At 45.8% G+C, this 72,089-nt stretch overlaps 1 protein-coding gene across 1 annotated transcript; it reads left to right on the forward strand.

Moving 5' to 3' along the window:
• Positions 1–10,875: 10,875 nt before the first annotated feature.
• Positions 10,876–44,609, forward strand: LOC140720376 (NACHT, LRR and PYD domains-containing protein 3-like). The gene is made up of 13 exons (XM_073035254.1): positions 10,876–11,232; positions 23,159–23,255; positions 25,655–25,942; positions 26,525–26,691; positions 29,626–29,797; positions 29,896–29,961; positions 35,195–36,932; positions 38,048–38,134; positions 38,290–38,460; positions 38,616–38,786; positions 43,216–43,386; positions 43,542–43,709; positions 43,874–44,609. Exons 2-13 carry the CDS (start codon positions 23,246–23,248, stop codon positions 43,974–43,976), a joined length of 3,312 nt encoding a protein of 1,103 aa, XP_072891355.1. The 5' UTR covers positions 10,876–11,232; positions 23,159–23,245; the 3' UTR covers positions 43,977–44,609.
• The last annotated feature ends 27,480 nt before the right edge of the window (positions 44,610–72,089 follow it).

The raw sequence follows: 72,089 nt of genomic DNA on the forward strand, positions 1-72,089 counted from the left end.
CTATCTATCTATCTATCTATCTATCTATCTATCTATCTATCTATCTATCTATCTATCTATCTATCTATCTATCTATCTATCTATCTATCTATCTATCTATCTATCTATCTATCTATCTATCTATCTATCTATCTATCTATCTATCTATCTATCTATCTATCTATCTATCTTTCTTTCTTTCTTTCTTTCTTTCTTTCTTTCTTTCTTTCTTTATAAATGCTTTTTGTAACCGGCCAAGAGTCTTACAATTCTTGTTTGGGTAAATTTCTGGGTTCAGTCATAAACAGCAAAAGTACTGATGTGGAAGTTACAAATCACCATATTACTAGAGTCACAGAGAGCAATGGGGTGTAACCCTAGGTAACCTCACTAGGCCCCCACAGCCCATACAGCCTCCCACCATCACTCTCTGCTTCCTACCATCAAGACAACTGTGCATCCAGTGAGCCAGCTCTCCCTGGATCCCGTGTGGTCTGACTTTCCAGATCAACTTAGCATGTGAACCTTATCAAAGGCCTCACTGATGCCCATATCGGCGCCGATCCTGGGACAGAGGTGTCACCATCAGAGGGCATAGATTTAAGCAGAGGATGAAGAGGTTTAGAGGGATCTGAGGAGGAGATTTCTCACTCGGAGGGTAGCTGAAATCTGGAACACACTGCCCGAGGTGGTGGTGGAGGCAGGTCCCTTCACAACATTTACGAAGTGGATGAGCATTGAAACTGCTGATATACAGTCAGCTGTGAACCAAGTGCTGATAAATGGGACCAGCGTAGACAGTGAGTGGATGGTCAGAACAGGTATGGCCGGCCAAAGGCCTGTTTCCGTGCTGTGTGATCCACCACTCCGGACATGCTAAATTAACGATGGTGGCACCGCAAGGCATTGATTTCAAAACTCCACACCCCTCACCAACCTGAAATAAACCAGACTGCACCCCTTTGTCACCACTGGGAATATCTGTTTCTGTCAAGGTAGCATAGAGATTGGTCACTTCAGAGATCATCACTGGATGTGGTGCAAAGAGGGGGGCAAACATTAGTGGAGATGTGGAGAAAGCGAACCAGCTGAACACCTTCTTCAATAGGTTCGACAGCACAATCTCACCCTCACCGCAGAACTCCGCACCAGGCTTACTTCCCTCACAGGAAAATAGCCACTCACAGGAGACCTGGCCCACGCCCAGGATTACGGCTGCACAGGTGGAAGGTCAGCTGAGGAAGATCTGTACAAGCAAGGCGGCTGGACCGGATGGAGTTTCCCCACGAGTACTGAGGGCCTGTGCGACTGAACTGGGAGAACCACTACAGCGCATCTTCAACATGAGTCTAGATCAGAGAAGAGTACCCAGACAGTGGAAAACATCCTGTATTGTCCCGGTACTGAAGAAACCACAACCAAAGGAGTTGAATGACTTCAGACCTGTTGCCTTGACGTCGCATGTGATGAAGACCATGGAGCGGCTGATAATACAGAATCTGAGGCCACAAACCAGGCATGCCCGGGATCCGCTTCAGTTTGCATATAAGGAGAAGGTGGGAGTGGAGGATGCTATCACGTATTTGTTGCACAAATCTCTCTCTCACCTAGATGGGGTCAGTTGTGCTGTGAGGATTACATTCCTTGACTTCTCTAGTGCCTTTAACACCATCCAGCCCAAGATCTTAAAGCACAAACTAACGGAGATGGGAGTAGACTCTCACATGGTGGATTGGATAGTGGACTACTTGACAGAGAGGCCTCAGTATGTGCGGTTGGGAGACTGTAGGTCTGACACGGTGGTCAGTAGCACGGGAGCGCCACAGGGAACCGTACTCTCTCCGGTCCTGTTCACCCTGTACACATCAGACTTCCAATATAACTCGGAGTCCTGCCATGTGCAGAAGTTCGCTGATGACACGGCCATAGTGGGGTGTGTCAGGAATGGACAGGAGGAGGAGTATAGGAAACTGATACAGGACTTTGTGATATGGTGCAACTCAAACTACCTGCGTCTCAATATCACCAAGACCAAGGAGATGGTGGTGGACTTTAGGAGATCTAGGCCTCATATGGAGCCAGTGATCATTAATGGAGAATGTGTGGAGCAGGTTAAGACCTACAAGTATCTGGGAGTACAGTTAGACGAAAAGCTGGACTGGACTGCCAACACAGATGCCTTGTGCAGGAAGGCACAGAGTCGACTGTACTTCCTTAGAAGGTTGGCGTCATTCAATGTCTGCAGTGAGATGCTGAAGATGTTCTATAGGTCAGTTGTTGAGAGCGCCCTCTTCTTTGTGGTGGCGTGTTGGGGAGGAAGTATTAAGAAGAAGGACGCCTCACGTCTTAATAAGCTGGTTAAGAAGGCGGGCTCTGTCGTGGGCAAAGTACTGGAGAGTTTAACATCGGTAGCTGAGCGAAGGGCGCTGAGTAGGCTACGGTCAATTATGGAAAACCCTGAACATCCTCTACATAGCACCATCCAGAGACAGAGAAGCAGTTTCAGCGACAGGTTACTATCGATGCAATGCTCCTCAGACAGGATGAAGAGGTCAATACTCCCCAATGCCATTAGGCTTTACAATTCAACTGCCAGGACTTAAGAACTTTTTTTTTAAAGCTATTATTAATGCTTTTTTTTGAGTTAGTGATTTAGATGCATATCATATTATTACTGAGTGAATATGTATGTAATTAGTTTTTTTTGCTACAACAAGTGTATGGGACATTGGAAAAAAATGTTGAATTTCCCCATGGGGATGAATAAAGTATCTATCTATCTATCTAAACAACTGGCAATTGATGAAGTTCCTGTGTCTTCTTCCATTAATGTTGCTGCCCTACAGCAAAACTAACCCTCTCACTATGCAAGAATCAGTGATTAAATCAGACCCCGAACACTGTGCTTTCATCCCTGCACGTTATAACTGGAACTATCTCACTGAGGGTCTGATGGAGACATGGGATCACATCTCCCCTGCTTCTGACATGTTATGAACAGGATTTGATAAGCGATCTTGCAGTGATGGAGCCATTAGGAGGTAGTGATCACAATATGATAAGCTTTTATCTGCAATTTGAGAAGGATAAGGGCAGCTCGGAGGTGTTAGTGTTGCAGATGAACAGGGGAAACTATGGATCCACGAGGGAGGAGCTGGCCAAAGTTGCCTGGACGGATAGCCTAGCAGAAAAGACAGTGGAACAGCAGTGGCAGGTATTCTTGGGAATAATGCACAAGGTGCAAAATCAGTTCATCCCCCAGAGAAGGAAGGATTCAAAGGGGGGAAAGGGGCCTCAGTGGTTGACAAAGGAAGTCAGAGATTGCATCGCATTAAAAAAAGGAAATATGACAGAGCTAAGGTGAGTGGGAGGACAGATGATTGGGAAGTTTTTAAGGAACAACAGAACTTAACTAAAAAGACAATACGGGGAGAAAAAATGAGGTACGAACGCAAGCTAGTCGGGAATATAAAGGAAGATAGCAAAAGCTTTTTTACGCATGTGAAGAGAAGGAAGATAGTTAAGAACAATGTTGGGCCCTTGAAAAATGAATTGGGTGAAATTGTTATGGGAAACAGAGAAATGGCAGAAGAATTTAATGAGTACTTTAGATCTGTTTTCACTTAGGAAGACACAAGCAATCTCCCAGATGTATGGATGGGCCAAGGACATAGGGTAACAGAGGAAATGAAACAGATTGACATTCGGAAGGAAACGGTGATGAGAAGAATGATGGGACTGAAGGCTGTCAAATCCCCAGGTCCAGATGGTCTGCACCCTAGGGTACTAAAGGAGGTGGCCCTGGAAATTGCGGATGCATTGGTAATCATTCTCCAATGTTCCTTAGATTCAGGATCAGTTCCTGAGGATTGGAGAATGGCTAATGTTATCCCACTTTCTAAGAAAGGAGTTAGGGAGAAAACAGAGAACTATCGACCTGTCAGCCTGACATCGGTGGTGGGGAAGATGCTAGAGTCCATTATTAAGGATGAAATAGTGGCATATCTAGATAGCAGTGATAGGATTGGGCCGAGCCAGCATGGATTTACCAAGGGTAAATCATGCTTGACTAATCTGTTGGAGTTTTTCGAGGATGTAACCAGGAAGTTAGACGGGGGAGATACAGTGAATGTAGTGTACCTCGATTTTCAGAAGGCATTTGATAAGGTCTCACATAGAAGATTGGTGGGTAAAATCAAAGCTCAGGGCATCGGGGGGGAAGGCATTGACATGGATAGAAAACTGGTTGGCAGATAGAAAGCAAAGGGTAGCGGTGAATGGGTTTCTCGGAATGGCAGGTGGTGACTAGTGGGGTGCCACAGGGCTCGGTATTGGGCCCACAGCTGTTTACCATTTACGTTAACGATTTGGATGAAGGCATAGAAAATAACATCAGCAAATTTGCTGATGATACTAAGCTGGGTGGCAGTGTGATATGTGATGAGGATGTTAGGAGAATTCAGGGTGACTTGGATAGGCTGGGTGAGTAGGCAGATACTTGGCAGATGGCGTTTAATGTGAATAAGTGTGAGGTTATCCACTTTGGGAGTAAGAACAGGAAGGCAGATTATTATCTGAATAGTATAGAGTTGGGTAAGGGAGTAATACAAAGAGATCTCGGAGTCCTTGTTCATCAGTCACTGAAGGTGAATGAGCAAGTGCAGCAGGAAGTGAAGAAGGCTAATGGAATGTTGGCCTTTATTACCAGACACAGAAACCCATTAAAGCATTAAATAACGTTTCAGAGAAGCCATTTCATTATACCAAGACAGAGAATCCATTTTGTTAGCCTGAACAGTTAACCCCACAGGTAATGGTACTGAAAGCCCTACATTCTCCCGCCACCAAATTCAGTCATACCTTCATGACGTTCAGATAATTTGCCAACCCCTTCCTGCACAAGAGTACAAGAGCAAGGAAATCCTCTTGCATTTGTACAGGGCCCTGGTGAGACCACACCTGGAGTATTGTGTACAGTTTTGGTCTCCAGGGTTAAGGAAGGACATCCTGGCTGCAGAGGAAATGCAGCGTAGATTCACGAGGTTAATTCCTGGGATGTCCGGACCGTCTTACGCAGAGAGGTTAGAGAGACTGGGCTTATACACGCTGGAATTAAGGAGATTGAGAGGGGATCTGATTGCAACATATAAGATTATTAAGGGATTGGACAAGATAGAGGCAGGAAATATGTCCCAGATGCTGGGAGAGTCCAGTACCAGAGGGCATGCTTTATGAATAAGGGGTAGGTCATTTAGGACAGAGTTAAGGAAAAACTTCTTCTCCCAGAGAGTTGTGGGGGTGTGGAATGCACTGCCTCAGAAGGCAGTGGAGACCAATTCTCTGGATGCTTTCAAGAAGGAGCTGGATAGGTATCTTATGGATAGGGGAATCAAGGGATATGGGGACAAGGCAGGAACCGGGTATTGAGAGTAGATGATCAGCCATGATCTCAGAATGGCGGTGCAGGCTCGAAGGGCCGAATGGTCTACTTCTGCACCTATTGTCTATTGTCTACTGACATTTCAAATACCCTCAGAATGGTTTTCTGATTCAGTCTGAAGGTTATGGTACATTCAGCTCATCGTCAGACCTGACAAACCATGTCTTCCCACAGCTGGTTCCACCTGTTGGTGTGTCCTCTTTCCTCCACCTCCAGGGAAGCTGCATCTCCACACAAACCCCTCACTCGCGACGACTGTCTATACCCGTGACACAGGAAATCACATCACTGTCGCTCTCCTGATATCGTGTCTGGCCTGCTCACCCCCGGGTATCCTCCCGCAACAAGCTTCTCCCTCAGTCACCATCTGTGAGATTATAAAAAAATAAAATTACTGTAGAACGATCTGTCAGGCAGCTCCTGTACCCCTCCACCTCTGACCATGCTTCGCTGGTTAAAACTCTTCCTCCCTTTGCAAACACCGGATGTCCCACTAGATCCGAACCATCTGTACAACCCCGTGTCCTCCTCTGATGCAATGGTCACTGACCTCCCCCCTCCCCTCCCGCTTCCCAATCTGCAGTCGCAGCCCATGGGCTCCCAGACTCTGGGGCTTTGTAACAAACACAATGTTAACAGCAGGATTACACAGTAATTAATATGAACAGAGAATTGCTGCTTTCTGAAAGGACACGCCAATTGGCTCATTCAATTGCCCAGATTCTCCCTAGTTAACAACTTATTTTGTCCCGGGACCTCTCTTCCCCGGGTTACAGAACGTCCGATCACCCCTCTACTCCCACATCCCTCATCCGACCACTCACCCCTCACCTATACATCCACCTATCAGCTCTATCCACACACACAGACAGATCCCCTTCGTTCCAAGCATCCTTCCGGCTCGGGGAACCACAACTTACCGATCCCACAGGGTTCGGGCGCAAAGCTAAAACCGGGGTTGCGGGACTGGAGAGCCCGGACCTTCCAGCCGTCTGGCCGAGCTCGATCCCAGGCCTTTCCCTCTGCAGTCGGCCCCGATTTACACAACCCCGGGATCAGCCCCTTACTCACCGCTGCCCGAATAGGAAAACGCCGCGCCTGCGTTTAGCAGGAGGAACTCCGAAGCAACACCGGTGGACAGAGGTCTGCACAGCGCCACCAGTGGCCGGAGGCCGGAGGGACAACGGAGAGGGAAATCACAAACACGACGAAGTCCGCAGATGCTGGAAATTCAGAGCAACACAAACAAAATGCTGGCGGAACTCAGCAAGCCATGCAGCATCTATCGTAAAGAGTCAACAGTCGACGTTTCCAGTTGAACCCTCCTTCAGGACTGAGATGGAATGGGAGAAATATCTGAATAAAATCGGGGCGGGCGAGGAAATGTCTCGCTGGAAGGTGACAGGTGAAGCCAGGTAGGTGGGAAAGCTCAAGAGCAGAAGAAAATAGAGTCTAATAGGAGAGGAGAGTGGAGAATAGGAGAAAGATATGGAGCAGTGTACCCAGAGAGAAGTGATAAGCAGGTGAGAGGACGTGAAAAGTCAGAGAGGGAGGGAGGGGTGTGAGGGAAATTTGTTCACCGGAAGGAGAAATCTATATTCATGCCATCAGGTTCGAAGGCGGGGGTGGGGGTGGGGGTACCTAGACGGAACATAAGGTTCTGATCTTGAACACTGATGGTGGCCTCATCTTGGCACAAGATGGGCTGACAGGTCGGAACGGGAATGGGAATCGGAATTGAAATGTTTGGACACCGGGAAGTCCCGCTCGGAGCGGATAGTTCAAAGGTTAGTTTATTATCAAAGCAGGTATATATAAATAACGCTGAGTTTTTTCTTCTTCTCCAGAGAACCACGAATAAGAAAGTCGATCAGAGAGGAAAAAAAATGAAACTCCCACCCCAACCCCCCGCATAAAAAAAGAACGGCATCCCGATCGTCAACCCCGAAACCCACCCCTCCGCACAAAAGGAAGAAAAATATCCACACCCGGTAAAAAAACAACCCTACCCGCACAACTGCGGAGGAGCCGGTGTCACCAGTGTGGAAGCGGCCGCATCGGGAGCATCGGGACATAACGGGCGACCCCGGAAGATTCACAGGTGAAGTGTCGCCTCACCTGGAAGGTTGATTGGACAACAGAGAGAGTTCGGCCGTCCGGCCCTTTCACTGTGACACCCCGAGCTCCACATCAAATCCTTCCAAACGAATCTGGGCGGACTTTAATGACCAATAAATATAATTCCTCTCAGCGATCAGCTGTCTGAGTGATTCCCTGACTCTGAGAGGAAAGGGTATCTATGGTCCACACTGTCAGGGTGCTGAGTTTACCAGGAGACAAAGACTGCAGGGACGGGAGGTTTTCTGTTGACTAATACACTGTGTGTGGACCCCGCTGGCAATTCTGGTGCTGTGACCCGAATCGAGACAAACACCACGCTGCCCACTCCATCAACAACACGGCACAGCCGGACACATAACAGGGGACCTTACATCCCACAACACTGGATTCCGTGATGAAACCCGTGATTAATGTTGCTGTCCCACCGAAATCATAAGAAACTTCCATTTACGTGTTTTTTTTTGTGTTACTAAGGTTTATTTTATCCCATTTGATGAATGGAGGAGGATACAGTCCAGTCTGGACACTAAAATACGTAATAATTCTCTTTGTAGTCTCAATAATCCTCCGTACAAAATACAATGTTAACTTACCATGGATGTAAAAATAGCCCATGGCTACGGGAAAGAGTGCCTCAATAATATACTTACTTAAACCAATGACAGCTTCCACAGTGACTAGTGATAGCTGCACAAAGTGAACTGCTGAGCTGCTGCTAATTAGTGGAATTTATTCACAATTAGTAAAAGTGAAGGCAGCGTCTTTATCACCACCACGGAGAGTGATACAGGAAAAGGCACTGTGATGATCTTTGCAGAGTGGAGCACATTGAACTTCCAGGTGACACAGGAGAATTCAGCTTCGCTGAAAAATATGGTGACACTGTATAAGACTACTCCTGATCTCCAACAGGGATAATATCTTCTGTCAGAAATAAAATCAACTGTCTCTTCCTCCCAATCATCCAACTCATCAGTGTCAACAGCTCCACGGGGCTCTAAACGTTGGAGGAGTTGGAGGAGCCAGAGGAAGGTTTCAGTGATCCCGAAGGCTTCGTGGATGATGCTATCTCCGACGAGGAATTGCGGGGTAATATATTAATCGATCAACCTCTAGAATCTGATGGAATAGATTCTGTTATTGTTGTGGATAATGTACCACAAGTTGGACCAGATCGGCTAGAGAAATGTCGAAATGTTATCCAGAAGATCTTTTCAAAGTTTGGGGATATTACAAATGAATTTTACTCAGAAACAGATGGAAGACTATAGGGTACATTTTCTTGGAATACAGTTCACCAGCTTTTGCTGTGGATGCGGTAAAAATAAATGCAAATGGATGCAAATTAGACAAACAGCATACCTTTCGTGTCAATTTCTTCACAGACTTTGATAAGCACATGGATATTAGTGATGATTGGGGAATTCCAGAGAAACAGCCTTTCAAAGATTTTGGGAATCTTCGATACTGGATAGAGGATCCAGACTGCAGAGATCAATGCAGTATTATCTATGAATCCGGAGAGCGAACAGCTATCTTGTGGAATGATATAAAATAACCAGTCATCATTGAAGAGCGCGCACGCTGGGCAGAAAAGCAACATTTCATTTATGTGTTTTTAAATAGGAGTGCTCCCCCACAAGTGACGTCACACAGGCTCACTCACGCGCTTGGCGTCACACATGGGCTCCCCACACCGGGATCTGTCCTCACGTGCGCGGTGTCTTACGTCACCCACGCGCTTGTGAGCTCCAGCATTATCGGTTTAACGGCTGAACTACTATTCGCGTGACCAGCCCTTCCCCCACCGCCGACTGCCCACGCTGCAGGAGCTGTCCTATTGCCATTGGTGCGCAGGAATGTTAGTCACTGGTTACACCCAATAGAGGAGGCGGACCAGCGGAGAGGGCGTTATCCCGGCTGAGTTCGTCTCCCGCTGTGGAGCCGAACTCTCGTCAGAGCGGAACAAATCCCAAAGTAAATTTCCTGTTTTTTCATTTATTTCCATTTCCCTCCGAGGGAAGTTGGGGCGTTGGTGAAGGCCGGAGGCTGATGTATCGCTGAGAGGTAGGAGGAGACCGCTCGGCCCGTCGGTTTGATGCCGGTTCCCTGGGGAGGGAGAGACAAGATTTTATTGAAAGGATGAAGATGGTGTGAGAGGGAGCGGACAGGATGTTTGTTCCGGTAGGGACAGGAGGGGCTCATCTGTGGAAATGTATGAGCCCATGGGGTTGTCAAGCAGAGGGAGTCACCACATTGGGGGCAAACACCGGCAGACTGTTGCCCTGCAAGCGGGGCTAATGGTCCGGGCAAAGTGACAATTATTTGTGCTTTATTGAGATTGTACCTGGAATATGGTGTAAAATCCCGCTCCCCATACTAACACGGGTTATACAGACCAAGGAACAAACTGCCGGAGGAACTCAGTTGGTCAGGCAACATCTGTGGAGGGAAATGGACCGTCAACATTTCGGGCCGAGACCCTTCCTCTGGACAGAGAGTGGACAGGAAATAGTAAGAGAAAAGAGGTGAGGGTTGGGGATGGGGCAAGAGCTGGGGAATGAGAAGTGGATCCAGGTGAGGGGGCGGTGGGAAGGTGGAAATATTGACAGGGGTGGGATGTGAGTGGTTGGGGCAACACGGGGCTGCAGAAGATGGAAATTAATTCCATAGAGGATTAACAAAGATGTTAGAGAGTATTTGTTATAGAGAGTGCAATGAAGATTCACCAGACTGATCCCTGGGGTGGTGGGGTCATCATATGAAGAAAGATCAAATGTGATAACTCTTTCATTTGGAGAATCGAGGACTGAGAGGTGAACACATTGAAATGCACAACATCATTACCGGTTGAACCAGGGATCCCAGTCTCTGAAAAAGGGGATGGACTGTCCGGGACTGTGATGAGGGGAAATGTCTCCACTCCGAGGGTGGTGAATGTTTGTCAATCCACACCACAGAGGGCAAGGAAGACTCAGTGATCGTCCTCACGTAAAATAGAGGCCGGCAAATGTGTGGAGACCGAAGGGATCGAGGAAATGAGGATCGGACAGAAACATGTGGCTGAGATGGGACAGCATCCGCCATTTTGCTGATGGTTAGAGGGGCTGAATGGCCACCTCTTGCTGTTTCAGTGTTCCTGTCCGGTGATCCCGGAGGAATGTGAAGAGGAATGAGTGTTTATAATCATAGACCGATTTAAATGAAACCTGCACATTTCCTGTGTGTGTCTGAATTGTGTGTCGGGAATTGATGGGAATCGAAACTCTAACTCTGTGACCTGGGGATGGAGGGAAAAGGATTGGGGAAGATATGGAGGGGAAAACTAAATACGTATCTGTTGTAAATAGGGAAATAATTACATAATGTGGGAAATGTGGCGGTGGGTACGGCAGTATATGAAGGGCGATGAACAGCGACCGGATCACGTGGGACCCTCCAGCGTCATGTGATCCCGTTTACCTCAGATCGGCAGCAACATCTGCGGGTTTGATTCCGAGGCCCCGCCCACCGCCGAGTTGATCAATAAGCACATTGCGCATGCTCGCAGTCCCGGGATAGGCAGTGTTTTTTCGTTCTGTGTCGAAGCGGGTCGATAGAGGGATCGGGATTGGGAGGGGGTGCTCGCTCCTTTGGACGGGGAGCCGGAGGCGGATTATTCTCTGCGGGTCAACAACAACAATTTCCCTTCGGTGAGTATTGACGCCGGTCCCGAGCGGGGAGGTCTGACGTTGGGTAGTGAGTTACATTCCCCGAACTCAAACAAAGAAAATCTGCAGTTGCTGGAAATGTGAGCAACGCGCACAAAATGCTGGAGGAACTCAGCAGGCCGGGCATCCAGGAAAAGAGTACAGTCGACGTTACCGGCCGAAACCCTTCGGCAGGACTGGAGAATAAAAGGTGGGGGTGGGGGAGGGAGAGAGAAACACAAGGTGATCGGTGAAACCTGAAGGGGGAGGGGATGAACTTTCCCGAACTGGCGGCCTCGCCTCGCTTCCTTCACAGAATCTGCCGGGGTCGGTCCGGGTTGTGAGACCTTCACACCGAACCGTCTGAGATGAGCCGGCGCTCAGCCCCTGTTGTTTTGGTCCTATTAGCAGGATTACGTAAAACATGTTTTTATCTTGTTCCTGACAGAGAATTGTACAATTTGTGTTCCCTGTGTTATCTGAATGTACTTGCCTGTGATGCTGCCACAAGTCAGTGTTTCACTGTACCTGTACCTTCCCGTTCTTGTGCACTTGGCAATAAATTCAACAGGACCTGAGAAATCTCAGTGAGATTTGATTAGTGATGATCATCTTGGCAGCTCGGTAGGTCGAATGCATGAGACAGTACACTGTTAAATGCAAAACCCTGAACAGTGTTGATGATCAGAGGGATCTTAGACTCCAAGTTCATCGCTCCCTGAAATAGACTGCACAGATTGATCGGGTCGTTACCAAATGACCGCTGCGTTAATCTTTGTCAGAAGGAGACTCAGCATTTAAAGTTGAGTCTGTAATTTCCTTTTTTGGTCATGTTTGGAGAGCCTCTTCTTCTGTTGCCAGGAATAGCCCACGACCTGCACGGAATGGTGGATGTTTTTTCGCTCTCTGGTCACTGTCCCTCAAAGAGAGCAGCGGCCTCGGGAGCAGATGGAACAGCTTGATAGTGGGGCGGGGAGGATGTTGTGAGCACTGACTGTATCGACTGTATTAACCCTGTGTTGGAATGCAGAGAAAACTAATGAATGTGGGCATTACATTTGTGAAACTTTGTTCAGGCCGTCACAAACATCTTGTAATCAGTCAATAGTTGTGCATCGTTTAAAGTAAAAAGAGAAAATGCTGGAAACGTTCAGCAGATCGGGCAGCATCAGTTCTGATACTGGCTCTTCCAGTGTTTCTCTTTCCACACATCCAATCTGATGTACCGAGTTTCCAGCACTTTACTTTCAATTTCATATTAAAGGTATTTTATTCCTGTTAGCCTGATGTAGATAGATAGATAGATAGATACTTTATTCTATCCCCATGGGGATGAATAAAGTATCTATCTATCTATCTATTCATCCCCATGGGGAAATTCAACCTTTTTTCCAATGTCCCATACACTTGTTGTAGCAGAAACTAATTACATACAATACTTATCTCAGTAATAATATGATATGCATCTAAATCACTAACTCAAAAATCATTAATAATAGCTTTTAAAAAAAAGTTCTTAAGTCCTGGCAGTTGAATTGTAAAGCCTAATGGCATTGGGGAGTATTGACCTCTTCATCCTGTCTGAGGAGCATTGCATCGATAGTAACCTGTCGCTGAAACTGCTTCTCTGTCTCTGGATGGTGCTATGTAGAGGATGTTCAGGGTTTTCCATAATTGACCGTAGCCTACTCAGCACCCTTCGCTCAGCTACCGATGTTAAACTCTCCAGTACTTTGCCCACGACAGAGCCCGGCTTCCTTACCAGCTTATTAAGACGTGAGGCTTCCCTCTTCTTAATGCTTCCTCCCCAACACGCCACCACAAAGAAGAGGGCGCTCTCAACAACTGACCTATAGAACATCTTCAGCATCTTACTGCAGACATTGAATGACGCCAACCTTCTAAGGAAGTACAGTCGACTCTGTGCCTTCCTGCACAAGGCATCTGTGTTGGCAGTCCAGTCCAGCTTCTCATCTAACTGTACTCCCAGATACTTGTAGGTCTTAACCTGCTCCACACATTCTCCATTAATGATCACTGGCTCCATATGAGGCCTAGATCTCCTAAAGTCCACCACCATCTTCTTGGTCTTGGGGATATTGATGTCCAGTTGTGCTGGGCACGATCCCATTTAACAGTAAGATTCGGCAACTCCAGATATGCCACCAGATCTGAGTCCACTGTGTGGACATTTGTATCTCACAGGAGGCTGTACAAACCCGTGGCCTTCTCTGGTGCAGAGGTCACTGACACCACCTCCCCCTTCCCAATCTGCACTCGCTGGTGACAGATGTCCCAGACTTGGGGACTTTGTAATAACCACAATGTTAGCAGTAAGATTAGACAGTAATTAATATGAATATCAATATGAATTAGTAAATATGAATATTAATATTCACAACAATATGATTAATTAATAAATGGTAATTAATATAGACATTATATTAATATTAATATAATCTTGAAAGGACATGCGAGCTGAGCTGTCTGATCCACTGGACCAGATCCTCCCCTTTTACCCATGGTAGAAATGTCTAAATCAAGATGCATGCATTTGCAGTGAGAGGGGTAGTTTGAAAGAAGATGTTAAGGGGATTTTTTTTTCACACAGAGTGGTGGGTTGCTGGAATGTGCCGCCTGGGGTGATGGTAGCGGCAGATATATTGGGGACATTTCAGAGATGTTTAGATAGACACATGAATGTGAGGGAAAATTGTGTAGGCAGAAGGGATTAGTTTAGTTGGCAATTTGATTAATTGAATAGTTTGAGCACAACATTGTGGGCCAAATGGCCTGTTCCTGTGCTGTACTGTTCTATGTTCTGTGTCTCTTGTAGAAAGGTTTTGGGGTTACGGAGACAAAATAAGTGAGTGGGAACAACAGGTCAGCTGGAGCCCAATGTGGGAAATGTGAGATCACCCACTTCTGTAGGTCAAACCAAAATCCTAAGTGTGATTCAATGTAGATGGACTGAGGTGTAGAGGGTAGGGAGGGAGGTCCAAGGTACATTGTATTTATTGCAAGAGTTATTGGGTATAGGAATGAAAATGACCTTAACAGTTATTTGGGCTTTGTTGAGATTGTACCTGGAATATGGTGTAAAATCCCCCTCCCCATACTAACATGGGTTATACAGACCAAAGAACAAACTGCCGGAGGAACTCAGTGGGTTGGGCAGCATCTGTGGAGGGAAATGGATCGTCAACATTTCGGGCCGAGACCCTCCCTCTGGACTGAGAGTGGATGGGAAATAGATAGATAGATACTTTATTCATCCCCATGGGGAAATTCAACATTTTTTCCAATGTCCCATACACTTGTTGTAGCAAAAACTCATTACATACAATACTTAACTCAGTAATAATTTGATATGCATCTAAATCACTAACTCAAAAAGCATTAATAATAGCTTTAAAAAAAGTTCTTAAGTCCTGGCAGTTGAATTGTAAAGCCTAATGGCATTGGGGAGTATTGACCTCTTCATCCTGTCTGAGGAGCATTGCATCGACAGTAACCTGTCACTGAAACTGCTTCTCTGTCTCTGGATAGTGCTATGTAGAGGATGTTCAGGGTTTTCCATAATTGACCGTAGCCTACTCAGCGCCCTTCGCTCAGCTACCGATGTTAAACTCTCCAGTACTTTGCCCACGACAGAGCCCGCCCTCCTTACCAGCTTATTAAGACGTGAGGCGTCCTTCTTCTTAATGCTTCCACCCCAACACGCCACCACAAAGAAGAGGGCACTCTCAACAACTGACCTATAGAACATCTTCAGCATCTCACTGCAGACATTGAATGACGCCAACCTTCTAAGGAAGTACAGTCGACTCTGTGCCTTCCTGCACAAGGCATCTGTGTTGGCAGTCCAGTCAGAGAAAAGACTGAGGGGTGGGGATGGGGCAAGAGCTGGGGAGAGAGAGGTGGATCCAGGTGAGGGGGGAGGTGGGAAGGTGGTGATAGTGACAGGGGTGGGAGGTGAGTGGTTGGGGCATCACAGGGCTGCAGAAGATGGGAATTAATTCCATAGAGGATTAACAAAGAGGTCAGAGAGTATTTGTTATAGAGAGTGCAATGAAGATTCACCAGACTGATCCCTGGGGTGGTGGGGTCATCATGTGAAGAAAGATCAAATGCGATAACCCTTTCATTTGGAGAATCGAGGATTGAGAGGTGAACACATTGAAATGCACAACATCATGATCGGTTGAACCAGGGATCCCAGTCTCTGAAAAATGGGGTGGACTGTCCGGTACTGAGATGAGGGGAAACGTCTCCACTCCGAAAGTGGTGAATGTCTGTAAATCCCCTCCACAGAGGGCGGTGAAGACTCAGTGATCGTCCCCACATAAAACAGAGGCCGGCAGATGTGTGGAGAGCGAAGGGATCGAGGAAATGAGGATTGGGCAGAAACATGAGGCTGAGATGGGAGAGCAGCTGCCATCTTGCTGACGGTTTGGTCAGGGAGGAGGGGCTTTTTCTCACCTGATGTTTCAGTGTTCCTGTCCAGTGAGGCCAGAAGAATGTGAATCGAAATTAGAAACATAGAAAAACTACAGTAGAATACGGCCCTTTGACTCACAATAATGGGCTGAACATCTCCTTATCTTAGAAATTACCCTGGGTTAACCATAGCCCTCTATTCTTCTGAGCTCCATGTACCTCTCCAGGAGTCTCTTTAAAGACCCTGTTGTATCCACCTCCACCGCCGCCGCCGGCAGCCCAATCTACGCACTCAGTACTCTCTACGTGACATCTCCTCTTCCAAGCAATTAAAACTGTGCCTTCTTGTGCTAGCCATTTCAGCCGTGGGAGAAAACCTCTGTCTGTCCACACCATCAATGCCTCTCATCATGTTATACACCTCTATCAGGTCACCTCATCCTCCATCGCTCCAAGGAGAATAGGCCGCATTCACTCAACCTATTCTCATAAGGCATGCTCCACAATCCAGGCATCATCCTTGTAAATCTCCTCTGCACCTTTTATATGGTTTCCACATCCTTCCTGTAGTGAGGAGACCAGAACTGAGCACAGTACTCCAAGTGGGGTCTGATCAGGGTCCTATATAGCTGCAATATTACCTCTCGGCTCCTAAATTCAACTCCACAATTGACGAAGGCCAATACACCGTATGCCTTCTTAACCACAGGGTCAACCTTGGTTTGAGCATCCTGTGGACTTGGACCCCAAAATCCCTCTGATCCTCCAAACTGCCAAGAGTCTTACCATTAATACTATATTCTGCCATCATATTTGACCTACCAAAATGAACCACCTCACACTTCTTTGGGTTGAACTCCATCTGCCACTTCTCAGCCAGGTTTTGCATTCTATCAATGTCCCGTTGTAACCTCTGACAACCCTCCACACTATGCACAACATCCCCAACCTTTGTGTCGTCAGCAAACTTACTAATCCATCCCTCCACTTCCTCATCCAGATCATTTATCAAAATCATGAAAAGTAAGGGTACCAGAACAGATTCCTGAGGCCCACCACTGGTCACCGAATTAGTGCTTATAAACATAAAATGATTTAAATGAGACTTGCGCAGTTCCTGTTTGTGTCTGACTTCTGTGTCGGACCAGGATGGGAACTGAACCCAAAACTCTGTTCGTTGTGGAAGTGGGTCAGCAGTGGGATTGGCATCGGGAGGGGTTCCTTCTCTGCGGGGCAAGACCAACAATTTTCCTTCGGTGAGTATTGAAGCCGGTCCCGAGCGGGGAGGTCTGACGTTGGGGAGTGAGTTAACTTTCCCGAACTCAAACAAGAGAAAATCTGCAGAAGCTGGAAATGCGAGCAAAGCGCACAAAATGCTGGAGGAACTCAGCAGGCCGGGCAGCATACAGGGGAAGAATACAGTCGACACTACCGGCCGAAACCCTTAAGCAGGACTGGAGAATAAAAGGTGGGGGTGGGGAGGGGAGAGAGAAACACAGGGTGATCGGTGAAACCTGAAGGGGGAGGGGATGAACTTTCCCGAACTGGCAGCCTCGCCTCGCTTCCTTCACAGAATCTGCCGGGGTCGGTCCGGGTTGTGAGACCTTCACACCGAACCGTCTGAGATGAGCCGCCGCTCAGCCCCTGTTGTTCTGGTCCTGTTAGCAGGATGAAGTAAAACATGTTTCTATCTTGTTACTGACAGAGAATCGTACAATTTGTGTTCCGTGTGTTATCTGAGTGTACTTGCCTGTGATGCTGCCACAAGTCAGTGTTTCTCTGTCCCTGTACCTTCCCGTACTTGTGCACTTGGCAATAAATTCAACAGGACCTGAGAAATATCAGTGAGATTTGATTAGTGATGATCATCTTGGCAGCTCAGTACGTCGAATGTATGAGACAGTACACTGTTAAATGCAAAACCCTGAACAGTGTTGATGATCAGAGGGAGACGCTTCACTGAACTCAGAGAAATTTCTTTAGCCAGTGTGGGTGAATTTGTGGAATTAGCAGAGGCAGCTTTGGAGGCCAGGTTGGGGGTATTTAAGGCGGAGATTGATAGGTTGTTAATTGGTTATGGTGAGAAGGCTGGGGAGTGGTGCTGAAGAGGGAAAAAGGATCAGACATGATTGAATGCCGGAACAGACTCGATGAGCCAAATGGCCTAATTATGCTCGTATGTCTTAAAGAATCGGTTCATTGTCGGGAGACCCACCCACGGTCTGGTGATACGTATGTAATGACTGTTGTGTCTTCTCCCTAATGGTGTGGGTGAGAAAGGAGAATGTCCCGGGTTGTGGGGATCTTTGATTTTACCGAGGGAGCGGGAAGTCCAGAAGGAGTTCACTTAGGGGAGACTGGTTTCTGTGATGAGCTGATCTGTGTCCGTAACTTTGCAGTTCCTTGTGGTCATGGGCAAAGCAGTTGCCATACCAAGGCGTAAAGTATCCAGATGGAAAACTTTTTATGGTGCATTGATAAAATTTGGTGATTGGCAAACCATATATGACAAAGTTCATACAGTTTGTTCTAGCATTGTCATTTTGGTATCTTTTATACAGTGGTATTCTGGCGAGCATTTGGTCCATAATGACAGACGAGGGCACTGCTTAATCTCAATAATGGTTTTATTATGATAAACGCAAAAAGACTGGGCACCATGACCCGGAGAGTGAACCCAACCAGTCTCCAACAGATGGGAGAGTTGACCATCACACACCCCTACAGTTAGTCTGACCCACAAACAACACGAGCAAATTACTGTATAACCCAGGTTAAAACGTAGCAATAAATGAACTGGAAATTCCCACCATAATCTCGCAAATGCATTTTAACACAAGAACAACGAACAGTGCTGGTCATTAGGAATGCAGGGGTGGGTTGTCGACCACGACCTCACCCACTCCCCAGAGCAGCACAGTATGTTTCATTAATTCGGTAGCCATGTATTGCTTGAGAACCATCAGTGATCACCCTTGATCCCTTCTCCCACCTGGTTCCATCTGCTTACTTCCCACCTCATTCAGCCCATGTGCAGCATGTATGCCACCACCTCAGTGATATATATCAACCATCTTGTTCAACCTCTGTCCTGTCTGTATCCCACCACCTCAATGATATATATCAACCATCTTGTTCAACCTCTGTCCTGTCTCTATCCCACCACCTCAATGATATATATCAACCATCTTGTTCAACCTCTGTCCTGTCTGTATCCCACCACCTCAATGATATATATCAACCATCTTGTTCAACCTCTGTCCAGCCCCTATCCCACCACCTCAATGATATATATCAACCATCTTGTTCAACCTCTGTCCAGTCTGTATCCCACCACCTCAATGATATATATCAACCATCTTGTTCAACCTCTGTCCTGTCTCTATCCCACCACCTCAATGATATATATCAACCATCTTGTCTAACCTCTGTCCAGTCTGTATCCCACCACCTCAATGATATATATCAACCATCTTGTTCAACCTCTGTCCAGCTTGTATCCCACCACCTCAATGATATATATCAACCAACTTGTCTAACCTCTGTCCAGTCTGTATCCCACCACCTCAATGATATATATCAACCATCTTGTTCAACCTCTGTCCAGTCTCTATCCCACCACCTCAATGATATATATCAACCATCTTGTCTAACCTCTGTCCAGTCTGTATCCCACCAATGATTAGATATCAACAATATTTCTCTTCCATTGTCTTCATTATGAAGTATTTTGTCTCACTAAGTTATTTCTGTAATCGGTGTTTGTTACCTGGAACTACCAGAGGATTTATTGAATGCAGCATGAGGAAGGGTAAAGACAGTCATTACAACTTTTAGTTTCCACATTACAAAATGGCCATTATGCTACTCTTTCTGGTAAGGTAATTTGCAGTATTTAAAGTTGAATTTTAAAGATAAAGTTAAAATTTGAAGTTATTTTCTTTTTCGGTCATTTTTTGGAGAGCTGCTTTCTCCTTTGCCAGAGTAACAGCCCACAAGATGTGCAGGGAGTGGTGAATATTTTTCACTCTCTGCTCACCGTCCCTCAGTGAGAGTTAGTGGCCTCAGGAGTAGATGTAACAGCTTGATAGTGGGGTGGGGAGGATGTTGTGAGCATTGACTGTGTCGACTGTATTAACCCTGTGTTTGAATGATGAGAAAACTAATGAATGTGGGCATTTCATTTGTGCAAATTTGTACAGACCGTCACAAACATCTTGTAATCAGTCAATAGTTGTGCATCATTTGAAGTAAAAAGATAAAATGCTGTAACCGTTCAGCAGATTGGGCAGCATCTTGGACAGTTCCAGTTCTGATACTGGCTCTTCCACAGTTTCTCTTTCCACAGATCCAATCTGATGTACCGAGTTTCCAGCTGTTTAATTTCAATTTTATATTAAAAGCATTTTATTCCTATTAGTTTACAGGAAATGTGATGGGCAATTGTGCTGGGCAAGATCCCACTTAACAATAAGATAATAAAATGTGTTCAGTTTAGCTGTTGGAGACGATGTGAAATATATCTCTGGTATCTAGTGACCCACACCTAGGTTTTCCAACCTGATCGCTGTCTTGGTCAGAGGATCATCAGGTTCCCATTCTGCCACAGGTTGAGGTAGGAGTGTTAGTTTTTGAACTCTGAATGGCAGAGTCACTGCAGCATGTTACTGGCAACAAAGAGTCCTGGGAAAATTGGTGCTTGGGCTATTATCCTGGGATGGAGACTCTGGGCTTAGGGAACTCTCAGTATTTGGGATTTGGCCCAGGTCACTACTTCTGCAGATGTTCCTTCTTCCACAATGAATCAGAAATCTGAGGGAGCTGGGCATTGGTTGTTGGAGAATCCCTGATGTGGGATGATGTGTGAGGATTCCAGGGTCAGTAAGTGGCAGATTCAGCTGTGTGACCCTGTGAGATTGGGTCCTGGGATATCACAGATTTTGACCTGGGTAAACTGGCTCTGGGGATCAAGCTACTTGGTCTTATGAGGTGCTGAGTGAGTATTTCTGGTCTGGTCTCAGTTGCTTGTTTCTGGAGTTCCTTCAGAAAAAATAACTGCTAATTTAATTAGAGAATTGAGTTCTCATTCCATCCCTCACAGGATGATGTGGTCATTAAATGTTTGTAGCAGTAGAATTGGACTCAGGAGATTCAGTGGTTAAACCAAGTTTGGAGTTTCCCCCTCACTGTCACCTATCCGTTAGTCAATGGTTCTGGGCTTTGTGCTCAATGCAGTTCCGAGGGACAATGGTGGGGGGTGGGGGGATGAAATGTATGGTTAAGTAAACTTACCAGGTGCTGACAAGCTTGGATACAGTGGATCTGGAGAGGCTGTTTCCATTAGATGGGGAGGCTGCGATCTGTGAGCACAGACTCAGAATAAAGAAGCTTCCCTTTAAAACTGAGTCCCATTTATTCTAACACTGGTCCTTTAGACTTTACAGTTCTGCACCAAGGAAGGTAGGAAATAGCTGGAGCGGGATTGAATAAATATAGAGGTGCCAGTTGCAATTACTCCAGGTTTGCTAATGTGCTGTCAGCATCCCAGATCTGTGAAGCCACACACATTCCCTCATATTGTTTGCTAATTTCAAACTCTTATCAGTTCTGCTGTTTCCTTGCTTGGCTGTGTTAGGTCACAATAATCTCAAAATGCATTGAGAATTTCTTCCCTTTATAAGAGGCCACAGTTGTTTCCTGCTGTAGTGATTGCAGAAATGTGGAATTACCATGAACTACAGCAACATGTCATTGACTCCTCTGTCTATTGCAAGCTGCAATGATATACTTGCCCTCGAGTATATCGTCATGCAAGCCTCTGCTAAGAGCAAACCCTCTTGAAGCCAAATGTCCCAGCACCACATTTCATTGTCCTAACTAGCAAATGCCAACCAATAATTTACATTTACATACCCTGTCGTCATCAAGTACTTTTCTACTAATAAATTGTCCGAACCTGCGAATCTGTGATTAAGCAGAATTAGCTTTTACAATGAAGTTATGTTCACCTTTGACCCTGTACCAAAGGTGCAGATTATATCTGTACTTGAATTGAACAAACGTTCTTGCAGCCAGGACTGCTGAAGCTGCCGGGGTCGGTTTAAACTCAGTCATTGTGGGATGGGAACCAGAGTGTTTGGTCAGATGATAGAAGAGTTGATATAAAGGTAGATGCTAAGTTCACAGAGATTGTGGAAGGATCGGTTGTGGACAGGGCGTCATGTAGTCAGTTGGAAATGTCTTTAATTCAATACAATATGTATTAAGAATACGAGTAACTTAGAACATGGATGGTACATGTTATCACCATTACACAGACTTGACTGTTACAAGGGCAGGATTGGTGTCTGATGCTCCAGGTTTTAGTTGTTTCATAATACATATGGGGGGGGGGTGAAAGGGGGAGAATTGTTTTTACTAATTAGGGATGGTATCACAGCTACATAAACAGAGGACATCAATGTAGGTGAAAGTCAGAAACGGGAAGGGGGCTATCATTCTGTAAGTATTCTAACGATGGGTGACCTTTTTGAGACAGTGACCACAACGCCCCAACTTTTATCATGGTCATGGACAAGGATATTAGCAGACAATACGAGGCAGTATTTAATCAGTGGATGGACAGTTACAATGGTATTCGAAGCATCTTGGGAGTGTAAACTGGGAAAACATTTTCAAAGGGAAATGCACAATGAAACTGTGAAGGTTGTTTCAGGAACACTTGAATGTGGTTCGGGGTAGGTTTGTTCCACACACAGTGAAAGAATGTTTATATAAATGAGCCGTGGTTCTCAAGAGATGAGAACATTTAAGCAAGAGGGAAATGGAAGCATTATTTAGGTTTAGGAAGCAACATTCGAGCAAGGCTCTAGAGAATTATAAGGTAGCCTGGAAGGAGCTTAAGAAGTGACTTAGAGGTTGAAAGGAATGTGAGGAGTCCTTTGGAAGTTGGATAAACGAAAGCCCGAGGTGTTGCAAGGACACAAAATTAGTAGATGGTACTCATGATGAAGATTATCGTAGCTTATAGGGGATCTAAATGGGCAGAGAAGATTGCAAAACCAACACGAGCAGCAATGGTTTCATGCAGAGGCTGGTGATGATGCAGAGGGACCTGCCAGAGGAAGTGGACGAGGCAGGCACGATTGTATAATTCTAGAAGTTGGGATGTGAAGATGGAATGAAGAGGCCTGGAGGGAAATGGGCCCAACTTAGAAAATAAGGACCATCTGTGTGGGCACTGTGGTCAGCATTGTCTCAATGGGCTGAAGTGTCTGTGTCTGTGCTCTCTTGCTCTGTGACTCTATCAGTAGGATGTAACAGATATCACTGGACAGACATACAGACATGGTGTGGGAGTTGATGTTAACAGGGAATGTTTGGTCCCTAAGCAAACTGCTGCTCTGATACAGAGGACGGCGATACTGTCACATTTGTAAAGTAATCCTACCCTCTCTGACTCCCTGTATGCTTGTTTTGTGTAATTCAGGGCATCACCAGTAGGTGGAGCTGTCCTGCATCGCGACCAAAGTGTAAACAAGATGCCGACAATCAACAACCGTCAGTCGGAATCAGAATGTCTACAGGTATGTTCACGGGGCTCTTTATAATTAAACTTCTGCCCTGTTGGTGCACAGTAGTTCAGATGCAGAAACTTACACAGGCACTAACAGGGCAGAGAAAAGTTTCATCAGGCAGTGCCACTGATCCCACTGGTAAAGCGGCTTTGTGTAATCGATCGATCCAACAGTTCCAGCGCAGCGACCTGACACCAGTAATGGTCGAATGACTCCACTCACCAGGTAAAGCTTCATCTGAGTGAAAGGAGCCAGAGACCCTGAATCAGCAGGTTGAGAGTGAAACACTATCAGGAATGTGACAGTGGTGTTGTTTGTTATGTAAAAGTCCAGGTTCAGGCTTTGTTGCACATCAGGGCCTGTTTAGAGGTGAAAGACATCTCCAACTTTCATTTATAAAATTCAGAGACTGGTGATAAGAGCATTTCCAGGATTTCAGAGATTGTGTGACAATACAACATTTCACGTTTTGTCAGGACAGCTATCAACTCCCCCCTCAATGTGCAAAGTAGATGAGGGGAATTTTCCAAACTCTGTTTTCTGTAGCCGAGCCGAGAACATTGCCAGCCTTGGAAATGGCTGAGGATCAGGAGATACTTCATTTTAGATAAAGTTGTGGTCTGCTTCAGTGCATCACTGTCTGGTATGGAGGGGCTACTGCACAGGACCGAAAGAAGCTGCAGAAGGTTATAAATCTAGTCAGCTCCATCTTGGGTACTTGCCTACAAATTTCCTAAGATATCTTTAGGAAACGGGGTCTCAGAAAGGCAGCGTCCATTATTAAGGACCTCCAGCACCCAGGGCATGCCCTTTTCTGACTGTTACCATCAGAAAGCAGGTACAAAAGCCTGAAGGTACACAACTCAGCGATTCAGGAGCAGCTCCTTCCCCTCTGCTTTCCAATTCCTAAATGGACATCCAATCTTTGGACACTACCTTACTTTATTTTTAATATACATTCTTTATGATTTTGCATGTTTTTAAAAATCTATTCAATATACATAATTAGTTTACTTATTTGTTTATTATATTTTATTTTATCCATCATTATTTGTTCCCTGCTGGATTATGTATTGCATGAACTGCTGCTAAATTAAGAAATTTCACGTCACATGTCGGTGATAATAAACCTGATTCCAATTCTGTTTTAATACCCCAATCCATGCCTGGTCTGTGGCCAAATGGTGAACGTGAATTCTCAATATTTCCCTCTAGAGATGACCTGCTACCTGAATTTAAATACCCAGTATCTCTGATCGGAGACCCAGTATAACCAATGACCAACTGTTTCTGTCTCCGGCAGACATTGTGATTGTGCTCAACTCTGTGATTTTAGGTGGAACAAAATGGAGATTACAGTGTGGAAACAGGTCTAAATGTTCTAAATGTCTCTGAGCTTGTCGAATTTCCCAGCAGCTTTTCCCAAATTTCCCTTGCAGACTTCTTCTATCCTTTTTCCTGCCACATATTCTCAACTTCGTAATTTTATTTGTGTTTACAGCCTCCCCTGGCTGCACGTAACCCGTCACCCGCAACGTGAAAAAATGCCCCTTCAGTTCCTTTTAAATTTCTGCCCTCGAGTCTCAGACTCACCTATCCTGAGGAAAAGATTACGACCATCTACCATATCTGCACCCCTGATTATTTTATGTACTTGTGTAAGGTCACCCTTCCAGCTCCCATGATCCGGGGCAAACTGTCCCAGCCGAACCATATAACACAAAAACCAAACAACCCCATCCAGTAATGTACTTGTCAATCTCCACTGCACTCTCCAGCTGAATCACACCCATCCTATAGATTAGCAACTTGAAGTTTAGCTCCTAGAACTTCACTCAAGACTCTCCCTTTTCCAGTGACTTGTATAGTTGTTCCATGACGATCATCATCCAGGAGACGGGATGGGACCCGGGAACCAGGCATCATGGGCTTCAAGGTTATGGTCAGTCTGTAACCCAGGGGACTGGACATTGTTTGTCTCAAGGCAATGGTCAGTCTGTGACCCAGGGGACAAGACAGTGTGTGACAAAGCAAACAGAGAACGTGTGATCTACAGGATCGGACCATCAGTAATCCAGTGGCTTGTCTGTGAGTGACACAGGTGACTGGACAGTTTGTGATCCAGGGAGGTTTATGTTTGTGGAAGATAATCCCAGTGATAATTCCTGGTATCACCTGATGCTGTTCCATTAATAACCGCTGGTTATCAGTGTGTTCAAATAATTCGTAGTGGGTGAGCAGTATTGCTGTGTATATCCAGTTCTTTTTCTGGGAGTGCATGCAAAGTCACCAGCAACGTCCCACTCCAAATCTGGTCAGCTGGAGTCTCGGCTCCATTATACCCACCCATTGTGAATCTTTGTTCGAGTATAAATCACTCCAAACCTGCTATTCATCATTTACTTCAGGTGGGAAATTAAATCGGGCATGGAGAGTACTGAAGAGGTTTATACCAGGCAGTTCATCGAAGGAAGATGATCGGGACACGGGAAGCAAGGTACCAAAGCAGGGTCAGATTGAGAGCAATGTCCCAATGGAAAGCGGTCCGGCTACAGTGGAATTGGAGCAAATTCAGCCCAGAGACAGTGGCGTAAGAGGCACTGATCAGGACCCCAGAACCGGCACAAGTGAAACGACCGCCTGTCAGCTCGGAAGCTCATTAAACACGGAATTGACAACTCCCCAACAAGGTGCAGGTGAGTGAAATATGCAGGTGATGTGTTCGGAGAATAAGGCAGGAAGCGGGTAAATGTGTTTGCTTGTTAGAGGGTTGGTCAGAGAGGGGAAATGTGTGGGTGTGGTGTATGTGATGTAGTGAGGCATCCGTTACCCCACTACAGGAAATGTACTACTTGTTCTGATAATTTCCAGGATGTGTATCGGAGGAAATGCAGCTATCTGGATAAGAGAGTATTTCCAAGTTATGAGTGAAAGGAAATGTATTCGCAAGCATGGAGAGAGTATCTCTAGGAAGTGACTGTCATTAGTCCCAACACTTATTGCCCATCTTAAACCAAAATTGTTGAGTGAGTGGGACGTTGGGAGAGACAGGTTTCTAGTCAATGTGGTCCTTCTGGTAAGTCATGCCCAGCGCACTGATGGGTCAGTTTTAAGATCAGTGTTGGAGATTAGGGCAAAATATGTGTTTTTAGCTAAAAGCAGGTGAGCACTGAGATTCAAGACATGATTGGTTTGTTGAGTTGTGTGAGAGCGGTGGAGACAAGTGATATTGTGACTACATTCTCTTTTGTGACTACATTCTCTTTTTATATTCACAGGGCCAGAGTTTACAATCTCCGAACTCCTGGCAGAGGGGGGTGAATATCGACTGTACCAACTGACAAAGTTCTACAGGGACAGACTCAAACAAGCGATTGAAGAAAAGGTTGAAAGACTCGGTTGGATGTTGACAAAGGAGGGACATTTCAGTAGAGAAGAAAATGAGGTGAGTGTATTTAGTGTATTGTCACCGAACTGCTGATATCGGTGGGAATAGTGATCAATATTAATCTCCAGCACGTTCTAGGATTTCTACATGGCAATAGAGACTTTCATCTCTAATTGTTTCCAACTGATCTGATATCAGCTGTTAAGGGGGCGGGGGAGCACTGGGAATTACAGGTACAGTATCACCTTTTCCTCTCACACCTGCTGTATTTATCCGTGTGATATAAGAACAGTGGCTGCATATCTGGACTGTTGAACAGGCATTCAGTATAAAATTAATTTTGCATCTTATCAGGACCATCGGTCAAATTCATTTCAGCTCATTAATGCAGGATGTATATGAAATTGTCAGGTTGTAAATTGGGCCAACTGGCTTCACTGCCGTACTTGAGGGAGGGCAGCCTGCTAACCACAGCTGGTCTGGTCTCCATCTGAGTTCCCGAACATTGACTGGATGACTTGGCATAGTGATAGAAAATTACAGCACAGAAACGGTCCCTCTGGTCCAAGCTGGACTACTGAAACTGCCTATTCTTATTGACCTGCACTGGGCCGTAGCGCTCTATACCCTTATCATTCAGGTATCTATCCAGACTTCTCTTAACCGCTTGTACCACTTGCACTGCCAGCTCATTCCACACTCTCACCACCCCCTGAGTGAAGAAGTTTCCCATCATTTACCCTATCTATACACCTCATAATGTTGTGTACATCAATCAAATCACCCTTTAATCTTTTGCATTCCAAGGCATAAAGCCCTGACTTGTTCAATCTTTTCTTATACCTCAGGTCATTCATCCAGTCCTGGCAACATTCTCGTAAATTTTCTCTGTACTCTTCCAAACTTCTTTACATCTGTCCTCTAAGTAGGTGATCAGATCTGCACACAATACTGAAAACTAGACCTCACCAACGTTTTATACACGTTCAGTATCATATCTCATCTCCAGTACTCAATATTATCATTTATGAAGGCTAGTGTGCCAAATACTTTCTTTCCGATCTATCTAACTTTGCTGCCACTTTTAATGATTATGGACCTGTATTCCCAGATCACTTTGTTCTACCACACTACTCAGTGCCCTACCGTCACTGTATAAGATCGACCCTGCTTGGTCATTCGAAAGTACAACATGTTGCACTTGTCTGCATTAAATTGCATTGGTCATCTTTCAGCCCATTTCTCAGCTGGTTTAGACACCACTGTAAACTTTGGTCGTCTTCCTCACTCTCCGCTACAGGTTCCCACACTTGGTGTCCTCCGCAAATTTGCTGATCCAGTTAACCACATTTTCATCCAGATCATCGATATAGATGACAAACAACAACGGACACAGCACCGATCCCTGTGGCACCGCACGAGTTACAAACTCCCAGTCAGAGATACAACAGTCCATAACCACTCTCTGTCTTCTTCTAAAAAGCCACTGTCTAATCCAGTTTGAATGCTGAGCAACTGAATTTTCTTGCCCACCCTCCTATGCGGTACCTTGTCAAATGCCGTGCTAAAGTCCATAGAGGCAACATCCACTTCCTTCCATTCATCAACTTTCCTGGTAACTTCCTGGGAAAACATTAAGATTGGTTAGACATGAATTACCATGTACAAAGCTGATAACATATGACACCAAAATTCAAATAGGTTGTCCTGAAAGGGCATATATATCAGACAGACCTTTTGGTGAGCCGTTCTACATTATTAGCTAGCGTCCCTTCATATTTCATATTTTCTCTACTTACAGATTTTTAGTTGTTTTCTGCTGGTTAGTAAAAGCTTCCCAGTCCTCCAGCTTTCCACTATATTTTGCTATATTCTATGCTCTCTCCTTTGCTTTTGTGCTGGCATTGACTTCCTCGTCAGCCACGGTTGATCATCCTCCCTCTGGTATAATTTTTCATCTTTGGGATTATCTACCTCTACCTGCGCCTTCCGAATCGCTCCCTGAATCCTCATCTTTTTCTGCTTTGCTGTTGCCTCTGCTGGTATCCTCGTCCAATTTATTTTTGCCCAGCTTCTCTCTCATGCCTCTATAATTCCTTTATTCCACTGTAATATGGATACATCTAACATTTACCTTCTCCCTCTCAAACTGCTGGCAGAGTTCTGCTATTTTACAATCACTGCCTCTTAAGGGTTTATTTAGCTGAAGCTCCCCAACCAATCTGCTGCAATTCTCAACATAGACTCCAGATCCGCCTTTCCTATAGCGGGCTCAACCATGGGCTTCTCTCAAAAGCCATCTTATAGGCATTCTATAAATTCACTCACTTGGGAATTCAGCACCGACCTGATTTTCCAAGGCTACCTGCATATTGAAATTCCCCATCACTATATTAACCTGTTTACATGCCTCTTCTCTCCCCCACAGGAGAGAATTTGTAGCCCACATCCTGGTTACTGTTCCATCAGGGTCATTTTTCCTATGATGTGGTTTCTTAAAATCTCTGTCGTCCGATCCGATATCACTTCTTTATAAGGACATTTATTTTTCTATGAGCATGGAATCAACCCAACCCTTTCACCTACTTGCCTATCATTTCGATGAAGTATTTATCCATAGACGTAATCACCCAACTAAGATCTTCTTTCAGCCACGATTCAGTGATGCCTGTCATCCATTTTTTTTGTTCTCTCACTCTCCCGTTCCTGTTGTCACATCTTTTTGATGTAATGTTGCACATTGACAGACAAGTAAATTAATCATGTTGAATATACTGCAGGGTGTCAGTGAATCCTTATTCTTACACAATATTGATTTGGAATTTCCTTCAGTTACTGTTTCTCTGTTAAGGACAACCCAGGGAGGATGAGGCAGCAGCCCAGTGACTGCATCTGTTCTGAAGCTACTGGGTCCATGAACAGATATTTTCCTGCACATTCTCCATGTCTGTCTGTCTGCTCCACAATAAATTCATTGTTTTCCTTTTATAGAAAGTCACTGAACTGACAGAGAAGGGAAACCGGACAGAGAGTTCCAGACTCTTCCTCAGTTTGGTGATGGTCAAAGGCTCCCGGGCCCGGAGGGCGATGTGGGAATCCTTTGTGACATGGAGGACTGAGTTACCGAAGCTGGACAGAATACTGAGGGAAATACAGGAACTTGGTACATTGAAAACACGCACTGAACTCAAAGGCACATTGAAATAAACAGTTTTAATTATTTTAGTTCTGTTTTCATGGACATTGTTTTGATTTAAACAGGTCCTGATCCACTGGAATTTATGAACATCGCCCAAGGGTTATCTGAGTTATCCCTTCACCTGATAGGTGAGTGATGAAATGCTCTGTTCAAACCAGATCTCAAATGTTTGACTGTGACTTGGCAGAACCTGGGATTAAAAATTCACCATTAATCATTCACTGATCTCCAGTTTCAGGTTACAATTCAGATAATCTCTCGTCGCAGCCTCAATATTCTAAAATGTATTTTTCTAGCTGTTTCAGCTGTTAATGTGTTAATCCAGCTGTTGTGTCTGCTGAAACCCTCACTCCTGTTCCTGCTGCTCTGGGAATGCCCACACACCCCAGACAGGCTCCTGATACACTGTATGACCCAGTCCAGGTGCCTTTTCTATCTTCAGACCTTTCAGATTCCGAAGGACCTTCTCCTTTATAATAGCAGCTGCCTTCAATTCTGTCCGTGGAGGCTCTTTACATTTTGAAACTCTGCTAGTGACTTTCACAGAGTTTGTCTGCCATTTCCTTTTCACCCATTACTAAATCTACAACATCAGTTTTCAGCATTCTGATATTGACCCTCTCACTTTTTTTTTTACTCTTTATATATCTAGGAAAGAAAAAAATACTTTGGTATCCTCTTTTATATTATTGACCATACCCTTGCTTTGCTGCACATTTCATGTGTATATCTAGGAGGATCTATATCATAGTTGCCTCCGACATGACTCAGGCAATAAATTCCAGTCACCCACTACCATGTGAAAAAAATCTACCCATGTGCTGTAAATTTACCCCATCTCACCCTAACCAAATGCCCTCAGGTACTAGACACCAGTCATATGTGAAAAAAAAACAACAAAATACAGGTTGTGTACCTAAACTCTTATCTCTCAAACTTTTACACCTCTGTCATATCTCTATTCTACCACCAGAGTAAACAAATGAACTTTATCAAACCTCTGCTTGTAGCACATGTCACCAAATCCAGGCAACACCCTGATGAACCTGTTCTGCACCCTCTCCAATCCTTCCAAGAGATGGACAATCAGAAGTGAACACAATACTCCAGATGCTCCTTCAAACCATGAGATCCAGGAGCAGAATTAAGCCATTCGGCTCAGTGAATTTGCTTTTCAATTCCTCTGTACCCCATTATCCCAGTAAACGTCGACACTCTTTCTAATCAGGAACATATTGACCTGCATTTTAAATAGACCCAATGACTTGTATTCCTCAGCTATCTATGACAATAATTTCACAGATTCACCACCCAGCAGCGAAAGAAATTTCTCCTAGTATGGGTCCCCGGCAGCCAGGACAATTCACACGGTTCTCAAGCATGTTAATTTTCTGTATGAGCCTCCCATGTGGGATCTTGTCAAACACCCAAATAATATCCAAGCAGACAATATCCATGTGTAACTTCATCCAGCACCTTTGTCACCTCCTGGAAGAATTCAATCAAGTTGGCAAGACGCAAGTTCCCCCAACCCCCCCCCCCCCCCAAAACCTCGCTGCTGAACCCTAAACCCACCTCAAACATTCTCTCTTTCATACTCCCATGGGGCAGAAGATATAAAAGGCTGAATGTATGTACCACCAGCTTCAAGGACAGCTTTAATTCTGCATTTATAAGACGATTGAAAGGTCACCAAATATGTTATTATTGGCTTTTCAATGACAAGACAATTTTACATATGATATTGTAATATCGTGCATCTTGTAACTAATTACCACACACAGATAGCCACAGTAGACATACAGAAGAGCAGTAAGAACAAGTTTGGGTATGAACGGATTTAAGGAACAACTGATAATAGATTATGCAATTCTATAGCAAGCCTTGGGGAAAGCAGAAATCTTTCAATATTGTCTATCAAAAACCATTTGATTCTGTTCCTCATGTGTATAAGAGAAGTTCCTAATATATATAAGATGCACCCAATCTTTGTGAAGTTTCTACAACATCTGATGAAGCATTTGCATACGATAATCGCCATATTAACAACCACCGAGGAACAACCACTGTTATCAAAATAAATGGAGACATTTTCCAGAGCGAATTACAAAGCCCACTAAGGTTGTCTAATTTACTGAAATGGACACAAATCAGGTATCAAATCAGAAAAAAATAATGAACAAATTGTGTAAGGTGTGGGAAACAAGTAAGGAAGTTATGGAACCTATGACAATTAAAGAGGTGGAAGTACTGGCGCTTTTAAGAAATTTAAAAGTGGATAAATCTCCAGGTCCTGACAGGATATTCCCCAGGACCTTGAGGGAAGTTTGTGTAGAGATAGCAGGAGCTCTGACAGAGATCTTTCAGATGTCATTAGAAACGGGGGTTGTGCCGGAGGATTGGCGTATTGCTCATGTGGTTCCATTGTTTAAAAAGGGTTCTAGAAGTAAGCCTAGCAATTATAGACCTGTCAGTTTGACATCAGTGGTGGGTAAATTTATGGAAAGTATTCTTAGAGATAGTATTTATAATTATCTGGATAGACACGATCTGATTAGGAGTAGCCAGCATGGATTTGTGCGTGGAAGGTCATGTTTGACAAACCTTATTGAATTTTTGGAAGAAGTTATGAGGAATGTTGACAAGGGTAAGGCAGTGGATGTAGTCTATATGGACTTCAGCAAGGCCTTTGACAAAGTTCCATGTGGAAGGTCAGTTAAGAAGGTTCAGTCTTTAGGTATTAATGCTGGAGTAATAAAATGAATTCAACAGTGGCTAGATGGGAGATGCCAGAGAGTAGTGGTGGATAATTGTTTAACGGGATGGAGGCCGGTGACAGCGGGGTGCCTCAGGGATCTGTTTTGGGCCCAATGTTGTTTGTAATATACATAAATGATCTGGATGATGGGGTGGTAAATTGGATTAGTAAGTATTTCGATGATACTAAGGTAGGAGGTGTTGTGGATAATGAGGTCGGTTTTCAAAGCTTGCAGGGAGATTTATGCCAGTTAGAAGAATGGGCTGAACGTTGGCAGATGGAGTTTAATGCTGAGAAATGTGATGTTCTACATTTTGGCAGGAATAATCCAAATAGAACATACAGGGTAAATGGTAGGGCATTGAGGAATGCAGTGGAACAGAGAGATCTAGGAATAACAGTGCATAGTTCCCTGAAGGTGGAGTCTCATGTAGATAGGGTGGTGAAGAAGGCTTTTGGAACTCTGGCCTTTATAAATCAGAGCATTGAGTACAGAAGTTGGGATGTAATGTTAAAATTGTACAAGGCATTGGTAAGGCCAAATTTGGAATATTGTGTACAGTTCTGGTCACCGAATTATAGGAAAGATATCAGTAAATTAGAGAGAGTGCAAAGACGATTTACTAGGATGTTACCTGGGTTTCAGCACTTAAGTTACAGAGAAAGGTTGAACAAGTTAGTTCTCTATTCATTGGAGCGTAGAAGGTTGAGGGGGGATTTGATCAAGGTATTTAAAATTTTGAGAGGGATAGATAGAGTTGACGTGAATAGGCTGTTTCCATTGAGAGTAGGGGAGATTCAAACGAGAGAGGACGTGATTTGAGAGTTAGGGGGCAAAAGTTTAAGGGAAACACGGGGTATTTCTTTACTCAGAGAGTGATAGCTGTGTGGAATGAGCTTCCTGTAGAAGTAGTAGAGGCCAGTTCAGTTGTGTCATTTAAGGTAAAATTGGATAGGTATATGGACAGGAAAGGAGTGGAGGGTTATGGGCTGAGTGCGGGTAGGTGGGACTAGGTGAGATTAAGAGTTCGGCATGGACTAGGAGGGCCAAGATGGCCTGTTTCCGTGCTGTGATTGTTATATGTTATATGTTAAATTATACTTTGACACAGCTATACAGGGATGATTGGAAATTAGTTCTTGCATCACTAAAGCTAACACAATTAATTCAAATAATGGTACTAATTTCCAAAGAAACCATATACAGCATATATAGCTATGCATATTTGTGTGATTCTATAAAATTAAATTAAATAAATTGTGTAGAAATAGAAAAAAAAAAGAGATTAGTGAGTCACTATCGATGGGTTCAATGTCCATTCGGAGACTGGATGGCAGAGGAGAAGTTGTTCCTGAATCATTGAGTGTGCGCCTTAATCCGATCCTGTACAGTAGTCTTAATGAATCAGGCGGTGATGCAGCCAGTTTCAATGCTCTGCAAGTCACACCTGTAGAAATATTTGTGTAATGTTGGAAACTCCTGATGAAATATAGCCGCTTTTGTGCCTTCTCTGTAGCTGCATTGATATATTGGGGCCAGATTAGATACTCGGAGATATTGACAGCCAGGCATTTGAAATTGCTTACTCTTTCCATATCAGATCTCTCTGGGGACTGGTGTGTTGTGTTCCCTCATCTTGCCATTACTGAAATCCACAATTAGCTCTAAGGATATATTTTCATCAACGCAAGGCGGATTCAGCACTCCGTACAGGCATATGTAATTCTGATAAGGGGTACACATCACTGAACAGAAATGAAAACATAAGCCATAAAAATGAAGAAACTATCATAAGAAAAGAAAGTTAACCAATGGAAGAGTGTCCTGTCTTGCATATCCAGTCAGCTGGGACACAATATCCATGGTCAATTCTGATAGGCGGAGGCATCATAATACAGTGCCCCACACTCCACCTGCCAGACTGATCAGTAGCAGTTGCCAAGACTTCACCACCCTCTCCACACACACGATGTACACCACTGAGACGCTTATGCTCTTTGCCAGTCATGGAGATTCCGTTCCATCTTTCCTCTGCTCCTCCATCACTGAGACTGAAAACTATCCATTTTCATTCTTGTCATTCCGATGGGTTATCGATCTGAAACCTCACTGTGATTCTCTTCACAGATGCTGCCTGACTTGAGTATTTCCCACATACTCTGCTCTTGTTTTGATGCAAACAAGAGCAGTGGACACCTGTGACTCCCCAGTGTGCAGCTTTGCTAAAATGCAGAGTGTCCTGCTCTCTATAGTTCCACAACAGATCAGCATTAACATTATCTGTTAATGATGCAAACAATGTTTTAAATATAGTGAAATGTTGTTGTAACGGGAGAGCAGTCAGGATTGGAATAGGATATTAGGGGAATGTTCAACTTCACAAGTAATTAGTACCAGAATATGAGGATTGGACATTTTCTGGGACACCCATCACTGTCAGTTGTGGTGTCTGTGAAAAGAATTTTATTTTCTGTTCTAATATCTATGGAAGTATGAAATTAATTCATGTAATCTCAAACACTGAATGTTGAAATGCAGTTATAATATTCTTTGTCAGTTGAGCCATTTAACATTTTGGCTATGTTCTCTGTTCCCATGGAAGATGTTCAACAGAAACACAAGGAGACTCTGCGGGCACAAACTGAAACACTGAGAGTGAACACGATCCTGATGAGGGAGAAGGTGAAGGTTTTCCAGCTGGTTGATCGATACGCTGAGCTCACGGTCATTTCTACTGTTCGAGATCGGAGACTGGTGGAACATGAGCTGCTGTCAAGAGGTAGACACCACGAAGAATTGAGAGAGGAACATCTCCGCAGAAATCTGGAAAAAATCCGGACTGATCAGTTGTTCCAGAGCAGTTTTTCCCGGAGTAAATCCAAATCTGTGATTTCGGCAGCAGTGGCCGGAGTCCCAGGGATCGGGAAAACAACAATGGTACAAAAGATTGTTTATGACTGGGCCACAGGGAAAATATACCAACAGTTCCAGTTTGTCTTCAATTTCAAATTCCGGGATTTAAACAGTACTAACTGTCGAATAAACCTGAAGGAACTGATTCTGGATCAGTATCCTTACTTTGGGAATATCCTGAGAGAGGTCTGGAAGAACCCAGAGGGATTGCTCTTTATATTTGATGGTTTGGATGAATTCAATGACAAAATTGATTTTTCTGACAGTCAGAGAGACACAGGACCTCAGTACACATGCACAGATCCTGAATTCAAGTGCAAGGTGTCTGATATTGTGTATAGTTTAATCCAGCACAAGCTGCTCTCAGGGTGTTCAGTGCTGGTGACCACCCGTCCTACTGTGCTACATTTATTGGAAAAGGCGAAGATCAGTATCTGGGCTGAAATCCTGGGATTTGTTGGTAAAGAACGAAAGGAATATTTCTTCAGGCATTTTGAAGATCAGACGGTAGCAGCTGCTGTTTTCAAACACGTGGAAGAGAACGAGATCCTGTACACCATGAGCTACAACCCCTCCTACTGTTGGATCCTCGCTCTGGCACTGGGCCCCTTCTTCACACAAAGAGTCAGGGACCCACAGCGAGTTCCCAAGACCATCACCCAACTATATTCCTACTATATTTACAACATCCTGAAAAACCACAGCCGTGAGATTGAGAACCCCCGTGATGTGTTACTCAGGGTTGGTCAGATGGCCTTCAGAGGAGTGTCCGAGAAGAAGATTGTGTTTACAGATGGAGATTTGATGAAGCGCAATCTGCAGCCTTCCCCGTTCCTGTCTGGGTTCCTGATGGAGCTTTTGGAGAGAGAGGATTCTGCCCAGAGCGTGGTGTACACATTCCCACACCTCACCATCCAAGAGTTTGTAGCTGCAGTCGCACAATTCCTGATTTCAGATGGCAGAGATATTACGAAACTCCTCACTGAAGCTCACAACACGACAGATGGGCGATTTGATGTATTTCTCCGTTTTGTTGCGGGTCTCTCCTCCCCAATGACAGCTCGGGGCCTGGAGGAGTTTCTGGGTCCATTTCCTCATCAAACAATCTGCCGGGTGATTGACTGGGTGAAGGAGGAGGTTACACGTCAGAGTGGAAACACGAGGAATGAAGCTGGTAAAAGGAGCCTCCTGAACACATTGCACTACCTGTTTGAGTCTCAGAATCATGGACTGGCTCAGGCCACGCTGGGATCTGTGGAAACACTTTCATTCAGTGCAATGACACTGACCCAGATTGACTGCGCAGTCCTGTCTCATGTCGTCGGACTCTGTGATACAACAAAACAGCTCGACCTCTGGAACTGCCACATTCAGTGTCAAGGAATCCAGCGGCTTGGACCCAGGCTGCACAAGTGCCATGAGTTGAGGTAACTTGATTTATCTCTCACTCTGAACTGTGAAACTGTTCCATTGCGTTGTTTAAATGTAAAGGGATTTGCTTAAAACTGCAGTAAATCAGATTGTGATGAATTGTGACAAATGACCCAGGGGATCGGTCAGTAATTCCCCAAGGATGGGAGGGTTCTGTGGTTCCTTGTGAAGGGATGTTGGAGACTTCATCAGATCAGTGAACAACGGCCATTGGTTTAATGGTAGTAAATCACAGGAATGGCCATGTTTCTCGCTGCCTGTGACACGTCCATTGACAATGTTCCTTCTCACTGTTACTGACACCCAGACAGACACTGACTGCAGCAGGTGTGTCAGAGAATCACATCCCCTTCCCGGTGAGGGACAAGAGACCGTCAGCAGACTGTCCCAGTGAGATGGAAAGAAATACCATTGTGAGATTGTCCTCCCTTGCCATTCCCCATGTGTGATTATCACCATCAGTCCACCTGTGTGACTTTGCTCACTACCAGATACCCAGAACCCATGGGCGCATCTCCTCTCCCGATTGTGGGTCTCAGTTCAGACACACCCCTCCCATGCAATCTATTTCTGGATTATCTCAATTTATTGGATTATCTTTTCCCATTGGTATACTGCTGTGGGACTTCTCATCATCATTCCTCTTCATCCTGTGGGATATCTCTTCCCTGTCCCCACTTCCTCCAGTGGAACCTCTCATACTCATCCACCTTCCTCTTGTAGGTTCTGTCCTCCCATCCCTTTTCCTCAGGTGGGGTCTCTTCCACCGTCTCCTATTGACATTTCCATATTCACAACTCTTCCTCACTGTGGGACTTTATCCCATCCATCATCACTGCCCCTCCCTACCCTCTCACATCAGGAACACTTTTCTAACCATCGGGGAATGAGACAGAAGATGTGCAGATTGCAGGGTCACACCAACAGACTAAATTACTGATATTCAGTGAATACGCTGGAGCTGGACAGTGAGGGACATCGACAGTGATGGGAACCTCGATCAGTGATTTACTGAAGGGCTTAATTTTTCCTGAAATATCCGAGTGAGAGAGATTCCCTCAGACCCACTGTTTGAATGACTTTGTTCATCAATTTGGCTGTTTGTGTTTAGACTTGGGCAGAATGAACTGGGAGATTCAGGAGTGAAACTGGTGTCTGCGGCTCTGAGGAACCCGGAGTGTAAAATACAGAAGCTGTGGTAAGTACCAGACTGTGGGAGATTGTGTTTACAGTCACTGGGTGTCTGACACTGAACAGTAATGTGATCAGTAATTGTGTTACTGATGAACAGTGGGGATTTGTACTGTCTCCTGTCTCTCTGTGTCCTTCACCCTCACTTTCCTGCATCTCCAGGCTGGGGGATGTCGGTCTCACAGATTCTGGTGTCGAGGATCTCGTCTCCACTCTCGGTACAAACACATCACTGATGGAGCTGGACCTGAGTGATAATAACCTGGGAGATTCAGGAGTGAAACTGGTGTCTGCGGCTCTGAGGAACCCAGAGTGTAAAATACAGAAGCTGTGGTAAGTACCAGACTGTGGGAGATTGTGTTTACAGTCACTGGGTGTCTGACACTGAACATTAACGTGATCAGTAATTGTGTTACTGATAAACACTGGGAATTTGTACCATCTCCCGTCTCTCTGTGTCCTTCACCCTCACTTTCCTGCATCTCCAGGCTGGGGAATGTCGGTCTCACAGATACTGGTGCCAAGGATCTCGCCTCCGCTCTCAGTACAAACCCATCACTGACAGAGCTGAACCTGAGTGGTAATAAACTGGGAGATTCAGGAGTGAAACTGGTGTCTGCGGCTCTGAGGAACCCGGAGTGTAAAATACAGAAACTGTGGTAAGTACCAGACTGTGGGAGATTGTGTTTACAGTCACTGGGTGTCTGACACTGAACAGTAATGTGATCAGTAGAAACAAAGAAACATAGAAAACCTATAGCGCAATACAGGCCCTTCAGCCCACAAAGCTGTGCTTAACATGTCCCTACCTTAGAACTAACTAGGCTTTACTCACAGCCCTCTGTTTTTCTAAGCTCCATGTAGCCATCCATGAGTCTCTTAAAGACCCTATCGTACCCGCCTCCACCACCACCACCGGCAGCACATTCCGCACACTCAACAAACTCTACGTAAAAAACTTACCCCTGACATCTCCTCTGTAACTGCTTCCAAGCACATTTAAAACTATGCCCACTCATGCAAGTCATTTTAGCCCTGGGGAAAAAGCCGTTGACTACCCACACGATCAATGCCTCTCATCCTCTTATACATCTCTATTGGGTCACCTCACATCCTCCGTAACTCCATGGAAAAAGCCCGAGTTCTCTCAGCCTATTCTCATAAGGCATGCTCCCCAATCCAGGCAACATCCTTGTAAAGACAAAGCATACTGCAGATGCTGTGGTCAAATCAACACGTACAAACAAGCTGGATCAACTCAGCAGGTCAGGTAGCCTCCGTTGAAAGGAGCAGCTAACGTTTCGGGCCGAGACCTGACAAAGGATCTCGGCCTGAAACATTGACTGCTCCTTTCAACGAATGCTGTCTGACCTGCTGAGTTCATCCAGCTTGCTTGTACCTGTTGATTTGTCCTTGAAAATCTTCTCTGCACCATTTCTATTGTTTTCTTCCTGTAGTGATGCGACCAGAGCTGAGCACAATACTTCAAGTGGGGTCTGACCAGGGTCCTATATAGCTGCAACATTACCTCTCGGCTCTTAAACTCAATCCCACGACTGATGAAGGCCAATGCACCGTATGCCTTCTTAACCACAGAGCCAACCTGCGTAGCAGCTTTGGGTGACCTATGGACTGGGACCCCAGGATCCCTCTGATCCTCTACACTGCTGAGACTTACCATAAATATCATATTCTTCCATCATACTTGACCTTCCAAAATGAAACACCTCACACTTATCTTGGTTGAACTCCATGGGCAAATTCTCAGCCCAGTTTTGCATTTTATCAATGTTCCGTTGTAACCTCTGATAGCTTTCCACATTGTCCACAACACTCCCAACGTTAGTGTCATCAGCAAACTTACTAACCCATCCCTCCACATCCTCATCCAGGACATTTATAAAAATTACAAAGATTAGGGTCCCAGAACAGATCCCTGAGGCACACCACTGGTCACCAGCCTCCATGCAGAATATGACCTGTCTACAACCACTCTTTGTCTTCTGTGGGCAAAACAGTTCTGGATCCACAAAGCAATGTCCCCTTGGATCCCATGCCACCTGACTTTCTCAATAAGCCTTGCATGGGTTACCTTATCAATTCCTTGCTGAAATCCATATACACTACATCCACTGCTCTACCTTCATCAATGTGATTAGTCACATCCTCAAAAAAATTCAGTTAGGCTCGTAAGGCACAACCTGCCTTTGACAAAGCTATGCTGACTATTCCTAATCATATTTTGCCTCTCCAGATGTTCATAAATCCTACCTCTCAGGATCTTCTCCATGAACTTACTAACCACTGAAGTGAGACTCACTAGCCTATAATTTCCTGGGTTATCCCTACTCTTTTTCTTGAATAAGGGAACAACATCCACAACCCTCCAATCCTCCGCAATCTCTCCCGTCCTCATTGATGATGCAAAGATCATTGCCAGAGGCTCAGCAATCCCCTCCCTCGCTTCCCACAGTAGCCTGGGGTACATCCCGCCATGTCCTGGTGACATATCCGACTTGATGCTTTCCAAAAGCTCCAGCACATCCTCTTTCTTAATATCTACATTCTCAAGCTTTTCAGTCCGCTGCAAGTCATCCCTACAATCGCCAAGATCCATTTCCGTCATGAATACTGAGGCAAATGATTCATTAAATACCTCCACTATTTCCTCCGGTTCCATATGCAGTTTTTCAGAGTCACACTTGATTAGTCCTATTCTCTCACATCTTATCCTCTTGCTCTTCGCGTACTTGCAGAATGCCTTGGGATTTTCCTTAAACCTGTCCACCAAGGCCTTCTCATGGCCCCTTCCAGCTCTCCTGATTTCATTCTTAAGCTCCTTCCTGCTAGCCTTATAATCTTCCAGATTCATATCATTACCTAGTTTTTTGAACTTTTCGTAAGCCCTTCTTTTCTCCTTGACTAGATTTACAACAGCCTTTGTGCACCACGGATCTTGTACACGACCATCCTTTCCATGTCTCATTGGAATGTACCGACTCAGAACCCCACGCAAATATCCCCTGAACATTTTCTACATTTGTTCGGTACATTTCCCTGAGAACATCTGTTTCCAAATTATGCTTACAAGTTCAAACCTGATAGCTTCATAGTTCCCCTTACTCCAATTAAAGGGTTCCCTATCTTGCCTGATCCTATCCCTCTCCAATGCTATGGTAAAAGAGATAGAATTGTGATCACTATCTCCAAAATGCTCTCCCAATGAGAGATCTGACACCAGGCCAGGTTCATTTCCCAATAGCAGATCAAGTACAGCCTCTCCTCTTGTACACTTATCTACATATTGTGTCAAGAAACCTTCCTGAATACACCTAATAAACTCCACCCCATCTAAATCCCTCACTCTAGGGAGATGTCAATCAATATTTGGGAGATTAAAATCTCACACCTCAACAACCCTGTTATTGTTACTCCTTTCCAGAATCTGTCTCCCTATCTGCTCCTCTATGTCCCTGTTACTGTTGGGTGGTCTATACAAAACACCCAGTAGAGTTATTGACCCCTTCCTGTTCCTAGCTTCCACCCACACAGACTCTCTAGGCAATCCCTCCATGACGTCCTCCTTTTCTGCAGCCGTGACACTATCTCTGATCCACAGTGTCACAACCCCACCTCTTTTGCTTCCTTCCCTGTCCGTCCCGAATCATCTAAAACCCGGCACTTGAAGTAACCATTCCTGCCCCTGCACCCTCCAAGTCTCTGTAATGGCCACAACATCATATCTCCAAGTGCTGATCCACGCTCTAAGCTCATCTGCTTTGTTCATAATACTCATCACATTAAAATAGACACATCTCAAACCATTGGACCGAGCGCGTCCATTCTATATCACCTGTCTATCCTCCCTTTCGCACTGTCTCCAAATTTTCTCCATTAGTGAACCAACCTCCCTTTCCTCCATCACATCAGTTCGGTTCCTACCCCCAGCAATTCTAGTTTAACTCTCCCCAGTAGCTTTAGCAAACCTCCCTGCCGGGATATTGGTCCCCCTGGTAATCAATTGCAACCCGTCCTTTTTGTACAGGTCACACCAGCTCCTAAAGAGGTCCCAATGATCCAGAAATCTGAATCCCTGCCTCCTGCTCCAATCCCTCAGCCACGCATTTATCCTCCACCTCATTCTATTTCCATTCTCACTGCCACATGGCACAGGCAGTAATCCCAAGATTACTACCTTTATGGTCCTGCTTCTCAATTTACTTTCTAACACCCTGTAGTCTGTTTTCAGGAATTCTTCCCTTTTCCTTTACCAATATGTACCACGACCTCTGGCTGTTCTCCCTCCCACTGCAGGATATCTTGGACGTGATCTGAAACATCCCGGACTCTGGCACCTGGGAGGCAAACTACTATTCGCGTTTCTTTCCTGCGTTCACAGAATCACCTATCTGAACCCCTAACTATAGAGTCCCCTATCACTCCTGCCATCCTCTTCCCCCAGGGAACTTCCCTCCAGCAGTACTCAAACAGGAGCACTTATTGTCAAGGGGGACAGCCACAGGGGTACTCTTAGTACCTGCTTCATGCCCTTCACTCAACTGACTGTGACCCACTTCTTCAGTCTCCCGTGGCCCCAGTGTGACCACCTGCCTGTAACTCCTCTCTATCATCTCCTCGCTCTCCCTGACCAGACGAAGGTCATCGAGCTGCATCTCCAGTTCCCTAACTTGGTCCCTAAGGAGCTGCAGCTCGACACACCGGGTGCAGATGTTGCCGTCCAGGAGGCTGGGAGTCTCCAGGATCTCCCACATCTGACACCGAGCACAGAGAACCAGCCTCACACACATACTCTCTGTCTGTATTGTAAACAGATAACCTTCCTCGCCTCGACCCTTTATCGCTGAAGCCCCGTTGAGCCAAAGCCTTCCTACTCTGTCTCCTGCTCCTCTGACGCTCGCTCTGTAAATCTGTCTTCCTTTTAAACTCTTTCTGCTGTTCTCACTGGCACACTTGCACAGTCGTGCTGAAGAAAAAAAAAATCAGTAATGGTGTACCTGATAAACACTGGGGATTTATACCGTCTCCTGTCTCTCTGTGTCCTTCACCCTCAGTCTCTCTCATCTCCAGGCTGACCCGTGTCAGTCTCACAGATTCTGGTGCCGAGAATCTCGCCTCCGCTCTCAGTGCAAACCCATCACTGACGGAGCTGAACCTGAGTGATAATAAACTGGGGGATTCAGGAGTGAAACTGGTGTCTGCGGCTCTGAGGAACCCGGAGTGTGAAATACAGAAACTGTGGTAAGTACCAGACTGTGGGAGATTGAGTTTACCGTCACTGGGTGTCTGACACTGAACATTAATGTGATCAGTAATTGTGTTACTGATAAACACTGGGGATTTGTACCGTCTCCTGTCTCTCTGTGTCCTTCACCCTCACTCTCTCTCATCTCCAGGCTTGACAAGGTCGGTCTCACAGATTATGGTGCTGAGGATCTCGTCTCCGCTCTCAGTACAAACCCATCACTGACGGTGCTGAACCTGGGATTAAACTCGCTCACAGACCGATTTGTTCCAGCTCTCTGCCGCCTCATACTGACCCTCCCGAGTCTGGAGTGGATCTGGTGAGTGTTTGTGTTAATGTTTAATGTGATAAAATATCAGCAGATCTACGGGTTTTCTGGTGATATTTGTCTGTGAGAGTTGTTAAAACATTAACCCCAGTCCCCTGTTACTGACACTGTTGTGTAATCTGTTTATTTCATCTTTATTCTCCCAACTGTTTCAGCCTGGGGTCGAATCAGTTCAGTGAGATCGGGGGTAAGGAACTGAGATGTCTGCAGGGAGTCAGACCCGGACTGAGAGTGATCTGTGAACATCTGAATGTATGAACATCCCTGTCCGTGGAATGGTGGCATTTTGCCCGATTCTCCGCCCTCCCCTTTAATGCCCGCCATTACCTTTAATGGCCGCGCGCCGGATTTAATTCCCAATGGTTTTAACGGAACCGGCTCCAGTATCGAGCTCGGTGACATCGGAAGCCATCCCGCAGTGACCTATTTCCGCCTGTTGTCTAGCTGCCACCTGTGTGGGTTCGAGACTGCCCCAGGAAGTACAAAGACCAGAAGAGCCCGGGATCCGGCGCTCAGTCTGGGACACCGGTGTCCCGGGGTGGGATGATCCCGGGAGAGAATCCTTTTGCTCCCTTTGCTGAGGACGGTGCATTCGGCAGCCTGGCCGATATAATGATGTTAAATTGACAAATCCCTCGGCAGTGACCCTGGATCTGCAGCGATCCCGGACACGGCCCTGAAGTGTGATTTTATAATCATCGGTTCCCCGATGCAGAGTGACGGTGAGAAACGGGACTGATTATTCAACCGGTCACTCGTTGTCGCCGGTCAGTTAATTGTGTGTGACTGTGAGTGAGTCGGGAGCAGCTTATTTATTCCCGCACGTCAGCAGCTCACACATTGTTTAATTTACATTTGTCATGATGAAATCAATAAACCGCTGTAACTTCCTGTCCTGCTGCCGGACTCGAGTTTTATTTGAGGTTTCTGCTGCCCCCCGCACCCTGTGCACTGCAACAGTGGGTCGGAGCTCCTCACACTGACACAGTAGCGTCTCAGCTCCAGGCTGAGGGAGGTCGGACTGGCAGAGTCTGGGTGCCCAGGATCTCATCTCCACCCAACCCACATCGTGGCTAACTGCCCCGCATCAGATAAAATCGACTATAATAGAGGTGTGTCCATGAAGTCCCAAGTACAAGACGGATGGGGGATGAAATACCAGCGTTAAAGGCAGAGTGAAGTCTCTCCACATTGTCCCATCACACACTCCCGTGGTCAGACACGGTGTGAAGCTCCCTCCACACTGTCCCATCACACACTCCCGGGGTCAGACACAGAGTGAATCTCCCTCCACACTGTCCCATCACACAATCCCAGGGTCAGACACAGAGTGAATCTCCCTCCACACTGTCCCATCACACACTCCCGGGGTCAGACACAGAGTGAAGCTCCCTCCACACCGTCCCATCACACACACACCTGGGGTCAGACACAGAGTGAATCTCCCTCCACACTGTCCCATCACACAATCCCAGGGTCAGACACAGAGTGAATCTCCCTCCACACTGTCCCATCACACACTCCCGGGGTGAGACGAGGAGAAAATCTCCCTCCACACCGTCCCATCACACACTCACAGCGTCAGACAGAGAGTGAATTTGCCTTCCTCTGCGCTGTCCATTTCGCCCTCTCCTGTTCTGTGGCGTGAGATTTTTTTAAAATCAAGATATACTGTATTCAAAAATAAAATTATTTACAACAAACCATTTGATGACTCTGTCCTTTACAGATGTTTCTATGCATTTCCACACTTTCAGCCACTCATGTGGCACTCTGTTGGTTCATCTTTACACACCATTGTTGAGGGGTGAACTCCCCACCACCCAACCCCACACACTCCTGCTGGAGAAGAACCCTAAACCGTGGTCCTTCCCCACTGGGCCCTTGCTGTGGCTGCACCAAGTATCAGCGCGTCCCTCAGCACATACTCCTGCAACCAAGAAGGTGCCAGTCGGCAGCATTCCCCCATGGTCATCTCCGTGTGCTGGAAGACCATCAAGTTTCTGGACCTTCACCGAGTTGATGATCTGCCAGCAGCACCGGATGTTGGTCTCCTTGTGCGTCCCCGGGAACAGCCCGTAGATGAGAGAGTCCTCTGTCACGCAGCTGCTGGGGATGAATCTCGACACCGTCCCTTCCACCCTTCTCCACAAACCCTCAGTGTGCAAAGAGGTGGGTCACCGACTCCTCCTCACTGCAGTCCTCCCGTGGGCAGAGGGGTGCGGAGACGACGTTCCGGGCGTACAGGAGGGATCAGACTGGGAATGCCCCTCTCACGGCCAGCCAGGCGAGGTCTTGCTGCCTGTTGGTGAGGTCTGGCTATGAGACATTTTGCCAAATGAACTGGATGGTCTTCTCAGGGAACCACCCCACTGTGTCCATCATGTCCTTCTCCTGCAGTGCCTGCAGGACATTACGTGCTGACCACTGCCTGATGGCCCTGTGGTCAAAGGCGTTGACCTGGAAAAACTTTTCTACGAAGGACAGACATGGCGGCAACGACCAGCTGACTGGGGTGTTGCACGGGAAAGGGACCAGACCCATCCTTCGTAGCCAGGGGGACAGGTAGAACATCGGCACAATGCGGTACTTGGTGCCCACGTACCTGGGATCCACACACAACCTGATGCATCCACACACGAAACTGGCCATCAGGGTGAGGGCGACATTGGGAACGTTCTTGCCCCCATTGTCCAGGAACTTGTGCATGACTGTCCGTCTGACTCACTCCATCCTCGATCCCCAGACGAATCTGAAGACGGTTCTGGTGATTTCCAAGCTGCAGGAGCGGGACACTGGCCACACCTGCGCCAAGTGCAGCAGCCCTGAGAGCACCTCACACCTGATGACCAGGTTCTTGCCCGTTATCGAAAGGGAGCGTCCTCAGCACAGTCCCAGTTTCTGTTTCACCTTGGCAGTCCGCTCCTGCCAGTTCTTCCTGCACGCCTCGGCCCCTCCGAACCAGATCCCCGGCACCTTCACGTGATCAGACCGGATGGCGAAGCGGACACTGGATCGGTCGGGTCAGTTGCCGAAGAGCATGGATTCGTCCTTCGTGCGGTTGACCTTGGCCCCCGACGCCAGCTCAAACTGTTCGCTGATCAGCTTGCGAACTGACCTCGGATCGGAGCAGAAGACGGTGACGTCGTCCATGTACAGGGAAGTTTTGACTTGTGCCCCTCCGCTGCCTGGCAGCGTCACCCCTCTTATGCCCTCATCCCTCCTGATGGCTTCGGCAAAGGGTTCTATGCAGCACACGACAGGGGAGAGAGGGCAGCCCTGCCTGACTCCAGACCTGATGGGGAAGCTGTCTGTTTCCCACCCGTTGACCTGGACTGCGCTACAGATGTCCGTTTAGAGCAGTTTGATCCAATTCCGGATTCCCGCCCCAAATCCCATTTTGGAGAGTACATCCGCCATGTACATGTGCGATACCCTGTCGAAGGCTTTCTCCTGGTCCAAGCTGACCAGGCTGGCGTCCACCCCCCCGTCCTGCACGTAGGCGATGGTGTCCCTCAGCAGCGCGAGGCTGTCTGAGATCTTCCTGCCCGGTACAGCACAGGTTTGGTCCTGGTGGATCACCAGCTCCAGTGCAGACTTGACCATGTTGGCGATAGCCTTGGACAGGATCTTGTAGTCCACATTCAGGAGTGAGATGGGCCTCCAATTCCCAATGTCTTCCCTCTCCCCCTTATGCTTGTAGATAGATAGATAGATACTTTATTCATCCCCATGGGGAAATTCAACTTTTTTTCCAATGTCCCATACACTTGTTGTAGCAAAACTAATTACATACAATACTTAACTCAGTAAAAATATGATATGCATCTAAATCACTATCTCAAAAAGCATTAATAATAGCTTTTAAAAAGTTCTTAAGTCCTGGCGGTAGAATTGTAAAGCCTAATGGCATTGGGGAGTATTGACCTCTTCATCCTGTCTGAGGAGCATTGCATCGATAGTAACCTGTCGCTGAAACTGCTTCTCTGTCTCTGGATGGTGCTATGTAGAGGATGTTCAGAGTTATCCATAATTGACCGTAGCCTACTCAGCGCCCTTCGCTCAGCTACCGATGTTGAACTCTCCAGTACTTTGCCCACGACAGAGCCCGCCTTCCTTACCAGCTTATTAAGACGTGAGGCGTCCCTCTTCTTAATGCTTCCTCCCCAACACGCCACCACAAAGAAGAGGGCGCTCTCCACAACTGACCTATAGAACATCTTCAGCATCTCACTACAGACATTGAATGACGCCAACCTTCTTAGGAAGTACAGTCGACTCTGTGCCTTCCTGCACAAGGCATCTGTGGGTCTCTGGTGGTCTCCGCCTCCTGTGCTTGTTCTTGGGGGGTGGCCAGCAGACTTTCCCCACCCTCTCTCTCCTCCTCTCCGCTGGCTTTGCCCGCTGCTTTGTCTTCTGGGGCTGCTGCTGGCCTCCCCCAACTCCTTCCTCGTCTGACGTGGACAGGTTACCGGAGGCTGAGCGGTCCCCTGCCTTTCTCTTCACGAGCTCCTTCCGTTCCGCCCTCTGTCGTTTGGCCGGAGCTTTTTGGGCCTTCTTTCGTTTGCCCACAACGTTCCAGCCTTCCTCCCCCTCGGCTCTCCCCTCCTCCATGGACTCCTCCTCCTTTTCCTGTGGAGGGTCCTGGAGGGTCTGCAATGGGGTGGGGGCCCTCGGGGTGGCTGCGCCTTCTCCTCTGCTGGCGTCTTCCATCGCTTCGGGCGCCGCCTCTGCAGGGGTGGCGGGTACATCCGATCCTGCCGGGGCCCTTCCAGTGCCAGCACCTCCCCTGGCCGCCTGTGCATAGGTTCCCGGCATGTTTCGGACAGGCCCTGTACAGGTGGTCGGTATCTCCACAGAGATTGCAGGACTTGGCCTGCGTGCAGTCCTTGGTGAGGCGGCCCTCCACCTTACAGTTCTTGCAGATTATCGCCCTGCACTGGGCTGACATGCCCCGCCTTGCCGCAGTTGCGGCACACCCTGGGCTGCCCGGCGTAGACCAGGTAGCCTCAGTTCCCTCCGATGGCGAAGACTGAGGGCAGGTGGACGACGCAGCCGTTGGAGTCGACCTTCAGCTTCACCTTCACCTGCCGTTTGCTTGTCCAGCATCCCAGGCTGTCCTTCACGTCCAGACAAGCTCCTACGCTCTACACATACCGAGCGAGGAATGTCAGAACGTCGGCCACCGTCCGTTCCTGCTGGGCGGCAGCAAAGAGGGGCTGTGCTTGCAGCAGCGAAAGCGGCGCCTCTCTCCCCTTCGCTTGGAACAGCTGGAGCAACTTCTGCCACCCTGCGGGTCATCGGAAGCTGACATCGAGGAACTCAGCCAAGTCCTGGATGCAGTAGATGTCGTCGATCGTGAAACCGCAACAGTCCATCAGGACCTTCTGGATGAAGGTCACTCTCATAAATCTCGTCTTCCAGGGGTTACCACACAGCATACCCAGGCAAGGGTTAACACAAGATATTCCAAAATCCACTCCTATGGATTATACGAAGTGACAGCCACACACGTTCGTTGTGGTTCCGTGTACCGATGATCAACCCACTCTTGTGGGCATAGGAGAGTTCCAAGCCTCAGCTGTGACTAACTGAAGCTATCAACTTTTCAAGTCTCTCTCTCTCTCTCTCTCTCTCTCTCTCTCTCTCTCTCTCTCTCTCTCTCTCTCTCTCTCTCTCTCTCTCTCTCTCTCTCTCTCTCTCTCTCTCTCCCTACCGAGCTGCCAAGATGATCATCACTAATCAAATCTCACTGAGATTTCTCAGGTCCTGTTGAATTTATTGCCAAGTGCACAAGTACGGGAAGGTACAGGGACAGAGAAACACTGACTTGTGGCAGCATCGCAGGCAAGTACATTCAGCTAACACACGGAACACAAATTATACGATACTCTGTCAGTACCAATCTATAAATATGCTTTATGTCATTTACAATATATAAAATACATTGTGTCATGATCACTATTAAAAAGTGCATTTTGTGTCAATAATAGACTTGGAAATGTTGAATTTGGACCCTGTCTCCATTCCTCCTGTAATCCGCAACCAGCTCCTTTGTTTTTGTCACAATGAGGGAGAGGTTGTTTTCTTGACACAATAGTGTCGGGGTGATGACTTCTTCTCTATATGCTGCCTCGTTATTATTTGGGATCCGGCGGATCAATGTAGTGTCGTCAGCAAATCTAATTAGCAGATTGGAACCCGCCACTGCAGCCCCACAGTGCACTATGTACTGATTGCAAAGCCACGAAATTGCATGTGAATAGCCTCCCCTCCCCCAACTCCACTCTTTCTGCGTCACCAGCAGACTGGGACATCTCACATCTCGCTGCCTCCGCCAGGACATTAAACTGTGAACAACTGTGGTCAGGGACTGATCTCTGGGGTACTCCAAACGCTACCTCCTTCCAGTCTGAAAACAACCCACTCATCCAGACTCACACTACCGGCAGTTTATCGATCTCCAACGAAAAAGCCTAATCACCTACTCCCGATGTTCAATACTATTGCTGACTCTGAGTTTACCACCGTCAAATGACGGGAGAGACATAATAATCAGAAAGTCTCTAGTCACAGCCGCGTAAATAAAATGTGATCGCAGTAGGTGTGTGGCGCATGCTCAGAATGGGAAAGAGACAGACAAACTGAGCCAAGTCACAGACTGATGAAGGGGAGGAATGATTCATTTTGATACAGAGAGGGAAGCAGAGAGTTTGATGTTGTGCCTGATGCCGGAACTGTGGCCAGTTAGAAGATGAAGTCTTGTCCCCCCAAATTGTTTTGAGTTGTGACAGTGCTTTTCTCAGAAGGCACCATGGAAACTAAAATTATCTGAGTTGAAATGTTGTCCTTCACCCACTGACGTGATTTGAAAACTTTTAACAGTTTAGAAAAGTCAAAGGATTTGAGTATGGGAATCCCAACACAACAGCACGTTAGTTCCGCTGTATGTGTCAGTTCTCCAGCGCTTGAATGCCGCCGATCCTTGAATGTGGAGGCGGAGATGGCGGAGAAGTCAGCGCCCCACTCGCTACAAGGAGAGCCCGAACATGTGTCAATGTCCGTGATCTGATTGGATACATTGCCATGACGTTTAGCAGTGGGATGTCATTCACTGGCTCTCATTTTGGAAGGGATTCAGTCGGCCATCGCAGATACACTAACAGCTTCGCACTGGGAAGCGGCCGTTCACCTGCTCCGTGTGTGCGAAGAGACTCATTCAGTTAACCCACGTTGTGATGCTCCGGTGAGTTCACAATAAATAGAGGCCACATTTCTGTCCGGAGTGAGCAAAGAGTTTTACTCAATCATCCCAGCTGCTGCAACACCAGCAACTTCACATCAGGGAGGAAGTTCAAATCAGCTCCGTGTTAAATGTTTAACCATCACGGTGACTGAAGGCAGTTACAGGTTCATGAGGGACTGTTACTGTCAGATTCTGCAGTTCTTGTGGCTGCTCATCGCACCCAGGACTGAACCCTGGTCACTGAGCATTGGAGGAATCTGTTCTGCTGATGTTAGCCTTAAACTGGACTGGTGTTTAATATTGTGTATCTGTGAAAGATAAATCACTTCTGTATCAAATCCCGTGTCTCAGATACTTACTGTCTCTACCACACTCACTATGTACACTAGAAAGGCCACTCGGCCCATCTGGTTTCTGCCCATGAGTAGATGACAGGTTGCAACTAGTCACCACTCCGTGGGATAGGAAATTTCCCGTGAATTCCATAGAATCACAGAAATTTACAACACATTACAGACCTTTTGACCCACAATGTTGTGCCGACCATGTAACTTAGTCTCTAAACTGCCTAGAATTACCCTACCGCATAGCCCCCTATTTTCCTAAGCTCCATGTACCTATCTAAGAGTCTCTTAAAAGATCCTATTTTATCCGACTCTACCACCGTCGCTGGCAGTGCATTCCATACACAAACACCACTGTTGTTTAAAAAACTTGGCTCTGACATCTCCTCTGTATCTACTTCCAAGCAGCTTAAACCTATCCCCCCTCGTGTTAGCCGTTTCAGCCCTGGGAAAAAGCCTCTGGCTATCCACACGACCAATGCCTCTCATCATCTTATACACCTGCATGAATTTCCTGCATGATTTTCTCCAGGCTGAATAAGACGATGAGCTCACTGTGGTTGTGACGTTCTTCAGGGCTCTGGACGAAGATGGTTAAACACCTTCTTCTCCGCTCTTTTCAATGTTTTAGGTCACTCTCACTAATTTCAAAGGTCTTTGCTTCGAACTGCTGGGTTGTTACAATGCACCTCTGAAGTCTGACAGCAGACTAGCGAGTGAATCTTCGATGGAGCAGAGTCAGAAACCAAGTTGCCAGTCAGGCATTTGGGGCTCCAGAAAGAGATGGGGCCTAGAGTTTACAAGGAGGAGGAAGAAGAGAAACTGAACCTGCAGGATGTGGCTACAAATGAAAGATCAGACACATTTGGAAACTGTTTGATTGAAAAAAAGGTGATTAATTTCTGCAAAATACTGGAGGAAATCAACAGATCAGGCAACAAATGTAGAGAGGAATAAATAGACGTTTAGGCCGAGCCCATTTAGCATGCCTAGACGGTGTACTCCTCTGCTTAGTTGCTACCTGAACTGCACAGTTCCTCCAGCATTGTGTGTGCGTGTGTGTGTCTGTATTTCTAGCAACTGCAGAATCTCGTGTTTTATATCTGCCTTTGTAAGAGGGTTGTCCTAGAGGCATTAGATCAATGGAATGCCTGTTGATGTTGAGTATATTGTTTCTGGGAGCCGCTTTCTACGTTAAAACAGTTACTAAGTTTTCTACACAGAAAAAACCCTACGGTGTAGACATGAAACCGGTGCTAGCAGGAACGTTTAATGGCACTTCGATTACCCATAAGCCCCTGGGTTTAAAATTTCGCTGCCTCTGAAGCAACGATCGAATGCGCAGGCATCAAGGTCGATGACGTCACCGAACAGCACGCATGCGCGCCGTACACAAAGGACCTCCGGATGATCGGTAAAGGTAAGAATGATTTTCCGGGCTACTATCTTAAACACCGACTGAGGGACATTTGCTGTGAACTCTGGACATCATAGTCCGCAATCCTGGGACAGTCCTGCTCTGTTCCCTCTCTCTCAGTCCCACGATCCGTACGCGGGCCCCGGGGAGCTTCCGGCTGATGAGGGAATGGGAACTGATGGATCTCTCGGACAGAGCTGATCTCCAGCTATCTAAATGCAAGGATTAGGAACTCGGAGAAAGGGAAAAAAAACATCTTTTACATCACCAGTTGAGAAAATCACCTTTGTTCTTTCTCCAATCGTAGACAAGAGAAAATGTGCAGATGCTGGAACTCAGCATTCGTACTCTTTTCCATAGATGCTGCCTGGCCTGCTGAATTCCTCCAGCATTTTGTGTGTGTTGCTTGAACTACCGCCTCTCGGTCTGCACTTTTCTACCGGTGAGAACATGTTTTGTCCCATTCTCTCTGGGCACATAATGATATCAAACACCTTTGTCCTGGGCAACTAATAGCTTTCACATCACAAATGTGCCAGACTCCAATGAGACAGAAAGACTACTGCCCTTCCGTTTATGTTCAATGGCATTGCCACACTGAGTTCAACACCATCTGTCACTTGGGGGAGGGTTCAGGGGAAATATTTATGTACAATACAGAAACTGGTGTTACAGTATTGTGGCGATTACAGTTGGAAAATTTACAAGTGGGAAGAAGTGGAGTGATATTTGGAAATCTGTCTTTGTAAAGTATCATTTAGCAAGCAAATCACATACGGAGGGTGTGCAAAAGCTCTAGTGAGAAAATCCTTCATAACCTGCAACAGGCTTGCGACATATTTTGTGTGAGAGTGCAGATGAACTCGATCAAATCCAGATGAGATCAAAGCTCTTATCGACAGTGATTTAGATAGATAGATAGATACTTTATTCATCCCCATGGGGAAATTCAACATCTTTTCCAAAGTCCCATACACTTATTGTAGCAAAACTACATACAATACTAGCTAGCTGTTAAAAGAAATACCACCCTATTTAAAATTCAGTGTGCACGTCTTGTTGTCAGTGGGTGAAAATTGCACAGCACAAGGTGTTTTGACACACCTGTCATTGCAAATTAGATGGGACATTGGTGGAAAGGTGGGGAGACCTCCAGTGTCCCTGATGCCCTCACATACAAGATATCATCCAGCTGCAGCTTGTAGCCCTGCACTTTAAGGAGCTGGAGCTGGAAATGTATGAATTCTGGATCATCTGGGAGTCAGAGGGGGTGATAGTTATGACATCAAGAGAGGTGAGTTACACCCAAGGTACAGGACACATTAAACTGGGTGAGAGTCAGAAAGGGGAATGAGGTTAAACAACCATCGCAGAATAGCCTTGGGGCCATCTCCTACAACAACAGGTAGACCACTTTATAAACCGTTGGGGGGGGGTGGATAAATACCATATACATACCATATGTGGATACGGCCACATACCACACAGTCGGTATGTACAGACCACATGAGATCCTCAGTGATGTTTATGTCGAGGAACTTAAAGCTGTTCACTCTCTCAACCCCAGATCCATTGATGCCAATAGGGGTTAGCCCGTCTCCATTCTTTCTGTAATCCACAACCAGTTCCCTTGTTTTTGTGACATTGAGGGAGAGGTTGCTTTCTAGACACCCAGACAGATGCTGTTCAGACCTCAGACAGAGTCAGCAATCAAATGGTTGAGCCTGGTGCGATGAATGTGCTGAGCTGTGTATATCACAATGCAAGAAGCATCGTAGGACAGCCCGATGAGCTCAGGACAGGGAATTATGATATTGTAGCCATTATTGGGACTTGGTTGCACCCAACACTCAGAGATTTAGAGGAACAAACTTTGTAGAGATCACAGACTGTGCTAAGAAACAAAGGTTGATATAGTAAGCAATTTTAACTTTTTATATATTGAGTGGAACTCCCATACTGTAAAAGGACTAAATGGGGAAGAGCTTGTCAAATGTGCTCTTAATCTGGATGTGGAATTCCTAACGTAGAAGTGTGCAATAAACTGTTAGGAAATGATCCAGTGTTAGTGACTGAAATTAGTGTATGGAAACACTTTGTATCTAGCGATCGTAATGACATAAGATTCCAAGTAAATATGAAAAAAGAGAGAGCTGGACGATGGGTTGAGATTCTAAATTGGAGAAAGGTCAATTTTGATGGTATCAGAAAGATCTAACAAGTGTGGATTAGGACAGGCTGTTTTTCTAGAAAAGGAGTACTTATAAGTGGGAGTTCTTCAGAAGTGAGGGTGTAGAGTTTGTATGTGCCTGCCAAAATAAAAGTTGTAAGGTAACTGGTGCGGGGAACCTTGGTTTTCAAGAGATATTGAGACCCCGGATATTTTGTTCCTCTAAATGCCTCAGTCTGTTGCGTGCAACCAAGACTCATTAATGAGTACAGTAATTAATGCCACACCCTGAGCTTATCTGACTTTTTGTTTAGTGGTCTTCAGTTGGATTCTAAAAGCTTCCCAATAGTTTTTGCTCTTTTGTTTGCCCTCACTTTGGCTTTTATGTTGGCTTTGGCTTCTCATTTCAGCCATGGTTGTGTCCTCCTGACTTTCCAATGCTTCCATTTAAGCTGTCTAATGCAACTAACTGCACTGGGACCATCGCCGGCCATACCCCTACCATCCAGGCTCCCATCCAAACTTCTTTTAAATGGTGAAACCAAACTCATATCCAACACTTGTGCTGACATCTCATTACACACTGTCACGACCATTTCAGTGAAGAGCTTTTCCACATGTTCCCATTAAATTTTCACCTTCCCCACTTACCCATGACCACTGGTTGTAGTCCCACCCAACCTCAGTGGAAAAAGCTGCTTGCATTTATTTACCCAATCTTCTCCCTCATCATTTTGTATACTTCCAACAAATCCTCAAAGCAATGTGTAATTTCCTTGTTTATGTTTAGAGACTTTTTTAATTTTATAGAATGATGAGGGATGTTGATCGTGTGGATAGCCAAAGGTTTGTTACATTAGTGTTTATAAATCAAAGTATTGAGTATAAGAGTTGGAATGTAATGGTGAGGTTGTATCAGACATTGGTGAGACTGAATTTGGAGAATTGGGTGCAGTTTTGGTCACCTAATTACAGGAAGGATATTAATAAGGTTGAAAGAGTGCAGAGACGGTTTACAAGGATGTTGCTGGGACTTGCGAAACTGAGTTACAGAGAATGGTTGAATAGGTTAGGACTTTATTCCCTGGAACGTAGGAGAATGAGGGGTGATTTGATAGAGGTGTATAAGAATATGATGGGTATAAATAGAGTGAATGCAAGCAGGCTTTTTCCACTGAGGCCAGGGGAGAATAAACCCAGAGGTCATGGGTTAAGGGTGAAGGGGTAAAAGTTTAAAGGGAACATTGGGGTGTCTTCTTCACTCAGAGAGTGATGGAGGTGTGGAATGAGCTGCCAGATGAAGTGGTGAATGTGGGCTCACTTTTGACATTTAAGTAAAACTTGGACAGGTATGTGGATGAGATGGGTTTGGAGGGATATGGCCCAGGTGCAGGTCATTGGGACTAGGCAGAAAAATGGTTCGGCACAACCAAGAAGAGTCAAAAGGCCTGTTTCTGTGCTGTAATGCTCTATGTTTCTATGGTTGAAATTTCCCAGGGATGAAATGGCTAACATGAGGGGGCATAGTTTTAAGCTGCTTGGAAATAGATACCGAGGGGATTTTGGGGTACGTTTTCTACACAGGTAGTGGTGGGTGCGTGAAATGCGCTTCCAGACATTTGTGTGAGATTCCCATCTGCATGTTAACAAAGGTTATTTGCGTCAGAGTGTTCAGTTACTGTGGGGCCAGCAGCCTATGCAGCTCAGTGGTAACAGGGAATAACACCAATGGAGAGAGTCAAACTGAGCCAAGTCACAGATTGGAGATGGCAGAAATGCCCCATTCTTATAGAGACAGGAGGAGCATCAGAGAGTTTGATGGTCATTCCAGATACCAGCATTGTGCCCAGTTAGAAGATGATTTCTCTCTCCAACTTGGGATGAACTTCACTGTAACAGTGTGATGTCAGATCACACCTTGACAACTCAAGTGATCTCATCTGAAATGTTGTCCTACACCCATTGATGGATTTTGTAAATCTTTTTTACAGGTTAAAAATGACAAGGAATTTGTCTACGGGAATCTCAAACACAACACGCCGGTTTTGCTGTCTTTGTCCAGATATTTAAGAAGTGCAGCAAGGGATTCACACGATCATCCTTCCTGCTGAGACGGTGGGGAGGGATTCACTCTATCATCTAACTCACTGGCATGCCCGTCATTTTACATGGGAGTTCACCTGCTCAGACAGTGGGAATGGATTCACTCGGTCATTTCAACTGAAGGTACTTCAGCAAGTTCACACTGGGCAGAGGCTGGTCATCTGCTGAATTTGTGGGAAAGGATTCACTCGGTCATCTGACCTTCATCTGACCTAATGGCTCACCAGCGAGTTCACACTGGGGAGAGGCCGTTCACCTGCTCAGACTGTGGTAAGGGATTCACTCGGTCATCTGACCTAATGGCTCACCAGCGAGTTCACACTGGGGAGAGGCCGTTCATCTGCTCAGACTGTGGGAAGGGATTCATTTTGTCATCTAAGCTGAAGATACATCAGAGAGTTCACACTGGAGAGAGGCCATTTACCTGCTCAGACTGTGGGAAGGGATTCACTCAGTCATCCTACCTACTGGTACACCAGTCAGTTCACACTGGGGAAAGGCCGTTCACCTGCTCAGAGTGTGGGAAAGGATTTACTCAATCATCCACCCTAATGGCTCACCAGCGAGTTCATAGTGGGGAGCGGCTGTTCTCCTGCTCGGACTGTGGGAGGGGGTTCACTCGGTCATATAAACTGAAGGTACATCAGCGAGTTCACACTGGAGAGAGGCCATTCACCTGCTCGGACTGTGGGAAGGGATTCACTCAGTCATGTCTACTGAAGTTACATCAGCGAGTTCACACTGGGGAGCGGCCGTTCACTTGCTCAGACTGTGGGAAGGGATTCACTTGCTCATCTCAACTGAAGGTACATCAGCGAGTTCATACTGGGGAGAGGCCGTTCACCTGCACAGTCTGTGGGAAGGGATTCACTTTGTCACCTCACCTACTAAGACACCAGTTAGTTCATACTGGGGAGTGGCCATTCACTTGCTCAGTCTGTGGAAAGGGATTCACTGAATCATCTTTCCTGCAGAGACACCAGTCAGTTCACACTGGGAAGTGGCGGTTCACCTGCTCAGACTGTGGGAAGGGATTCAATCGGTTATCTCACCTGCTGTCACACCAGTCAGCCCATACAGGGAAAGGGCCGTTCAACTGCTCAGTCTGTGGGAAGGGTTTCATTTCGTCATCTCAACTGAAGATACATCAGCGATTTCACACTGGGGAGAGGCCGTTCTCCTGCACAGACTGTGGGAAGGGATTCACTATGTCATCTCATCTGAAGGTACATCAGAGAGTTCACACTGGGGAGAGGCCATTCACCTGCTCAGACTGTGGGAAGGGATTCACTTCGTCATCTCAACTGAAGGTACATCAGAGAGTTCACACTGGGGAGAGGCCGTTCACCTGCTCAGACTGTGGGAAGGGATTCACTCGGACATCTCAACTACAGAGACACCAGCGAGTTCACACTGGGTAGAGGCCGATTTCATGCTCAGACTTTGGGAAAAAATTCTCTCAGCCAAATCCACCAAATGTGTATCACTGTTGACACTGGGGAGATTCCGTTCACCTGCTGTGAATGTGGGAAGCGATTCACTCAGTGAATTAACCTTGCGTAACTCTCACTTCAGCTAGCAGCTTAATATAAGGGGTGATAGACCTCAGCCTGGCTAAACTTAAGAAATCTCGTTTGGATGGATGCTGTGTGATGTGTCCCCTGCTACAAATCAGTACCCTGAAATAGCAGTAAACAATATGTGATTAAACAATTGAGCTTTGTAATTCTTACTTTGACCAGAGGGTTAGTAAAGAAAACAAATAAAAAAAAGAAAAAGGGCCCACTCTCTCCATTTGCATTTTCTCATCTCTCCCTGGCAAAAGACCATGAAAATCACTCTTCCAGACTCACAAGAAAGGACATTTCTGTCATTGGACAGCCCCACACTCCAAAACCCTGTTATCTCTAGTCATAGCCTAAACATTGCTGCTACTGAGAAACCATTACCTCAGCTGGGAAACATTACTGAGAGGTCGTTACATCAGCAGTGAAACCTTACACCATTTAGGACTTGTGACACACTACCGGGTTCACACTGGGAGAAAGTTTCAATAAGCTGCAAGCTGGATATTTGTCCATCACCGCTGCTGAATGCAATTTTGAAAGTGACTGTCGGTGCTGAACTCTGCAATTATTGCTGCTACTCACCACACCCAGTCCTGCACCCTGGTCACTGGGCATGGGAGGAGTTTCTTCTGCTGCATATTCACCTTTAATGGGACTGGAGTTTAATATTCTGCATCTGAGACAAATAAATCAGTTCTATTTTAAACTCTGTCTCTGGTACTTAGTGAATTTATAACACACCTAGTGTACAGTAGAGAGTCAACTCAAGCCAGCTGGACCCTGCCAGTGATTCAGTTCCCCGACAGTCCTTTTAAATCCTCTCCTGTTGTTCATCTCTCGCTCTCCCGAGATGGTGAGAACCACCACTGGATCCATCATCCAGTGGTGACGGATTCCAAACAGACACCACTCTGTGGTGAAGAGGTTTCCTTTGAGTTTTCTGCAGAGTGAAGAAGTCGAGGAGAAGGAAATCAGAAGTGGGGCGTGGCAATGACAGAGTAGAAACATTTTGAAGCTGATTGACAGAGAAAATCTTTTGTTTGACTGATGACACGAACAATACCTGTGGTGAAGTGCTCCACTGGTCGAGGAACATGTGTGTGTTGGGAAATGCTTTATCTATTAAGGGAGTTGTTCCTGCTTGTTTATCTTGTAATATTGTATCCAGATGGTTATTATGGATTGTCCTATCTGAAATAATGTATTGATTAACATATAATCTTGTCACCGTCTCATCTGCTCAGATCGTTGGGATGTCTCCCATGGAGGGTCGTACTCGTTCAACTGATTAATGTTTCCTTCCATAGTGATGATTAATTTTTCTGAATTGGCCTCTCATTTAAGATTTCCGGTCTGTATTTCTTATCACAATTGCATATACACACATGGAGTACTAAATCCAGTTCATTTTTGATGAAAATATATATACCTAGAAGTTTTATCTGACTACTCGGTGATATTTTTTATTTCATGTGTGTTATCTCTCTTCCTCCATCTGTCCAAGGTAGTGTTAATCTCAGTGGGTTTGAGTGTAAATAGTCTTTTCTAAAGCTTTCTTAAGTTCTTGTTTATTTTTCTAAATTTTACTGATTGAAATGGGACCAAGATATTTTTATTTTAAAAGAAGTCGATGTCAGTATTGATGAAAGTGTTTGTTGCCTGTGTTGTATTTGTTAATTACTGAGCTCTATTTGGTAGTTTTTTTTAAAGCCTTGAACTGAATTTTGTCAAAGGTTTTCCCTATTTTGCACTACTTTCTATTTTCTTTGCTTGTTGATATTCCAGATCAAGAGTCCCGGTGAAGGGTCTTGGCCCAAAATGTTGATTCCCATCCACTGATGCTGCCTGACATGCTGAGCTCCTCCAGCAGTTTGTGTGTAGTTCTCTAGATTTCTAGCATCTGCAGGTCCTTTTGGTTCCCAGGTACTTATATGTTTCTTGAAAGAAGAAGCCAAGAACAAGCTGGTAGTGGGGTTGTGTGGCTCTGTTGGTAAAATATTAAATAAAATCATTAGAAAGAAGTGGCATAGGGTTGGAAGGTGTAAAATCTGTGGGTAGAATTAAGGAACAGCAAATGAAAAAAGAATCCCTGATGAGAATTGTACAGAGACCCCCAAACAGTGGTAAGTATGAGGTCCTCAAATTACAATGGGAGATAGAAAATGCGTGCCAAGAGGGCAATGTTACAGTAGTCATGGGGATTGTCATGCAGGTGATTAGGAAAATTGGGATGGTGTTGGTCTCAAGAGGAGGAATTCCTTGAATGCCTACAAAATGTTTTTTTAGAGCAGCTCGTGATTGAGCCCACTTGGGGGTCAGCTATTCTGGATTGGGTGTTGTAATAAACCAGAATTAATTAGGTCACTTAAGTCCAAAGAACCTTTAGGGGTAAGTGATCTTAATGTGATCAAATTCACCCTGACATTAGAGAAGGAGAAGCTAAAGTCAGGTGGAATAAAGAGAATTAGAGAGGCACGAGTGAAAGATTGGTCAAAATTGATCTAAAAGAACATGGGCCAGGACGAAAACAGAGCAGCAATGTCTGGAATTTTTGGAAGGCACAGGATATACACAGTGGCATGCAAAAGTTTGGGCACCCCTGTTCAAAATTTCTGTTCCTGTGAATAGCTAAGCGAGTAAAAGATGACCTGATTACAAAAGGCATAAAGTTAAAGATGACACATTTTTAAATATATTTTAAGCAAGATTACATTTTTATTTCCATCTTTTACAATTTCAAAATAACAAAAACGGAAAAGGGCCCGAAGCAAAAGTTTGGGCGCCCTGCATGGTCATTACTGAGTAGCACCCCCTTTGGCAAGTATCACAGCTTGTAAACACTATTTGTAGCCAACCAACAGTCTTTCAGTTCTTGTTTGAGTAAATTTCTGGGTTCACTCATAAGTAGCAAAGTACTGACTGTGGAAATTACAAATGAGAATATTATTCGAGTCACAGAGAGCAGCAGTACTGAAACAGGCCCTTCTAGTCCATGCTGACCTGTTTTTGTTGTTACTGCCTGGTTCCAACTACCTGCACCAGAGCCTCCATACACCTCCCATCCACATCCTCACCCAAATTCCTCTTTGGTGTCTAAATCAAACCCACATCGTCCACTTCCACTGGCAGCTCATTCCACACTCTCACCAACCTCCGAGTGAAGAATCCCCCTTCAGATTCCCCTAAAATAATTCACTTCCACCCTGAACGTATGTCCAATGTCAGGGTGAGAGGGAGGACGGGGCAGAGAGGGAAGACAGTAAGGGGAGGGGGTGTTCGAGTGCAGAGAGGGAAACAGAGTGAAGAGATTATACTTAATATCTTTCAGAAAAAAGTAATTGAACTTGCTGCAAACCTACTCTCCATATCCTGTACATTCTTAACCAAATTATTGATCCAGATGACAATAATGGTTGACGTCCAAAGTAAATGTTATTATCGGAGTACGTATATGTCACCACATACAACCCTGAGATTGTTTTTCCTACAGGAACACTTAGAAAATCTTTAGAATAATAACAGGATCAATGAAAGATCAAGTGGAGCATAGAATTCAACAAACTGTGCAAATGCAAATATAATTAAATATCAATGAATAATGAGAGCAATGTGGTGTAACCCTGGGGAACCTCACTAGGCTGGGGCCTCGAATCCAATAAACAGTCTCCCTGCATCACTCTCTGCTTCCTACCATCAAGACAACTGTGCATCCAGTGAGCCATCTCTCCCTGGATCCCGTGTGATCTGACTTTCCACAACAACTTACCATGCGAACCTTATCAAAGGCCTCACTGATGCCCATATCGGCCCCGATCCTGGGACAGAGGTGTCACCGATCAGACGGCATGGATTTGAACAGAGGATGAAGAGGGTTAGAGGGATCTGAGGAGGAGATTTCTCACTCAGAGGGTAGCTGAAATCTGGAACACACTGCCCGAGGTGGTGGTGGAGGCAGGTCCCTTCACAACATTTACGAAGTGGATGAGCATTGAAACTGCCGAGATACAGTCAGCTATGAACCAAGTGCTGATAAATGGGACCAGTGTAGACAGTGAGTGGATGGTCAGAACAGGTATGGCCGGCCAAAGACCTGTTTCCGTGCTGTGTGATCCACCACTCCGGACATGCTAAATTAACGATGGTGGCACTGCAAGGCATTGATTTCAAAACTCCACATCCCTCTCTAACCTGAAATAAACCAGACTGAACCCCTTTGTCACCACTGGGAATATCTGTTTCTGTCAAGGTAACATACAAATTGATCACTTTTGCTAAACAACTGGCAATTGATGAAGTTTCTGTGTCTTCTTCCATTAATGTTGCTGCCTTACTGCAAAACTAACCCTCTCACTGTGTCAGAATCAGTGATTAAATCAGACTCCGAACACTGTGCTTTCATCCCTGCACGTTATAACTGGAACCATCTCACTGAGGGTCTGATGGAGACAAAACCATGTCTTCCCACAGCTGGTTCCACCTGTTGGTGTGTCCTCTTTCCTCCACCTCCAGGGAAGCTGCATCTCCACACAAACTCCTCACTGGAGACGACTGTCTGTACCCGTGACACAGGAAATCACATCACTGTCACTCTCCTGATACCGTGTCTGACCTGCTCACCTCCGGGTATCCTCCCTCAACAAGCCTCTTCCTCAGTCACCATCTGTGAGATTTTTTAAAAATACAATCACTGTAGAACGATCTATCAGACAGCTCCTGTACCCCTCCACCCCGGACGATGGTTGCTGATTAAAACTCTCTCTCCTCAGCCCCTTCCCTATCCCCTTTCCCTTTGCGAACTCCAGATATGCCAGCTGATCCGAATCCACTGTGAGGACATTTATATCTCACAGAAGGATGTAGAAACCCGTGTTGTTCTCTGATACAGAGGTCACTGACACCCCACCGCCATCTCAATCTGCACCAACAGCCAATGACAGTGACAGCTCTTCCAGACACTGGGGCTTTGTAACAAACACCATGGTAACAGCAAGATTAGACAGTAATTCATTTGAAGAGAGGATTGTTGCTTCCTAAAAGGACACACCACCACTCAGCTGGCCGGGCAGCATCTATCAGAGAGAAAAGCCACACTCCCACTCCACCCCCCGCATAAAACAATACAATCAGAGGTTTATGATCATTTTCAATATCAAAAGATTGCACTGACACAAACTGATGAAATGCCTCACAAGGAAACAAAATGCTGAGCAATTCTTTTTCAATCTGGGCATAACCTGTTTCTGGATCAGATAATGAACGAGTTGCATGTGCCACTTGTAGCCGTTCCTTATCATGTTATGATCATTTTCAACATCAATAGATTCCCCAGTGGGAATCGGAATGAAAATGTTTGGACACCAGGAAGTCCCGCTCGGAGCGGATAGTTCAAAGGTTAATTTATTATCAAAGCAGGTGTCCGTAAACAATTCTTGAGCTTTTTTTCTTCTCCAGAAAACCACGAAACAAAGAAAGAGCATGAAAGTCGTTCAGAGAGAAAAATCAAACTCCCACCTCAACCCCCGCATCAAAAAGACAGCATCCCGATCATCAAACCCCCAAAATCCACCCCCCCCCACACAAAAGGGAACAATATCGTCGACAGCCCCCCCCCCAAAAAAAAAAAAAAACCCTACCCCGCACAACCGCGGAGGAGCTGGTGTCACCAGTGTAGAGGCGGCCGCATCGGGAGCAGCGGAAACAATGGGCGACCCTGGAAGATTCACAGGTGAAGTGTCGCCTCACCTGGAAGGATGTTTGGACAACGGAGAGAGTTCGACCGTCCGGCCCTTTCACTGTGACACCCCGAACTCCACATCAAATCCGTCCAAACGAATCTGGGTGAACTTTAATGAGCAATAAATATAATTCCTCTCAGCGATCAGCTGTCTGAGTGATTCCCTGACTCTGAGAGGCAGGGGTATCTATGGTCCACACTGTCAGGGTGTTGAGTTTACCAGGAGACAAAGACTGCAGGGACGGGAGGGTTTCTGTTGACTAATACACTGTGTGTGGACCCCGCTGGCAATTCTGGTGCTGTGACCCGAATCGAGACAAACACCACGCTGCCCACTCCACCAACAACACGGCACAGCCGGACACATAACAGGGGACTTTACATCCCACAACACTGGATTCCGTGATGAAACCCGTGATTAATGTTGTTGTCCCACCGAAAAATCCATTAAAGTGCTTTTAAATACCAGCGCTCCCCCACAGGTGACGTAACACAACTCCCCCCCTCACTCGCCTGACGTCACACATGGGCTCCCCACACCGGGATCTGCCCTGACGGGCGCGGTGTCTTACGTCACCCACGTGCTGCTGTACTCGAGCTCTATCGGTTTAACGGCTGGGCTAATAATTAAGTGTTTATAAACATAGACTGATTTAACTGAAACCTGCACATTTCCTGTGTGGGTCTGAATTGTGTGTCGGGATGGGATGGGAATCGAAATTATAACCCTGAGAACTCTGTGACCTGGGGGTGGCTGAAAAGGGATCGGGGAAGATATGGAGGGGAAAACTAAATACGTGTCTGGTGTAAATATGGAAAAAATATAGGGAAATAATGAAATAATTTGGGAAATGCGGCGGTGGGTCGGGCAATATGTGAAGGGGGAGGAACAGTCACCGAGTCACGTGATCCTGTTTTACAGCGGATCGTCAGCATTTTCCGAGGCTCCGCCCAACGCCCGTGACGCAATAAGCACATTGCGCATGCTCACATTCCCGGGAATGTCAGTGTTGTTTTTTCGTTCTTTGTGAAAGCGGGACGGCGGTGAGATCGGGATCGGAGGGGGTTCTCGCCCCCTTGGACGGGGAGCCGGAGGCGGATTATTCTCTGCGGGGCAGCAGCAACAATTTCCCTTCGGTGAGTATTGAAGCCGGTCCCGAGCGGGGAGGTCTGACGTTGGGTGGTGACTTAACTTTCCCGAACTCAAACAAGAGAAAATCTGCAGATCTGGAAATGCGAGCAACGCGCACAAAATGCTGGAGGAACTCAGCAGACCGGGCAGAATCCAGGAAAAGAGTCCAGTCGACATTAGCGGCCGAAACCCTTCGGCAGGACTGGCGAATAAAAGGTGGGGGTGGGGAAGGGAGAGAGAAACACAAGGTGATCGGTGAAACCTGAAGGGGGAGGGGATGTACTTTCCCGAACTGGCGGCCTCGCCTCGCCGCTTCCTTCACAGAATCTGCCGGGGTCGGTCCGGGTTGTGAGACCTTCACACCGAACCGTCTGAGATGAGCCGCCGCTCAGCCCCTGTTGTTCTGGTCCTATTAGCAGGATGAAGTAAAACATGTTTCTGTATTGTCACTGACAGAGAAATGTATAATTTGTGTTCCGTGTGTTATCTGAATGTACTTGCCTGTGATGCTGCCACAAGTCAGTGTTTCTCTGTACCTGTACCTTCCCGTACTTGTGCACTTGGCAATAAATTCAACAGGACCTGAGAAATCTCAGTGAGATTTGATTAGTGATGATTATCTTGGCAGCTCGGTAGGTCGAATGTATGCGACAGTACACTGTTAAATGCAAAACCCTGAACAGTGTCGATGATCAGAGGGATCTTAGACTCCAAGTTCATCGCTCCCTGAGAGAGACTGCACAGATTGATCGGGTGGTTAAGAAGGCAAATGGCATGGTTGTCTTTATCAGTTGAAGCATTGAGTTCAAAAGTCGGGAAGTTATGTTGCAGCTTTGTAAAACTAGTTAGACCACATCTGGAGTGTTTCATACAGTTCTGGTCGCTCCCATTCTCGGAAGGATGTCGGGGCTTTGGAGTGGGCGCAGAAAAGGTTTACCAGGATATTGCCTGGATTAGAGGGCCTGAGCTTTAACGGGAGGTTGGACAAAATTGTGTTGTTTTCTCCGGAGCTGTGCCGGCTGGGCTGAGACTGGATAGACGTTTATAAGATTACCAGAGGATTAGAAGCAGTGTCTCAGAAAGGCAGCGTCCATTATCAAGGACCTCCAGCACCCAGGGCATGTGGTTTTCTCAATGTTACCAGCAGGTAAGGAGGTACAGAAGTCTGAACGTTCACACTCAGTGATTCAGGAACAGTTTCTTCCCCTCTGTCATCCGATTGCTAAATGGATATTGAACCCTTGAACACTACCTCACATTTAAAATATATAGTATTTCTGTTTGTTGCACGATTTTTAATTTATTCACAGTGTTACGTACCCCGTAACTGGGTGTCTGACCAGCAGAGAAAGAAGAATACGTTGGAGTCTGGTGGTACCAAACTAAAGGTGTTTATTAGTAAACTACACAATACAATATCAAAAATGCAAATATACATATAAAACAAGTTAGCAGTAATAAACCTAAAAGTGTAGGAATAATAATAATAAATAATAAACTAGCTCTATCGATGTCTAGGGGTAAATGAATTGTCATAGGAAAGTATAGAGTTCAGTTCATAAATGCTGAGGTGGTTATGGCTGTTGTATTGAAATCGTTGGAGAGAGAGTGAGAGCGAGCGAGATGTAACAGCAACAGCTGCGGCAGGCAAACCTTTTGTAGCTTTCTTAATCCATCATATCGTTATGGCCATTCAGTTATGACCCCTCCCTCCTTCAGCTAGACCATTCTTCTGTGGTGGACTCATCACTCTGGCATGAGTGGACACACACACACAAGCCCCCACTGGCCCTGCTGTAACACTGTGAGCTTTACTGACCGATCTCCTGGTTCGGTCTCCGAAGGTGGTGTCTGAAGGGTGTCTCTCCAGACCTGCCTTTTATCCCCACTCACGGGGTCTCAGCTATCCATCAACTCTGAATGACCGTGTCCATCAAATCAGGCCACTACTGCTATCACCTGAGGAATGTTAAGGAGCAAAGTGAAGTCCTTGTAGTGGAAGGTAAATAATCCAGGAAGAGTCATAATACAGTAAATCAACAGTCTCTCTCCCCCTCTTATCTGTAGCAGATGTTCTTGCCTGGGCTTTATCTCTCTCTTTCATGAGCAGCATAACAACAGCAATAGTTCGTAGTTCTCAGGAGGGGGGTTGGGAATGGTTAACTCTGCACCCCATTGTCCATCAGGTCTGTTCATCACTCATAACAACAGAAACATAGAAAACCTACAGCACAATACAAGCCCTTCGGCCCACTAAGTTGTGCCAACATGTCCCTACCTTCGGAATTACTATGGTTACCCATAGCCCTCTATTTTTCTAAGCTAGTTTTTCTTTATTTTTCTCCAGTGTCTCTAGGTACCTATCCAAAAGACACTATCATACCCACCTCCACCACTGTTGCTGGTAGCCAATTCCACACACTCACCACTCTCTGAGTAAAAAACGTATCCCTATCATTTCCTCTGCAACTACACACGAGCACCTTAAACCTGTGGTGTCTTGTCATAACCATTTCAGACCTGGGAAAAAGTCTCTGACTATCCACACGATCAATGCCTCTCACCATCTTATACACCTCTATCATGTCACCTCTCATCCTCCGTTGCTCCAAGTAGAAAAGGCCGAGTTCACTCAAACAATTTTAAAAAGGCATGCTCCCCAAACCAGGTAACATCTGTGTAAATCTCTGCAACCTTTCTATGGTTTCCACATGCTTCATGTAGTGAGGCAACCAGATTGAGCAAATTGGGGTGTGACCAGCATCAGATATAGCTGCAACATTACCTCTCGGCTCCTAAATTTAATCCCGCGATTGAGGAAGGTCAATGCACCATATGCCTTCTTAACCACAGAGTCAACCTGCGTAGCAGCTTTGAATGTCCTATGGACTGGGAACCCAAGATCCCTCTGATCCTCCACACTGCCAAGAGTCTTACCATTAATACTATATTCTGCCATCATGTTTGACCTAACAAAATGAACCACTTCACACTTATGCTGGTTGAACTCCATTTGCCACTTCTTAGCTCATTTTTGCATCCTATCGATGTCCCGCTGAAACCTCTGACAGCTCTCCACCCTATCCAAAACTCCCCCAACCTTTGTGTCATCAGCAAATTTACTAACCCATCCCTCCACTTCCTCATCCAGGTCATTCATAAAAATCATGAAGAGTAAGGGCCCCAGATATATGTATACTGTAATTGATTTAGTTATTTTTATTATTTTAATTAGGGTTTTTTTGTTCTATATTATGTATTGCATTGAACTGCTGCTGCACAGTTAACAAATTTTCTGACACACGCCATTCATAATAAACCTGATTGTGATTCTGAGTGGACTGATGATACATTTTTTCTGGGGCTTGAAATGGCTGATACATTTCAGGTGAGAGGAGATCTGAGCGGCAGGTTTGCTTCTTTCCACAGAGTGGTGGGAGACCCCACTGGTCACATGATCACATTTGCCCCTCCCATTTAACAACAGATGGGCAGCATCTGCCCGTCTGTTTCTGAGGCACTCACTTCGCGCATGCTCTCTGTCTCCGGCTGGGCGGTGTTTTCATTTCCGCTCAGTGCTGAAGTACTTCATCTGTGGGATTGGGAAAGGGTCCTCATCTTCTGGGTGGGGGAGCCAGGGATCTGGATCACTGTCTGCGGGCTGAAGATATTGCGTTCCCATTGTTGAGTATTGAGACCAGTCCCGAGCAGGGAGATCCATTGTTGGCCGTGAGCCCTGAACTGATCACTAATTACTCATTTATTTTCCGATTATCTGGGCTTGTCAAAAATGTGTGGACTTCACTTAACCTGCATTGAATGATTCAAACCAGGAGCCCAGGCTGTCTATTTCCGCAGAGTTGAAATGGAAGTCCCGCCAACAGGTCACGTGAGGCTGTGTGCTGCAGATCTGCCCCGCCCTCCGCTTTGTGACGCAAGATCACATAGTGTGATTTTCGCCACTGTGTTCATTAACTTCCCTGAACTCGCCTCGTTTCCTGAGGCTGCTCACATTTGTCCTTGAGCTTTCTGGCTGTTGTGTCTTCTCCCGGAGTGGGGTGGGTGAGAAAGGAGAACGTCCCAGGTTGTGGGGATCTTTGATTTCACTGCCTGCTTTACCGACGGACTGGGAAGTCTAGGGGGGAGAGTGGTTTCTGTGATGTGCACGTGGCCAAGTGGTTAAGCAATCTGAAGGTCATGAGTTTGAGCCTCAGGCCAGCAGTGTGTTGTATCCTTGAGCATGGCACTTAACCACACATTGCTCCTGCACGTTTATAGCCCAGATGGATCAAATCACCTAATCCTGTTCCTGTGTCTTATGTATTACCATGACAGAATGATGGCTCCTTCTTATCCCATATTGTTTTGTGATGTGTGAGGGACAATAAAAGATTGTTCACTGAGATGATTATATTTGGCTTCAACGTTTAAATTTCAGTGAGTTTTGTTCTTAGTAACATTAAGCAGAAATGTTTGGTTCTCCTTTTCATTGTTAATGTGCTTCATTATCTCTCTGGTTAATGTTAGACCTGCAGTGAGAGGTTTATTGGAAGAAAAACCCCAACTGCAAGCAAACCATGGCTAAAGATGTGGGAATAGCAACAAGTGAACTAGCCCGAGGACTGAGAGCATCAACTGGAGAGAACACCTCTGAATCAGCTGACTTGGAGTTCCCAGTGAGTCAGTGAGGAGGAAGTTTGGTGAGTCTCATTTACTCAAACACTGGTCCTTTATACATTACATACCTGTACAATAGAAGGTGGGAAATAGTTGGTGAGACTGAATGTGCCCAGAAGAACCATTTATGCCTCTGTCAGACACAGTTGCAATCACTGCAGGTCTGGTAATGTGCTTCCAGCAGCCCAGCCCTTTAAAATCACTTGCATTTTGTGGAAGTCGGATCTGGATAAAATGGTGGAAATTGGGCAGAATCTCAAGTTGCTGGAGATCTGCATTAAAAACTGAAAATGAAGTCATCGTGACAAAGTGTTTTTAACCTGAATTGTAAATATTGTTCCTCTCCCCACAGGTGTTCCTTACATGCTGAGCAGTTTGGTAATTCCAATTTCTTTTTATTACATTCACTCTGGATTGGTTTATTTTTCCTGAAATGTACCGGTTTTAATATGGACATGGAAATGGCTCACTCTGTGATAGTAGAACAGTAAAGTAACCACAACTTTCCCCTGCAAATTACCCTGGTACCAATTAGTTTGTTATTCCTAGAAATGTGTTCAGTACAGTTGCTGCGAACAAGGTTTACAAAAATAATCTCAGGAATGTTCGGCGTTATGTATGAGGAGCATTTGATGGCTCTGGACCTGTGCTCAATGGAGTTTAGAGGGACGGTGGGGGTGGTGGAGGGATGTATGGTTAAGTAAACCTACCAACTGCTGAAAAGCCTGGATACAGTGGACATGGAGAGGATGTTTCCATTAGACTGTGATCTGACAGCACAGTCTCGCAATAAAGAATCTTCCCTTTAAAACTGAGAGGAGAAGAATTTTTTGGCCAGAAGATGTCTGATCTGTGGAATTTGTTGCCACAGAGGCTGGTTGAAGCTGCCATTTGGGTATATTTATGACAGCGATTAACATATTCCTGATTGCTGAGTAGCTCAGGGTTACAGGAGGAAGGCAGGAATATGGTGTTGGAATGAAAATCAGCTGTGGTTAAATGGTGGGGCAGACCAGATGGATCGAATCATCTAATTCTGTTCCTGACTGAATGATGGCTCCTCCTTATCCCGTATCATTTTGTGATGTGTGAATGACAATAAAAAAATGTTTACTGAGATCATTATATCAGCCTTCAACGTTTTGTTCTTAGTAACATTAACCAGAAATGTTTGGTTCTCCTTTTTATTGTTATTGTGCTTCATTATCTCTCTGGTTAAAGTTAGACCTGCGGTGAGAGGTTTATTGGAAGAAAAAGCCCAACTAGAAGCAAACCACGGCTGAAGACGAGGGAACAGCAACAAGTGAAACAGCCTGAGGACTGAAAGCATTAACTGGAGAGAACAGCTCTGCCTCAAGAGACTCGGAGATTCCATTTATTCAGTCAGGAGAATGTTTGGTGAGTCTCATTTACTCAAACTCTGATCCTTTAGACATTACATACCTGTATACGGGAAGGTGGGATATAGTTGGAGCGAGACTGAATGTGCCCAGAAGAACCATTTATGCCTCTGTCAGACCCAGTTGCAATCACTCCAGGTCTGGTAATGAGTTTCCAGCTTCCAGCCCTTTAAAACCACTCCTATTCTGTGGAAGTCGAATCTGGAGAGAGTCACTCAGAGACCGTATAAGTACAAATGCTTTGTTCCAAGCACCTGAGGCTTACTCAGTTGGTCACTCAGACAGACACAGTCGATGACTGTCCCCACCCAATCCACTAACTGACTAACAATTCCCCTTACACCACAGATATATCCATCCAGATACTCCCCACGCAACACAGGCTGGAGCCAAAGATATTTACTACATGACAGGCTGGAGCCCCTATAGACAAGTTACAGAACAGTCATAATGGCTTCCAGACACAGAACAGACTGAAGCTGTCCTATCTCTTCGCATGAGTGCACATGGAGATAAGCATCCTGAAACCCTAGCTAGCTACCCTTAAGAAGAAACATGGCTGAGCATGGCTTAGCACATC

The sequence above is a fragment of the Hemitrygon akajei genome, unplaced genomic scaffold (genome assembly GCF_048418815.1).
Source record: "Hemitrygon akajei unplaced genomic scaffold, sHemAka1.3 Scf000041, whole genome shotgun sequence".
NCBI classification, from domain to species: domain Eukaryota; kingdom Metazoa; phylum Chordata; class Chondrichthyes; order Myliobatiformes; family Dasyatidae; genus Hemitrygon; species Hemitrygon akajei.

Bases quoted from the DNA above. Each gene is read 5' to 3' on its own strand.
- LOC140720376 (XM_073035254.1), top strand. The intron at 29,798-29,895 runs GTACATTGAAAA...TGATTTAAACAG, and splicing joins GAGGGAAATACAGGAACTTG to GTCCTGATCCACTGGAATTT. The intron at 43,387-43,541 runs GTAAGTACCAGA...TCTCATCTCCAG, and splicing joins TGTGAAATACAGAAACTGTG to GCTTGACAAGGTCGGTCTCA.